This window comes from Natrix helvetica (assembly GCF_964273705.1).
Source record: "Natrix helvetica genome assembly, chromosome: 2".
Lineage (NCBI taxonomy): Eukaryota > Metazoa > Chordata > Lepidosauria > Squamata > Natricidae > Natrix > Natrix helvetica.
Genome location: NC_138552.1, coordinates 8807946 through 8880034, shown reverse-complemented (window position 1 = coordinate 8880034; position 72089 = coordinate 8807946). Strand labels below are relative to the sequence as shown.

The 72089-nt window shown below is 43.8% G+C and overlaps 1 protein-coding gene across 1 annotated transcript; it reads right to left on the bottom strand.

Annotated features, from left to right (window-relative positions):
• Positions 1–20961: 20961 nt before the first annotated feature.
• On the bottom strand, positions 20962–46698 carry ARK2C (arkadia (RNF111) C-terminal like ring finger ubiquitin ligase 2C; the record flags this gene model as incomplete). Its single annotated transcript, XM_081940465.1, has 8 exons — positions 20962–21236; positions 24386–24492; positions 27615–27710; positions 29763–29861; positions 33148–33277; positions 44536–44661; positions 46191–46482; positions 46614–46698. The coding sequence occupies 8 exons, from the start codon at positions 46696–46698 to the stop codon at positions 21119–21121; spliced, it is 1053 nt and encodes a 350-aa protein (XP_081796591.1). The 3' UTR covers positions 20962–21118.
• Between the last annotated feature and the right edge of the window lie 25391 nt (positions 46699–72089).

Genomic DNA, 72089 nt, shown 5'->3' with positions numbered 1-72089 from the left:
TTAAATTAAAGAGCAAAACAACTTGGGGTTTTGATGTAAATCTAACTTAATCCAGCATTTTGCAGGCCTTGGATCATACAGGGTTTTTTTGGCAATTTCCTGTTTTTCCAAACGGATCCCTTTGTTTAGCAAAATCTCCCTTCCATTACAAAATGTCTTTTCTTCCCTCGCCCAGAACGAAATATTACAATTCCCATCAGCTCTTAAATAGACTTACCTGTAATTTATCATGATTTGCTGAATGTTTCTTTTACGTTTTTCAATAACGGTGTTGTAAACATGCTCCGGTTTTTCATATTTTGCGAATAATTTTTTGGCAAAACGTGCCTTTAAATAAATACAGGTAGTCCTCGACTTACGACCATAACTGAGCCCAGAGTTTCCATGGCTAAGCGAGACAGTTGTTAAGTGACTTTCCTCCCATTTGGCAACCTTTCTTGTCACAGTTGTTAAGTGAATCCGTGGGGTTGTGCAGTGAGGAATAGGATTGTTCAGTGAATCTGGCTTCCTTATCGACTTTGAGTGTCAGAAGGTCACAAAAGAAGATCACATGCAGAGATAGGTTTCAAATAGTTTTACCACCGGTTCACCACGCGCCAAAAATGTGAGCATGCGCAAGGTTACGGTCGTTCATGCTTTTCTCGCCTCCTGGCTAGACTACTGCCAGAGGCTCTACATGGGGCTGCCCTTGAAGATCTTTTGGAAGTTGTGGCTGGTCCAGAACGCTGCTCTGTTAGTTTAGTTCAGTGATGGTGAACCTTTTAGGCACCGTGCACAAAATGCATGCACGTGCATGCCCAAACTGAAAGGTGCGCGGGTGAACATGTGCATGCGCAGTCATGCGCAGTCATGCGCAGCAGAGACCCAAGGCTGGTGGGAGGTGGAGCAGCCCAACACCGGCAGTGCAGCAAGAGGTAAGATCTTTTTCTTTCGTGAGCTTTTGTTTCATCATTTGCAGGGAAAGAAACACCAAGGCAATCTAACCTGGGGTGACGGAGGGCAGAGAGGACTCTGTGTGCCACTTTTTGGCCTGTGTGCCATAGGCTCGCCATCACGGCCCTAGAAAAAAAAATCTCAGGATAACAATAGCAATAGCACAGACTTATATACCACTTCATAGTGCTTTACAGCCCTCTCTAAGCGGTTTACAGAGTCAGCCTGATGCCCCCAACAATCTGGGCCCTCCTTTTACCCACCTCGGAAGGATGGAAGGCTGAGTCAACCTTGAGCCTGGTGGGATTTGAACTGCCAAATTGCAGTCAGCCAGCAGTCAGCAGAAGGAGCCTGCAGTACTGCACTCTAACCACTGCGCCACCGTGGCTCTTTAGGATCCTTGCAGACCCCCAACAGACACAAGCCAGGGACAGCCAGATGTTAGAAAGGTACCTCTGCAGATTTGCAATTCCTGCAGCATTCAAATCTGACTTCCCCACTCAGCCCTCCCTCATACTCACTCCCGTTAGTACAACAACTAACGCCAAGATGTAATAAAGTTCTCTTGCAACTTTTCCAAGGAAGGATTTACATATATTCATTTTAAGCGAGCACATTCTTGGCAAAAGGACGGACTGAAAGGCTCAGGCATGGAGCCATTTGCTGCTGAGAGTCCCTCGTTTGCTGAATTCTTGAGTCAAAGGCAGATTCTCTAGCAACGGGAAGGAAGCTGGTGCCTCTGGCATTCCCTGGCAAAAATTTACACTCGCCCTAAATGTTTGCCACAATGAGAAGCCCCTCGCCAAGCCTAGTTTCAATCAGTCAATCAGAAGAGGTATGGAAAGAATTGTTTCCCAATAAAGTTAACGGCAACTTTAGAATAGAATAGAACTGGAATCAGATGGAGTATTCAGCCAGTTTGGACTGGTTTGGTCGAACCGGTAGTGGGGGGAGGGGTTGGCCTGCCCACCCACACCGGCTCCATGATGGCCTATGTAGCCTTGTTTTTGATGCCGCGCACGACCAAAGCGCATGCGCAGAATGCCACGCGCATACGAAGTGCACACATTTGCAAACTGGTGGTAAACTTCTGTGTATTCCACCTCTGGCTGGAATGGACCTTGGAGGTTAAAACAGGAGACCACATAACATTTGAGATAATCTCTTCTTAAAAACGTCCAGTGGTGAAGTCCCCACAACCTCTGAAGGCAAACTGTTCCACTTGCTTCTCTCCTTGATTAGTTTCCATCCATTGTTTCTTGTCCTGCCTTCTGGTGCTTTGGCGAATTGATTGACCCCCTCTTCTTTGTCGCAACCCCTTGAATACTGGACTACTGCTATCATGTCATCTCATCGTATTATAATTTGTTCCTTCTGTCTGCACCCTGCTTTCTTTTTGGATACAGGTAGTCCTCGACCACAAATGAGCCCAACCTTTCTGTTGATAAGAGAGAGAGAGTCGTCCTGTGAATTTTGCCCCAGTTTATGACCTTTCTTGCCACATGTGTTAAATGAATCACTTAGCAACAGGATTGTTACGTGAATGTAGCTTCCCCATTGAATTGGCTCGTCAGAAGTTCTCAAAAGAAAGTATAATGGAATATTGAGTAATTTTTTATAAGTACAAATTGGGAAAATAGTATCATGCACACATATATAAAATAATTTATTACACTTATAATGTGTATATCAAGGTTAGAAGTTGGAAGACAAGGATTATATGTATTTATTATTATTTATAGCATTGTGTAAAAAGTATATTGACCCAGTCAATGCATTGTCCGCAAAGTATGTATGGATGTTAAAGGAAAATTAGAAATAAAACACACACACACACACACACACACACACACATATGCACCCCCCTCTGTGTGTGTGTGAAATACCACTTAACTTTAACTTTATTGGATTTCTAGACCGCCCCTCTCTCAAAAGAGACTCGGGGCGGTATACAGTCATATTAAAATAATTGAACAGTAAATATACATGTTATAAGTATACAATAAATAAATTAAACATAGGACTGGAGGAGGTAGTAGAAGTTCCCTGTACAATTTAGTTAAGTTAGATTAAAAAAAATTTAAAAATTTAAAAAAGTTAAAAACATTAACCTTAAAAGCTATCCCAAATAAAATATCCACATATTTATTTCATATGTTTCATTGTACGCCGCCCCGAGTCCTTCGGGAGAGGGTGCGGCTAAGAAATAAATATTTATTGTTATTTATTTATTTATTTATCCGCCAGGAGGTAAGAGTAGAACTATAAGTGGGCCAGGCCGGCTAGTCAGAACAGGTAAGTCTTAAGTTAACTCACACAGCATCACAAAATGTACAGAACAGTAAAGCCTACAAACTTGAAATTTGGCATGTATATTCTTCTTGCCTTCTAGGTGCTTGCTAAGAAAGGATTTTTTGAAATGACCATCAGATCCTTAGTATTTCTTATATTATTATTAATACACTCTGATTCTAAGGAGTTAGACATTCTACTCCCCCTCCCCACCTGAAAAGAGCTCTGTTCCAAATGCCACTTGGGTGTGGACATGGCCAGCGCATGTCTCATCTGGCCTGCGGACTGGGAGTTTAGACATTCTACTCCCCCTCCCCACCTGAAAAATGCTCTGATGCTAAGGAATTAGACTGAGGGAGAGAAGGGGATAAGAAGGGGAGGCCTCTGTGGGGCAGGCCTGAGGGAGAGAAGGGGAAAGGAGAGGAAAAGCTTCTGTGGGGCAGGCCTGAGGGAGAGAAGGAGATAGGAGAGGATCAATGGGACCAGCCTGAGGGAGAGAAGGAGGATAGGAGAGGAAAGGCTTCTGTGGGGCAGTCCTGAGGGAGAGAAGGGGATAGGAGAGGATCAATGGGACCAGCCTGAGGGAGAGAATGGGGATAGGATAAGAGAGGCTTCTGTGGGGCAAGCCTGAGGGAGAGAAGGGGATAGGAGAGGATCAATGGGACCAGCCTGAGGGAGAGAAGGGGGATAGGAGAGGAAAGGCTTCTGTGGGGCAGGCCTGAGGGAGAGAAGGAGATAGGAGAGGATCAATGGGACCAGCCTGAGGGAGAGAAGGGGGATAGGAGAGGAAAGGCTTCTGTGGGGCAGGCCTGAGGGAGAGAAGGAGATAGGAGAGGATCAATGGGACCAGCCTGAGGGAGAGAAGGGGGATAGGAGAGGAAAGGCTTCTGTGGGGCAGGCCTGAGGGAGAGGAGGAGATAGGAGAGGATCAATGGGACCAGCCTGAGGGAGAGAAGGGGAATAAGATAGGAGAGGCTTCTGCGTGGCAAGCCTGAGGGAGAGAATGAGAGAGGAGAGGCTGATTGTAACTACTCATCAACTTTCAAGCTGTAAGTTTCGATTTATCAAGCCCGATCACATAGTTTCGTAGTGGAGCATGGGTATCCAGCTTGTGTGTGTGTATCTGTGTGTCTGTGTGTGTCTGTACACAGACACACACACACACACACACAATATATATATATATATATATATATATATATATATATATATATATATATATATATATATATATATATATATATATATATATATATATATATATATATATATATACATACATACATACATACATACATACATACATACATACATACATACATATATATATTTGTTTTCGTACATTTTCACGGGTGTAGGTATGCTGGTTTTGTTGTATTCGGGTCTTTTCCCGTGTAAGGTTGAGATTGTCTTTGCAACGTTTCGGCAGGATCACACCTGCCATCTTCAAGCTGTGGGCTTAAAGCTTTTTTGAGACATTATATATATATAATGTCTCAAAAGGGGATGGTATGACCCTCCTCCCCTCCGGGACAATGAAACCGTCATAAATATGAGTCAGTTGCCAATCATCCAAATTGTGATCTTGTAGCCATAAGGATACTGCAATGGTCACAAGCGTGAAAAACGCTCAAAACTCACTTTTTTCAGGGCCCGTTGTAACTTTGGTCACTCAATGAACTGTTGTACGTCGAGGACTACCTGTCTATTCAAAGTAACATGTTCACCTCACCACGCTTTCTGTGAGTTGACCAGCTGGCTCTTGGGATGGTTCTTTCCGGTCCTTTTTGCTCTGAATCCATTTCAGCACAACGGATGAGAAATGCTTCCTCAGTTAGAGCAGGAATTTGGCATTCTGGGTACTTTCATCTTGGAAAGAGGAAGGGGCACCAGCGATGAATAACCGAGATTCTGAAATTAATTATTTTGCGTTGCCATCAAATGGCACCAGCTGTGCTGCTTGTATTGGCTCTGATGGAAGCTGTTTTGTCAACCTCTAGTTGCAGTGTGGGATATGAATACTTTAAATAAGCAAAGAATTCCGAGAATATCTTGCCAAACTACACATTTTGGACTCTTTAAAGGGGGAAACTTTGACGGTTATATTGTGGAATATCAAGCCTTGCAAACCTTGTAAACAAAGTTGTCGTTGAGTGAAAAGGTGTAAAAAATTAAATTTTCAATCCTTCCCTCCCACCCTCCCACCCTCCCTCCATCCCTCCCCTCCATCCAGGGGTAGGATCCTACCGGTTTAACAACCGGTTCTTTGCGCACGCGCAGTTTAGAAAAGACTTACCGTATTTTTCAGAGTATGAGATGCACCAAGATTTTGAAGAGGCAGATTAAAAAAAAAGTGTTTGCACTCTGCAGACCTCCCCAAAATGGCCCGTTTTTCACGACAATGGGCCATTTGTTTGTCAAAAAAAGGGCATGCATAGCCTTTGGGATGCTTATAGAGTTTTCCTGGGGGCTGGGCAAGGCAAAAACGATTTTAAAAAGGCCCATTTGTAGCTCATTTTTGCCCTCCCCAGCTGCCAGGAGCAGTCTGGAAGCCTCCTAAAGGCTATGCACGACCATTTTTGCAAGGGGGGGGGGGTTCAGGAGACCAGAAATGCTGTATTCAGTGTATAAGGCACACCCAGATTTTCACCCTCTTTTTTGAGGGGAAAAGGTGCGTCTTATACTCTGAAAAATACGGCACCTTCTGGATTACTGCATGGGAAGGAAAACAGCTGAGGCGCCGCAATCCACTCTGCTGCGCGATTTAGCTGAGAAGATAACGGTAGGTAACGCACGGGGGAGGGGCACTTGCTAGTGGGAGCAAACCGGTTCGCTCCCAGCTGATCTTTGGAGGTACCGGTTTGCCCGAACTGGTCCGAATTGGTAGAATCCCACCCCTGCATCCATCTACCCATGGTATGTATTGGTTCTTCAGGTTTCCATTGGATAGAAGATACTGTTATGTTTCTGAAAAATAAAACTATTATTATGATTTGCTGTCAGGATTTGAAGCAGAGTCCCAGATTGGGAGGGAGGAGGTTAGTGAATAGAGGAAAAAAGGAATACTGTATTTTTCGGAGTATAAGACGCATCTTTCCCCCCCAAAAAGAGTGTGAAAATCTGGGTGCGTCTTATACACTAAACACAGCATTTTTGGCTTACTGAAACCCCGCCCCCTTTGCAAAAATGGAGGTGCAGAGCCTTTAGGAGCCTTGCAGAGTGCTACTGGGGGCTGGGGAGGGCAAAAATGAGCAAAAATACCAGACTGTTTTTTCTCATTTTGCCCCCCCTCCAGCCCCCAGGAGCACTCTACAAGCCTCCTAAAGCCTCTGCATGCCCCCCCCTTTTTTTTTTTTGCACAAAAGGAGGCATGCAGAGGGTTTGGGAGGCCTGCAGAGTGCAAAACCTTTTTTAAAAAATTTACCTCTTCAAAATCATGGTGCGTCTTATACTCCGGTGCGCCTTATAGTCCGAAAAATATGGTACGTCTTAAAATTCCCCAGGGCCCATCTCCTCCGTAGTACTTTCCTTGCAGCTTTCCAGGGAGGGCCACAAAGTCTAAAATAGCCAGAAAATGCTTGAGTAATGTAATGTGGGAATGACCTGAGGAGATGCTGTCTAGGAAAAGGGTCCCCAACCTCCGGGCTGCAAGGCAGCAGCCTGTTGGGAACTGGGACGTACAAGTGGTCGGTGAAGGCACAAAGTTGTGTTTGGGCAAGCAAAATCAGCGGAGCTGGCAGCAGAGTCGGACAGTGAGGAGGTTGGGGAGGAACAAGGCCAGTCCTAGAGGCTGGTGAAGGCCCAGACGAGGGCTCTGCATTAGAGGCAGAGATGGGGCCAAGGTCACCTGGCAGTGCTCAGCTGCCTTTGGAGTTAGACAGCAGTGAGGCAGAAGAGCAGCTGGAGCCTGTTCCCAGTGGGCACCTGCGCAGAACTGCCAAAATAAAGAACAGATCAGAAATCAGGGTTGACAGGAGTAAAGCCACAGGTGGATGGTGAATGGCCCCTCCCATAGGAAATAAAAGAGGAGCGAAAGGGGAGTGGGCTTTTGCAGGAAACAGTTCCTTTGTTTGTTCGTTCATTCATTCATTCATTCATTCATTCATTCATTCATTCATTCATTCATTCATTCATTTCAGGAGTGTGAAGATCTGTCCATGAATCCCAGAAACTCTGTGCCAAATCTTTCCTTGCACAGCACCTCCTTTGGAAAACAGAAATTTTGAGGATGGCTGTTTCAAATAGATTAGATATAAGAACTCTGGTGACACAGTGGTTAAAGTCCAGTATTGCAGGCGAACTCTGCCGACTGCCAGCAGTTCGATCTTCACCAGCTGAAAGTTAACTCAGTCTTCCACCCTTCCAAGGTCATTCAAACGAAGAGCCTGGTTCGTGGGGGCAATATGCGGATGTTGTATAGCGCTCAGAGAGCGCTGTAAAGAACTATGAAGCGATATATAAGTCTAAATGCTCTTGCAATCAGCCATTCCCAGTATCATGAAGGACCCCAAGGAAGTAGTTAGCAATGCAATTTCATTTTATTAGTTATAAATAAAGTACAAAAAAATCCACCAAAAGTGAATCTAAGCATTTACACAATTTCTAACGTCTCTTTTAATTTTTCTCCGAATGCACTATTGCTTTAATAGGAATAATAAATATTTCTAGCTTTCGCCTATAAAATAGTCTATGTAGCAAAATGTTGCACAGCACAACAAAACAGCAGTAGGAGTACAAAAAAAAAAAAAGAGTGAATGATCCAGTCACTTTTCTTTGTCATTAAGGGAAATGAGGAGGATTTTGGATTGTAACTGAGAACATTAATGCGCCTTCTGTAATGCAAGGGTATCCCCTCGGCTGGAGGTGCTAACTTGTTAAAAGACATATTTGAGAATTGGTTAGTCAGCTATAATTGTCTTTGACATTGCACGTTTCTCATTCGTTCCCTTTCTTTTCAACTTCATTCAACTCAACTTTAAGTTGTTGACGTCGTGTGTCACAGGATAGCATAAGAATCTTCAAAGAGGAGATAGATATTTTCATTTAGGAAGAATACAACGGCCAGCCATCTCACTGTGTGCAATTCGAGCTGTGAAAATGTCTGGGGTGATTTAAAAAAAAAAAAAAACACCAACCCTTGACAAATTAACCATTTCCCTGATTTATCCCCCACCTCCGGTAGTTATAGCTGCAAATTTTGCCCGCTGAAAGCCCCAACATCTTTGGCGATCCTGCAGTTGAGAAAGCTGGATCTAAATGACTTTCCCCAACGAAAGTAGTTTGCATTGAGCAATCATTTATCACACACTCTCCAGATGTTCCTAAACTCAGTAAACCCCAGATGTTGCTAGATTCAAGTTCCCAGCATCCCTCATGGGTATTGATGAGAAATTTGATGTATAAGGCCATCCATCCCACCGAAGTGACTCTGGGTGGCTCAAAAACCAATTGTTGTGTTGCTCTAGCACAAGACTCGGCAATCTTAAGCAACTCAAAGAGCCACAAAGGTCCTAACCGGAAGCTCCTCGTTCAATTCTGGAGCCGACCGGAAGTCTAGTTTCTCCACCATAGAGTCTCCTCCTAGCTCGGCATCCTTTTTCCTCTGATGACTGGAAGTCCAGTTCCCCCACCATAGAGTCTCCTTCTAGCATGGAGTCCTTTTTCCTTTTACCGACTGGCAACAGGGAGCTGCAGCAGAGGGATGAAAGAGCCACATGCAGCTCGAGAGCCGCACATTGCTGACCCCTGCTCTAGCACAAGATGCTAGAAGCTGTAGAATTTACAATAATAATAAGCAAGAGATGATGATATCCCACTGGGAGGAACGGATAAGATTACTAATTTCAGCTCAGGAGTGTCCCACCGTAGCCATTCCAAGACTTGTGGACTTCAACTCCCAGAATTCCCCAGCCAGCCATGGCTGGCTGGGGAATTCTGGGAGTTGAAGTCCTCAGCTCTTAAAAGTGGCCAAGGTTGGACATCCCTGCATTAAGATGTTGGCTATGTGATGTTGTGATGAGGACGTTGCAGATGCGTTAAGAGTGGCGGAAGTTGGATATTCTCTCTCAACTTACTTTCCTTCCAGGCTGAAGCAGGGCCCTGAAGATTTGCAGGGGTGTCAAACTCACGGTGTCACGTCATCACATGACGCATAATGACTTCCCTCCCTTCGCTAAACCAGGGGTGGGCGTGGCCAGCATGTGAAACATTTGGCCCGTGGGCCGCGAATTCAACACCCCTGCTAAAGAGCATCCACAAAGCTGAATACCATAAAAGGGTACTTTGTACAAGGACTAATTTTTTTAGGCGCATCCAGGAAATCGTTCACACCAGTAAACTTGGATTTCCAGTTTGATCTGGTGCAGTGAAATAAGATCCCCCCCCCCTCTCTTCTATGGCACACCATACCATGGCTATGTGTGAATTTTGCATTTACTGTATTTTTTTTTTGGAGTATAAGACACACCTTTTTCCCTCAGAAAAGAGGGTGAAAATCTGGGTGCATCTTATACACTGAATACAGCATTTTTGGCCTTCTGAAAGTCTGACCCCTTCACCAAAATGGCTGTGCATAGCCTTTAGGAGGCTTCCAGAGTGCTCCTGGGGGCTGGGGAGGGCAGAAATGAGAGAAAAATGGGCCTTTTTCTTTGCTCGTTTTTGCCCTCACAGCCCTCAGGTACACTCTATAAGACTTTTTTTTTTTGACAAAAAATGGGCCCATTTTCGCAAAAAACAGGCAGTTTTTTGCTTGTTTTTGGCCTCCCCAGCCCCCAGGAGCATTCTATAAGCCTCCTAAAGGTTATACATGCCCTTTTTTGACAAAAAATGGGCCCATTTTCACGATAAATGGGCCATTTTTGGGAGGTCCGCAGAGTGCAAAAACTTTTTTTAAAAATTGCCTCTTCAAAATCTTGGTGCGTCTTATACTCCAGTGCGTCTTATACTCTGAAAAATACAGTAATTTCAAAGCTTTCAGACCGAAATGCTTTCCTTCGGTTTCAAGATAGATTAACAGAGTTGGAAGGGACCTTGTAGGTCATTTAGTCCAACCCCCGCCCAAGCAGGAGACCCTACACTATTTCTGAGAAATGGTTTGGAGGACTGCAACTTTTCCCTCAATACAAAAAAAAATAGATTGTGAGTGAGTGGATCATCACCATTTTATGAGTGCAAATAATATTCATATATATCTTTATTCATATATATATATATATATATATATATATATATATATATATATATATATATATATATATATATATATATATATATATATATATATATATATATATATATATATATGCTTTTAATGTGTGTGTGTTTGTGTGTGGTAAAACACAGCCACTATATTGCAAAATTTCCACTATGTCACAGCATACAGAATCAAAGGTTTGCATTTTTTTTTTGTATGGAATGTCTCCAAGGTAACAGCACCACAAGTAATACAGTTTGTTATCACATACCCTGAATAATTTTTTGTTGTTGTTTACTTTTTGAAATGGTAAATGTGTCCCTCACCGGTTTGATCATTCTTCAAAATTACCAACGCATGCAAAAGCATTCCATTCCCAGAAACTATGCCATATATATAAATAAACTATGCCATATTTTATTTATATATATAAATAAAATGAGGTAATAGAGGAGCAATTAAAAAAATTAGTATTCATTTCTAAATAAATAAATTATAATTAAAAATGCCAAAGGAAAAAAAATCCAACCCAACTATAAAAATAATTAAATAAGAATCCACAAATATCTACAAGTTAGTCATAAATTATGATTGTTAAATATAAGGCATTTAAACTCACAAAACCCTGTAAACTAACTTTTGTTGTTGCTGTTGTTGTTCCTAGATACGTATTTTTTTTAAAAAAAAAGAACATTCGGTGTCCCCATTCACACGTGACACTGTCCGACACTGTGGGACTCACGAGTTTTCGCTTACCATCCTTCACACATCCACAACCCCCGAATCTGTGAGAAACTGGTGCTCTGCATCACCGTATTTTCTTTAAAAAGCTGTGCTTATTATTTATCCCTTACGTGCACAAGTGAGTGCATGTGGATGCACATAGAGAGAAAAGCAAAAAACACACACACAGACAAACATTTCACGCAAATGTTTCATCGCCCTGGGTTAGAAGCTTTACAGCGTCTTCCTGCTCTCGCATGGGTACCTTTCGTGGTGTGGCCCAAATCAGTCTGGGTTCTCCCCCCTTCATCATCTTTTCTTTCTTTCTTTTATTGGGTGATTTGACTTTTTCCAACAAAACTGAGGCCTCACCAAAGTCTTCCTGTCTTGTGACAAGGCCCGTTCTGTACAGATTTATTGCGTGGAGCTCAGTGCGTCTGGGAAATGGCAGGGAGACAGCAGGCAAAATGTCAAACGTCACAACGACCCACCTCTCTCTCTCTCTCTCTCTCTCTCTCTCTCTCTCTCTCTCTCTCTCTCTCTCTCTCTCTCTCTCTCTCTCTCTCTCTCTCTCTCTCTCTCTCCTCCCTCCCTCCCTCCCTCCCTCCCTCCCTCTCTCTCTCTCTCTTTTGGCAAATTGTCCCCCTTGCAGGAAGGAAGGATGGAAGCCTTCCCCTCTGCAGCTGTGCTCCTCTTGAGAAGTTGGCATTTGCTCTCCACCCCTTCGCAGGCCTGGGGGAATTTCTCCCCGATGCGATGCTGAGTAATTGCGGGGAAATTAAGATTAACCTCCACGGCACGGCAATACAGGAAGGATTAAATCCTTCTGTTGGTTCCAGTAATTCTACACGCACACACACACACACGACACACACACGCCTCCTGCAGTTTGCATTTTTTTTTTTAAAAAGAAAACAATCCTGGCTGATAAATTGGAAAGCTGCTTTTAGCCTCTCAATTGATTTGATCCTGAATTTCTAGCGCATCTGAGCTGGGAGAAGCGATTAAAAAGCTCTTAGAGTGGGTTTTCTGTTTTTAAATTTACTGGCATGCCACCCATCCCGAATCTTCCAATGGTTTGAGGAGGCTTCTCCTTCTCATCTTCTCTCCATGCATGGGGATGGCAGTAATCACGAGTGGGATTCTACCAATTCAGATCAGTTTGGCCGAACTGGTAGCTCCGACAATCAGCTGGGAGCGAACCAGTTTGGTCCCAGGCTCAAGAGTGCCCTCCTGCCCCTGTGCTTTACTGACCTATATCTTCTCAGCTGCCGCGCCTCAGCTGTTTTCCTCCCCAACAGTAATGTGGAAAGAAAGCTTTCTCCAAACTGCGAAGCGTGCGATCACCGAACGGGTTGTTAAACCGGTAGGATCCCACTACTGGCGGTAATGTAGACTTTGGGAGGGAAGTTCTTTGAGACCTCCGAAAGTCTACATTAAAAAAAAAACTGCTAATATCAAAATACTTTTTGTTCAGAGTTTATAAGCTGGGATGAAGATGGACACTTCACAAGAAGATCCATAACTTGAGGAGCAGAAAGTAGTCAGAATTAGCAATGGCTACCTTCCGATGATCTACGTCAAGGGTGTCCATCCTTGGCCACTTTTAAGGCCGTGGACTTTAACTCCCAGAATCCCCCCAACCAGCATGAGAATCCTGGGATCCTGGGAGTTGAAGTCCACAAGTCATAGTAATAACAATAGCACTTAGATTGATATACTGATTTGCAGTTTTTACAGCCCTCTCTAAGCGGTTTACAGAGTCATCCTATTGCCCCCAACAATTTGGGTCCTCATTTTACCCACCTCGGAAGGATGGAAGGCTGAGTCAACCTTGAGCCTGGTGAGATTCGAACTACCAAATTGCAGGCAGCTGGCAGTGAGCAGAAGTAGTCTCCAGTACTGCACTCTAACCACTGCGTCAAACACTGCAGCTCTCTTAAAAGTGGCCAAGGTTGGACACCCCGGATCTACATCTTAAAAGCGGAAGAGAAGAAGAGAAAGAGATCCCTCTGAACTTCTGAGTCGTAACAAAATTAGAATTCTTCCAGATGGCACAGCGTTAGCAAACTATCTTAGCACCCAAAACGTGATCACCAAGACGACACAACCTTAGCTGGAGAACTTTCTTTACCTGCACAAAGATTTGGGCAGGAGTGGGATAAATGGTTCTGCTTCTGACTCTATAAACCCGCTTTAATCCAAGGTTAACCAGCACTTCTGAAGGTGGATGATAGCATCTTGCTTCCTGTCTCAGGAGGAGAAAAAAGCCGAGTCTTCACATTACAAAACCACTGTGACACAGTGTGTTGCTCACCATCCTTGTGAAAGCATGGTGAAATGATTACAGGTACTCAGCATCTCTTTTGTAGTATGGTGACCAAAATTGGTTCCTGGTGTGTCCTTACTAAGGCTTCATAAAGCGGTACTAATACTTCACATGATCCTGATTCTATGCCCCTGTTTCTAACAAGCCAGGATTGTATTAGCTTTTTTGGCAGTGGCTGCACACGGCTGGCTCATATGCTAGTGATCCTCCACTAGGACTCCAAGTGTTGGTGAATTGGGGAGCAAGAGGGGCAGTGAGGGCCAAGCACACCATCATATATCTGAGAGCAAATGATGCGAAGTATGAAATTCGGAGCACTGTTTGAACAGCAATGTCACGATGCAAATCTTACAATACAATACAACAGCAGAGTGGGAAGGGAACTTGGAGGTCTTCTAGTCCAACCCCCTGCCTAGGCAGGAAACCCTATACCGTTTCAGACAAATAGCTACCCAACATCTTCTTAAAGACTTCCAGTGTTGGGGCATTCACAACTTCTGGAGGCAACGTCTGTTCCACTGATTAATTGTTCTAACTGTCAGGAAATTTCTCCTCAGTTCTAAGTTGCTTCTCTCCTTGATTAGTTTCCACCCATTGCTTCTTGTTCTACCCTGCACCTGATATTATAGTAGCTTTTCCTGAGCATCGGCGTCTGGTTCTACCACTTGGAATCCTGGAAGGGAATGAATACCTAAAAGCTGTTTTAGCCTAGTTAAAGAGCTCACTTTGATGATAAAACTGGACAGGGGCAGAAACCTCTATACAATAGTACCTCGGTACTCAACTGCTTTGAATATTTTGTCCCCGGTACTCATTGTTTGGTACTCGACACACAAGCTAGAACTTGTTGGTGTCGGCTGCCTTGTGATTATTCCTTATGGGGAAAAATTTGGTACTCGTTGTTTTTGGTACTTATCGCACTCACAGAACTAATTAACCATGAGTACCGAGGCACCACTGTATGTTTCATTTTCACATAAAGCTGTTTATATGAATCGAACCGCAGTTTGCTACAGCTGAGTTAGCCTGATCTAGATGATAACGCTTGATAGAGGCAGGATGTGTCTAAAGGAGCTTAATTTACAAATATGTGCGAGTCCTTCGTTTGACTCCCAAGGACTCCCACTGTCCAGAATCTCCTTAAAAAGAATTCTAGATACTAATACAAAACTGTTTTAGCCAGGGGTAAACTCATGGTTTGTAGAGTCTGGTGCTACACACTGACCTGGTTCACAAAACATAGCAACATGGTGATTGGTTTTACAATTGGTTTTACAATGGTTGATCAAGTCAACCACAATTGGTTAGGTCTGTCCAAGATACTAAATCATAAACCATGGCTCACAAAATAAAATCGCCACGTTTACCCAGCACATGATATTGGAATCAATTTAGCCTCATCATGGCTTTAACATGGCTTGTATGCATCAGACAATAGGCAGGTCTTTCGGGGGGGGGGTAGTGCTACACAGTAAATGAAGTTCAATGCGATCGGTCTGTTTGGCAAGAAACAAGCAGGATTAAATATCAGCTGATCCCCTTGACTGCTGATTTGTTGTGTGCCAGCTTTGTTTACTAGTGTTGTGGCCCGCCAGTGGCCAGCAGATCTGGCAGCAGGTTCTGATAGTGTGGAGGTTGGGGAGGAATATGGGCCAGTCCTGGAGTCTGGGGAAGACTCTGATGAGGGCTCTGTGTTGGAGGCAGAGCGGGGATCAGAGCCATCTGACAGTTATCAGCTGCCTTCAGAGTCAGACATCAGCGGGGCAGAAGAACAGCTTGAGCCTGTTCCCAGTGTGTGCATGCACCAAGCTGCCAGGGGAAGGGTACAGCTAAGGAACAAGGATGGGCCACAGGTTGATGGTGAATGGCCCCTCCCATAAGGAATAAAGAGGAGCGAAAGGGGAGTTTTCAGGAGACAATTAGTTCAATTCATTAGGATGAAGATCTGTTCCTGACTTCTTGCCAAGGATTGTCTGCTACAGAGTGGCATTTGGAAGATATTGGCCTGGCAGCTCTCCAAGCCTGATGAAGGTCTGTAGTTGTGAAATCTCATGAAAGATTGTTGGCCGGGACTTTGCTGGAGAGGAATTCCCTTTAAACTAAATAAAAGGGGTTTTATTGGGACGAGGAGTCGGCTTCGTGCTTTTGGGAAGCCTAGGTCAGAACAACTAGGCTATGCACCCACAATCTTAGCTACCAAACCACTGTGTGTGAACCAAGATGTTCTACTTCACACCATCCCCTCTTGCAATTTATCCAGATAATGTCCATTGTGCCGTAATTAGGACTCAAAACCATACTAAATTATTAATAATAACTACCAGTGTGCAATCATTCTCGGCTTTCTAGAGAGTCACTACAAAACACTGTTCAACTTTATCCTCTTAAGGCAGGGGTGTCCAAACTTGGGAACTTTAAGACTTGGGGACTTCAACTCCCAGAATTCCCCAGCCAGCCATGGCTGGCTGGGGAATTCTGGGAGTTGAAGTCCACAAGTTTTAAAGTTCTCAAGTTTGGACACCCCTGTCTTAAGGCTTTTCTCTTGAGCATCATTCAACCATTCCTTAATGATCCGACACTTCCTTTCTTTCCAAAATGCTCAGATTGTCCAAACATTTCTGGCCAAGGCTTCCGCATGAGCTTCCGTATTTTTCGGAGTATAAGACGCACCTTTTTCCCTCAAAAAAGAGGCTGGAAATCTGGGTGCGTCTTATACACTGAATACAGCATTTTTTTTGCCTCCAGAAACCCCGCCCCCTTCACCAAAATGGCCGTGCATAGCCTTTAGGAGGCTCTCAGAGTGTACCTGGGGGCTGGGGAGGGCAGAAATAAGCGAAAAATGGGCTGTTTTGTGCTCATTTTTGCCCCTCCCCTCAGCTCCCAGGAGCACTCTACAAGCCTCCTAAAGGCTATGCATGCAATTTTTTAAAAAAATGGGCCCGTTTTCACAAAAAACGAGCCATTTTGGGGAAATCTGCAGAGTGCAAAAAATACTTTTTAAAAAATTTGCCTCTTCAAAATCTTGGTGCGTCTTATACTCCGGTGCGTCTTATACTCCGAAAAATACGGTGCCTTCTGTTTTCCCTCACATGGCTACGTTACAGCTTAGAAATCAACACAGTGGGAGTCCTCTTGATCTTTGGCCACTCATCCTCTGAATGCTTTTTCCAAACATTTATTTAAAAAAAACAAAATCACCAGATTCCTGGTATAGATACAGGTAGTCCTCAACTTACAACAGTTCACTTAGTGACCGTTCAAAGTTAGAACGGCACTGAGAAAAGTGACTTCACATTTACAACCGTTACTGCATCTCGTCATGTGATCAAAATTCAAACGCTTGGCAACTGGCATGTATTGATGACGGTTGCGGTGTCCTGGGGTCCCCTTTTGCGACCTTCTGGCCTGCAAAGTCAATGGGGTAGCCAGAGACACTTAGCCACCATGTGACTAATGGAACTATGGCAGTGATTCATTTAACAACTGCGGGAAGGAAGTTTGTTAAATGGGGGCTAAATTCATTTAAAATAATGTCTCACTTAGAATCAAGAAACTTTGGTCTCAGTGGTGGTCGTTAAGTCGAGGACTGCCTGTATCCGGTAGAGAAGAGAAAGAGATCGCAAGAAAGGAGAACGTCCCTGGAAGATCAGGAAATTCAAGAAACTTTTTCCAGACTCACTTTGGGCAAGTCGAGGAATTTACGATAGGGAGAAAAGCAGGACAGACATGGCGTTAAACTTCAGCGTCTCGAAGTGGTGGGAAACTGGGGTTGTGCTTATTCATTGCCCGCGGTCTATCACAGGGGTGTCAAACTCGATATCATTGACGGCTGCATCAGGGTTGTGTTTGACCTCAGGGAGGCGGGTGGGTGGGTGTGGCCAAGGGGTTTGGCTAGCTCAATGTCACTCATGCCGGGGGCGCCTATTTTGGACTGAGCACTCCGCTAGCGAAAATGGGCTCCCGAGTTCCGTTTTCGGCTGTGATGGCCTCCTGCAATTCTCTGCCAGAAAAACAGAGCTCGGGAGGACCATGCGCAGCCCCCATCAACTCAGTTTATGGCTGCAACGGCTGCTTGCACCCCTCTGCCAGCAAAAGCAGCACATTTGAGTTTGACACCCCTGATCTATCAGAAAGACTCAATTCAAGTGTGTTCACGGCTAGAAGTTCTAAAAAGCCACCTCAGGGACAAATCATTCTGGAAGAGTCCACCTATGTGATCACTAAGAGTCATCTACAATTTGATGGCGTATAGTCAGACTTATCGTCCAGCCAGTTTTCGTTCAGTCGAAGAAACTCTTACTAAAGCCTCAAAAACGTGTTAAAAGTCTACACAGCTCATCCAGTAGTTTAAATATCCTTCTTCTTCTTGTCATGAATATACAAAACAAAAAGCCCTTTTTGGCTGTTATCTGGTTATTAAGAGATGGCCAACGGATACATTATCGCATTAATGACGTCTGCGTTGATATCACATGCTAAGCCACGATTTGATTCACCACACTCCACTGACTAAGCTACAATCGGCCAGGTTCACATCTCACGCTAAGCCATAAACCTCGGTTGACCAACCATAGTGGCTTGGTTCGTAGTAACACTACACAACTCCCCCTCCCCCATTATGGCTTACAGTGGCGTCATCCAACAGTCATTAAACTGGGATTGGTGATCCCCAAATTTCCAGTGCTTAGTTGAGGAAAGTTGGCTTAGAGCCGTGATGGTGAACTGGTGGCACGCAGAGCCCTCTCTGCGGGCATGCCAGCCGTCGCCCCAGCTCAGCTCTACCACGTGTGCGCTTGTGCCTCCCGCTGGCCAGCTAGTCTTTGGGTCTCTACCAAGCATGTGAGGGGGCGGCCTTCACTGATCTCCTCAGATCGGGGAAAGCACGGAAGACCCATTTGGGGCCTGAAATGCCTCCTGCATCAACCTGGAAGCCAAGCCTGGCGGGGGCACCCACATCGCATTTTGGGGATTGGGGCACACACGCATACTTCGGGCACTCGACACTAAAAAGGTTAACCATCACTGGCTTAGAAGAAGGGTTGCCCAATCTTGGCGATTTTAAGATTTGAGGACTTCAACTCCCAGAATTCCCCAGCTGGGGAATTCTGGGAGTTGAAGTCCATCGGTTTTAAAGTTGCCAAGGTTGGATATCCCAGACTTAGAGTGATGGGTGACCCAGTCCGTAGCTCATGGACTTCTTCGGTCGGTGCTCTGTGGACCTGGCCGGAAGTTACAAAACAACACATTATGAGGAAGAAGAATATTTAAGAAAGAGATTGATTGAAATAATCACTTGGCACTCTCCTCTCTGAGAACTGAGAAATCAAAATGGAAGGAAGCGTTGTCCTAACGTGCTCTAAATAAAGCATCCAGCGCAAGCATATCTACAAGGAAGTAAATCTCCCATTCTTAATCTCCCCGTCTCTCCTCTAATTTCCTTCCAATTCTCTATTTCTCCCTTTGCGTCAAACTCCCCCTCTCGTCACAAAACTTGATCCCACATGAGTAAACGCTGCTGAGGGAAGATTGGGACAATTTCTGAATGAAAACAATACAACATTTTCTCTTCTCACCCACGGAAAGAGAGAATACAAACCCCCTCCCTTTCCTTAGAAGGTAATATCTTTTGCAAGATTTAATCCAGGTTGGTCACCAGGAACCAGAGGTCTAATCGTCTGAGTTTTCAGAGTTACGCTGGAGCTCATCGTCAGGGAATTTCTCTCTGCTGGAATATGTGGTTGGGGCTATCCTATGAGTTGTAGTTATGGGGTGCCTTCAATTGGTTGATTCGTGTGTTGATGGCTGTTGGCTGTTGTTTCCTTGTGCTGCCAAGCCCTTGGCTCCTAGGTTCCCCTAGGTCAGGGGTGTCCAAACTTGGCAGCTTTAAGACTTCTGGGAGTTGAAGTCCACAAGTCTTAAAGTTGCCAAGTTTGGACACCCCTGCCCTAGGTAAAGATAAAGTTTCCCCTCACACATGTGCTAGTTGTTCCCGACTCTAGTGGGGTGCTCATCTCCGTTTCAAAGCTGAAGAGCCAGCGCTGTCTCCGTGGTCATGTGGCCAGCATGACTAAACACCGAAGGCGCACGGAACGCTGTGACCTTCCCACCAAAGGTGGCTCCTATTTTTTCTACTTGCATTTTTACATGCTTTCGAACTGCTAGGTTGGCAGAAGCTGGGACAAGTAACGGGCGCTCACTCTGTTACACGGTGCTAGGGATTCGAATCGCCGAACTGCTGACCTTTCTGATCAACAAGCTCTGCGTCTTAGCCACCACGTCCCTACATGGCTCCTAAGGTGGCGTTAAATCAACACTCCTGTTGACTGACAAAGGGCCCATTCCCAGGCTTCTCTGGGAATAGTTTCCCAGCTTAGATTGCTTCTGTGACTATGTAGGACAGACGGAGAGAAAGCTAACCCACCAAATTGTGAGAACAGTGCTTAGACGAGGAAACCCGAACTCATTGGTAGCCTCACATTGCAGTGAAACTCAGTGAAACTCAAAACTTTCAATGCATTCAATTTCACAGCTACTCTGATTGTTGGTTGAGCAGGGACAAAAATAGCTAGAGAAATAATTGAAGCCTGGGAAACGGGCTTTTTGCCAGTCAACAGGAATGCTGATTTACCACCGGCTTATCAAATACTTAGGAGCTTGGCAACACAGGAACATAACAGCCAATCGCCAGCCATCAACACCCCAAATCAACCAATAGGAAGCCACCACATAAATATGCCTCACATAACGCCCCAAAGCACATATTCCAATAGAGAAAAAAGGTCCATGAGGATGGGTTTCTGCACGAGTCCAAACGCTCGGAAGAGTAGAACTCTCGTCCCGGTGACCGATCCGGATTGGATCCTGCAACATTATCCCGGGACACGTATAATATTTGCCTTCATTCGTGAAATATATATTTTTCTTCTCACCACGTTTCAGCCAAAACCAAGAACTCAAGGACCACGTCAAAAAAGAAGAAGAAGAAGAAAGTGAAACGAAACTGGGAAAAAACCAAAAGCCAAAACCCAAAAATACACCCACCCCGACCCCCGGTGCAGTGTTTGGTGCAGATTATATAACAGCGACATTTCCATCACAAGCTAATGGGGCATCAAAATACGATATCTCTGAAGCGCACATGCTCTGTCAGCCTCCGTAAGAAATAGCTAAGGAACCCCTAATGCATGTCTACTTATTCAAGAGGTATATATATATACAACCCTTTTGAGAAGTAGGATTGGAAGGCCAACGTTGAGCCGCTAAGTACCTTCATTTTTCACCACTAGCTCTTCCCGCCGGGCGTTTGAGCTGCCTTCCCTTTGCACGTCAAGCCCACGCATGCAGCTCGGATCCCTTCCCACGTTTAGATATTTTAACCCTCAAATCATCTTCGCCGTCGTCACCCTTCTTCTTCTTCTTCCTCCTCCTCCTCCTCGTGTCCTCCTTTTTTAATTGATTGATTGATTGATTGATTGAATTAAATAATCTGTGAATGTGCTTTGCAGACTTTCTTCCCCCCCCCCCAAAAAAGACTCAAATGGCTCAGAAGGCAAAACATTTTGCGTCAAAGGGCCCGATGGCCCCGTAAGGACCAGGAAAAGAGAGTGGGGGGCAGCTTCACATGCCCCCACCCCGCATGGCGGTTCATTTCAGCTGTCCGATCCGAGCTGTGTTTCAATGTCCACTCGGCAGATGGGGCATTTCTTACTGGTTGCCAGCCACTGGTCGACACACACTTGGTGGAAGAGATGCATACACGGCAATCGCCTGGAAGACAGAAGAAGAAAAATCCCTCCTTATTCGGGCAGGGAAGCCAGATTTGGTCTTCATCAGATGCAACAGTCGAACATTAAAATAAGATCTAGAAAGGAGATCGTTTGCAGCCCAGGGTTGAAAAGAGGGGTCTTGGGTGCTGTCTGAACTTGGTTGTTTTCTTGCAGATGCTTTGTCACCCAAATTAAGTAACGTCTTCTTTCCCTCCCTCCCTCCCTTCCTTCCTTCCTTCTCTTTCTCTCTTCCATTTCTTTCCTTCCTTCTTTCTCTTTCTCTTTCATTCCTTGTTTCTTTTCTTCCTTCCTGAGTTCAGTGTCTTTCCTTCCTTCATTCTTTCTCTTTCTTTCTCTTATTCATTTCTTTCCTCCCTGAGTTCAGCATCTTTCCTTCCTTCTTTCTCTTTCTTTCTTTTTCATTTCTTTCCTCCCTGAGTTCAACATCTTTCAGTCCTTCCTTCCTTCTCTTTCTCTCTTTCATTTTTTCCCTTTCTTTCCTTTCCTTTCCTTTCCTTTCTTCTTTCCTTCCTTCTTTCTTTCTTTCTTTCTTTCTCTTTCTCTCTTTTTAATTCTCATTCTTTCTTTCTTTCATTCATTTCTTTCCTTCCTTCCTGAGTTCAGCATCTTTCAGTCCTTCCTTCCTTCCTCCTTCCCTCCCTCCCCCCTGTTCTGACCAGCTCCCCAAACACAACCAACCCTCTGGAGTGAACTCAAAGATTCCTTTAATTACAAGGGCCAGCATCCCCAGCAAAAAGTTTCTCTCACACAGCAGGCTAAGAAGACCATCTGACCAGAAGATGAATACTTGTCTGCCCCATCTATTCATCTCTGCCCCCTCTCTTTTATCCCCAGAACTAGGATGGGACTTTGCTAGCAGCAGTGGCTCTTCCCTCCCAAGAATCGGCCCATAGATTTCCGCTGCTCTCCTCTCCTCTACCTTCTGCATATCCATGCATCAGACACTGGACCCAGTTGTTCCTCCTCTTCCTTATCAACCACCTCCAGACTTGGGGGCTGTTGACTCTCCTTCTGAGGGCTATCAGATGACCCAGGCTCTGCCTCTGTCTCTCTCTCTCTGACAGCTCCATTCCCTCTTCCCCCTCAGAGCTCTCGGGTTGCATTGATGCTGTCCCTAAATCCCATGCCTCCTCCTCCTCTGATTCAGCTGCTGGAGGGGGTGGCAGCCGATGGGCCACAACACCTCTCTCCCTCCTCTCTCCCTTTTCCCCCTTCCTTCCTTCCTTCCTTCCTTCCTTCCTTCCTTCCTTCCTTCCTTCCTTCCTTCCTTCCTTCCTTCCTTCCTTCCTTCCTTCCTTCCTTCTGATTTGACCCAGTTGGGTAATGAAGCAAACCAATCTTAGAAGGCACCAAAGTCCCCCCCTCCAAAATAAGATCTACTGTGTAACAGACTGAGATATTATTGTTTGCCATGGATCAAGGCATTGATCAGGTGTCCATGTAGTTGATTCGTTTCGAACCAAAGACAATAAATACTCTAGTAAATAAAAGGATTTTAAGCTTTATTTCTAGCTACAAACCATAGCATAAAAAACATACCTACTTAGCAAGGGGATACCCAAATCTCTTGCAGGCTGCCAGGACAATAATGACCACATCTCCATAGTAACCAGAGCTAGGTTCTATGCCCAAGATCCCCACTAATAACAACAGCCCAAAGTTTTTATCAAAACTTGGCACTATTTCATGGGACTGCAAGACTGGCTGGCACAGTCCTCCTCCTCCTCCTCCTTGTCCTCCTCCTCCTCCTCCTCCTCGTCCTCCTCCTCCTCCTCCTCCTCCTCCTCCTCCTCCTCCTCCTCCTCCTCCTCCTCCACCACCACCACCACCACCACCACCACCAATTTATGAAGCCTGCATGTTTATGTTCAGGACAGAAATTTAAATTCTGTATTTTAATTTTTATGTTCAGAATAGGAGAAAACTTTTAGACTTCTTTGTCCAGAATGGGACAACTCATCGCTGGACAATTCTCTACGGGACAATTCAACAATTCAAATTAATTATTTAATTTTTTTTTTAAAAAAAATGGTGTCCTTTAATGATTCTGTTCAACTATGTCTTCAATATTCATATAATTAGTGTTCTGCGGTGAGTTGGCCTGGGCAGGTTGGCCTGCAGTGAGTTGGCCATGGCAACTTGCCATAGACCCTCTGTGTCAAGCTGTATACAACTTTGTCAACAGCTCCAGTTCAGTGGTGGGATTCAAATTATTTTACTACTGGTTCTGTGGGCGTGGATTGGTGGGCATGGCAGGGGAAGGATACTGTAAAATCCCCATCCCCCGCCCAATCAGCTGGGACTCGGGAGGCAGTGAATAGATGGGGGCGTGGCCAGCCAGAGGTGATATTTTGCAGGGAAAGGTTACTGCAAAATCCCCATTTCCACCCAATCAGCTGGGACTCGGGAGGCAGTGAATAGATGGGGGCGTGGCCAGCCAGAGGTGATATTTTGCAGGGAAAGGTTACTGCAAAATCCCCATTTCCACCCAATCAGCTGGGACTCGGGAGGCAGTGAATAGATGGGGGCGTGGCCAGCCAGAGGTGATATTTTGCAGGGAAAGGTTACTGCAAAATCCCCATTTCCACCCAATCAGCTGGGACTCGGGAGGCAGTGAATAGATGGGGGCGTGGCCAGCCAGAGGTGATATTTTGCAGGGAAAGGTTACTGCAAAATCCCCATTTCCACCCAATCAGCTGGGACTTGGGAGGCAGAGAATAGATGGGGGCGTGGCCATCCAGAGGTGGTATTTACCGGTTCTACTGGTTCTGTGGGCGTGGCATGACTTGGTGGGTGTGGCAGAGGAAGGATACTGTAAAATCCCCCTTCCCTTCCCAATCAGCTGGGACTCGAGAGGCAGTGAATAGATGGGGGCGGGGCCAGCCAGAGGTGGTATTTACCAGTTCTCCGAACCACTCAAAATTTTCGCTACCGGTTCTCCAGAACTGGTCAGCACCTGCTGAATACCACCTCTGCTCCAGTCGCAAATATCAGCCTGAGGGAGTGAATGAAGGGCGACTAAGAAAAACTATGACCCTGTAAAGCAAGAATTAAGGACTCGCTCTCAGTTGGAGGACAACAAAATAAAAGACTCGTCAGGTCCAGCGTTCCTGTAAGAATAAATGATACCTCACATCCTCGCCGTCTTCAAGCATTGAGAGACAGATTGTGCACTTCTCGTCAGTATCTGACTCTTCCCCTTCTTCCTTTTCTGTTTTGTCTTCCTGTGGCCATCGCTGTCGGCAAAGACACACACGCACAAAAAGACAGTGTCACAACAAATGCTACTCAGATGAAAGGTAGCAAGGTGGAGAGGTCAGGGGTGGGCTTCAAAGATTTTAGCAACGGGTTCTCTGCCGTGTTGCTGGGTGGGCGTGGCCACGATGGGTGGGGCCATGGGGTGTGACAGGCAATACTCGGCCTCCTGCAATCCCCTGGGCGTGGCCTAGCCGGCCTCATGCACCATGGTGGGGGGGTTGTTTTTGTCCTTCCGAGACTTCCTCGAGCCTCCAGGAGGGTGAAAATGGCCTCCCACAGGCTCCAGAGCCCCCCCCCCAAGAGGCCACAAACGGGACCATTTCTGGACTTCTGGAACTCCCGGGAGGCCCGCTTTTCGCTCTCCCCGAGCCTCCACACGGCCCCTGTATTACCTGGCATCCCAAACAGAACTGAGGAGAAATTTCCTGACAGTTAGAACAATTAATCGGTGGAACGGCTTGCCTCCAGAAGTTGTGAATGCCCCAACACTGGAAGTCTTTAAGAAGATGTTGAATAACCATCTGTCTGAAGTGGTATAGGGTTTCCTGCCTAGGCAGGGAGTTGGACTAGAAGACCTCCAAGGTCCCTTCTAACTCTGCTATTGTGTTACTGTATTACTAATCAAGAAGAGAAGAAACTTAGAATCAAGGAGAAATTTCCTGACAGTTAGAAAAAATTAATCAGTGGAACAACTTGCCTCCAGAAGTTGTGAATGCCCCAACACTGGACGCTTTTAAAAAGATGTTGGATAACCATTTGTCTGAAGTGGTGTAGGGTTTCCTGCCTAAGCAGGGGGTTGGACTAGAAGACCTCCAAGGTCCCTTCCAACTCTGCTGTTCTATTCTAAAGTGGCTTGGAAAACAAATTTAACTTTGTTTCCTAAAACTTTACATCATAATTTTGGTACTTCTGCACGGACAGAAATGATGCTTAAATCAATATCAATTAAAATAAGGGAAAGAGTGGAGATATGTAGGAGCACAGCGTATTAATAACAGACTGAATGTATTGGCAAGGAGGTAGCCCATTTGCAACGTATTTACTTACAAGGTGTTTTTGTGCGAAAATGCAAAAGTTTTAGAAAAAAGACATTTTAATTGAAGTAGAGTAAATAATTAAGCGAGATATTACACTACTGGACCTTAGATTACACTTGTTATCTGATTTTGAAGGAGCAAATGAAAAACCGTGGCATTCAAAAATAGATTACGTTTTTGCTACTCTTTCCTAAACAACTTCCAACCAGCGTTTGGAAGTCAGCAATTAATCTTTCAATATCGTCTGGATTCAGCAATGTTTGCAAATAATCCTAATGGAAAAGGTGAAGGGGGCTGAGGTGGGGGAATTGGGTTTCGCTGAAGCTCATTTTCTAACCATTTAGCAGAGCTTTATGAATAATGGATATATAAGAAGTAATCTATGTTCCACATTTGTTCCTTGTAAAAGAAAAATGAACATTGCACAGGTACAGATACTATATATCACAGAAGTGAGTACACCCCTCACATTTTGTAAATATTTAAGTACCGTATTTTTTGGAGTATAAGACGCTCTGAAAGTATAAGACGCCCCTAGCTTTTGGGGAGGAAAACAAGGGGGAAAAATCTGCTTCTGCCTCCCAGCAATTTGCCTCCTTGCAACAAACAGCAAACAGTACAGACAATATACACTGTTTGTAGTGTTACATTTCAGACTATACTTGTACAGATGCTGTTAAAATTGATTTGCTTTCTGGAAGTATAGTTATTCTCTGCTATTTAAAAGAAGATACAATAGCACTGGGCCTCTTCAGATCAAGCATTTATTTTTAAAAAAGCTTCTTCATTTTCTTAAGCTGTCTAGAACAATAATAAAGCAGTCTTTTAAAAAAATGTAATAATTTGAACATTCCATAGGCATTTATAATTATTGACTTACCTTCTTGCAGCAAACACCTGATTAGCACAAGAAAAAAAAATCTGCTGCTGCCTGCCAGCAATTTGCCCCGTTGAGCGAACAGCAAATTTCACTTTCAGTTTAAGCGGGCCTCCCGATCATCAGCTGTTTCAGGCTGCAGGGATTGCTATAGCCTATTGCAGCCTCCACAAGCCCCATTTTCCCCGTTTGCTGCAAGGAGGTAAATTGCTGGGAGGCAGAGGCCAAAGGGTGGGGGATGGTGGGCGGGCGGGGCTACATTCAGTGTATAAGACGCACCCAAATTTTCACCCTCTTTTAGGGAGGGGAAAGGTGTGCCTTATACTCCGTAAAATACGGTATATCTTTTCATGGGACAACACTGAAGAAATGACACTTGGCTACAATGTAAAGTAGTGAGTGTACAGTTTGTATAACAGTGTAAATGTGCTGTCCCCGCAAAATAACGCAACACACAGCCATTAATGTCTAAATTACTGACAACAAAAGTGAGTACACCCCTAAGTAATAATGTCCAAATGGGGCCCAAAGTGTCAATATTTTGCTTCTGTTTTGGGGGGGAAATGGGCCGGTTCCCCCCCCCCCCCGGAGCACTCTACAAGCGTCCCAAAGCCTATGCATGTCCTGTTTTTTTGCAAAAAATGGGCCTGTTTTCACAAAAAAAACTGGCCAGTTTTTGCTCATTTTTGCCCCCCTCCCAGCCCCCAGGATCATTTTGCAGGTCTCTTAAACTCTCTGCATGCCCTGTTTTTCACCAAAAAAAATGAGCTGTGCAGAGGAGGCCTGCAGAGTGCAAAAACTTTTTTTTAAAAAAAATTACCCCTTCAAAATCTTGGTGCCTCTTATACTCCATTGCATCTTATAGTCCGAAAAATACGGTAAGTCTAAGTACTATGGCTATTTAAGGTTCATAATAAAGTTAATAGTAAAGTCTTTGTAGCAGAGCCCCTCTAACTCCCTTGGAATTATGCCTGCATGCAAAGGTGTGAAGGAAGGGGAACATGAAGGGAAGCATTAAGAGGACAATGAAAGCAAACACGATTTAAATTTGAAGAACAACGGAAAGTTGATGGCTTTGGACCAAATCAAGTGACAAACAGAACACGGTGAGTTTTAAAGTTACATTGATAAGGTTGCTGGCCAATCTCTGTTTGGATGTCCCATCAGCCTCTCTTCCAATGCTTACCTTCTTGTATTTGTGTGGGAAAGTACACCGTTCGATGGTGTTTTGCACAGCTCCTCTACTCACACTTCCCAACCTGTCTTCTAGCTGCAACAACTCCTGGATCAAAAACGACAGAAATGAAATAGCGTCAAAGAGCTTCTGTCTACAATAAACTTGCTTAGCCAGCTATTTCTGTGACTTTTCCATCTGACACCCCACCCCCACCCCCAAAAATATTTTTCAGCCAAAGCCCATTAAGGGGAAAGAATATGCCCTTCATCTGAAATCTCATCATTTCTTTTTTTTTAAAATTAAAATATATGTTTTACTAGTAGCTGGATGCCCATGCTTCGCGACAAAAGTATGTGATCGGGCTATGCAGAAGAAATTCGGCTCACAATCCATTGGCTCAGTGGTAGTCGGAGAGTAAAACATATAAGGGAATATTGCTCCCGCCACCTTGAGTCCAGAAGCAGTTCCATAGGTGGAAGTCGTAGACGTTTCGGTGAGGTACCAATATTTAGTACTGTAAGGAGCCCCAGGCTGCTCCTGAGTAAAGGAGTGGAACCTCCACCAGTTTGAACTGAGGTAATGGAATGTGATGCAACTGGCAGTTAGAACAGAGTTCTTTTCAAGTGGGGAGGGAGAGTAGAATGCCTAACTCCTTAGCATCACAGCATGTTAATATAAGGCAACTGGCAGTTGGAACAGAGTTCTTTTCAGGTGGGGAGGGGGAGTAGAACCCCTTAGCATCAGAGCTTGTTAATTACTGTATAAGAAATACTAATGATCTGATGGTCATTTCGAAAAATCCTTTCTTTGGGGGCACCTAGAAGCCAAGAGGAACATAAGGAACATACGTGCCAATTTTCAAGTTTGTAGGCTTTACAGTTCTGGAGATTTCGTAATGAATGAGTCACTTTTATACATATAGTGATTGGTACATTTTTTCATTAAAAACATTAAAAAATCTGAACAGCGTGTTGTCTGGCATACTTAATTTTAAGTAAAGGTGCAACAATAACCATCATCATACTAATCTTAATAAACATATCAATATTAATCATAAAATAATAAAACAATTAGTTTGTTCACCTTGCAATATTTTCAATACAAATTTTTATTATATCTTTGAATTCTTTTTAAATTCTACCCTCTGTTTTTGTTAGATGGCCATTGGTAAAATATATCCCATGTTAAAAAATATTCTGTTTCTTCCTTTTCTTTTATCTTAAGTGTCAATCTATCCATTTTGGTGCATTCTAATATTTTTTTTTAATTACACTTTCATCTGTCGGGACCTCATCATTTTTTCCACTGTTGTGCAAATACTCTTCTTGCTGCTGTTACTACATGTAAAATTAAATATGTATTGCCTTTATTATACTGTTCTGGTAGTATCCCCAGCAGAAATATTTCTGGTTTCAAATCTATGGGTTGTTTTATCATTTTTTCGAGCAAAGTATGTATTTTAGGACAGTATATATATTTCTTGCCTTTGGACATGTCCACTACATATGGTAATATGAACCTGGTATCTGACTCCACTTCCAACATTTAGCTAATAAGTTTTCAAACAAATCTCATAATCTCATGCAGACTTCTTGACTCTTCCCAAAGAAATGTTAATTTGGTCTCCTTCTCCAGCCTGGGTCTTCAGGAAGCCAACAAGCAAACCAACAGCTTGAAAATCTGGGAGCTGTAGTCAAACCCTTTGGGGAGAAGCCATGTTGAGATGGTGCAACAGTCTAGATGAGGGGTGTTCAACCTTGACAACTTTAATACTTGTGGACTTTAACTCCCAAAACTCTGGCTGGGGAATTCTGGGAGTTGAAGTCCACAAGTATTAAAGTGGTCAAGTTTGAACGTCCCTGCCAGAGGTGGATTTTACATTTTGTTACCACCGGTTCGCCCTCCTGCATGGGCCCTTCCACACATCTGGCCACCCTTCCCGCATATGCTTTGCTTGCGTGAGCGCCTTCCGCGCATGATCCCGGCCTCAAAAACGTGCCTAAATAGGACGGCATACAGCTGGGGCGGGTGGAATTTCCGCTACCGGTTTGAGCGAACCAGTCCGAACCGGCTGAATACCACTTCTGGTCCCTGCATTGAAACATGTAATTAATGGGCAATCACCCAATAGATGCGAAAATGCTTTCTGGAACTCACCTCATGACTTTCTCGCACGGCAGATGTGTGCCGATTTGGATTCAGTCCCTGAAGGGCAAGCAGCTGAAACTGGGGGTAATTTCTGATTTCGTGGACAACCTGCGAAGCGAAGGAGAGAAGCAACGCAGGGAACATCAAATAGCCTCTGGAAAGGGTCGCTCACTAAACAGGAGCTGCCCAAACTCCAAGCATCACCCAATTGGATGACTCTGAAACCATTTCTAATCACGATGATGAAAATGAGTCCCCTTTCTTCTCATTCCTGATTCTGAGGCAGGAAAAGCTCAAAATCTGCGGTGAAACTTTATAATAAAAACTTTACTCTTTAAAAAAAGTTTCTTTGTTTAAAGTTTTTTTAGAGTCTGGAAAATGTGATACGTCTGGTCTAGATCAGAAAGTTGAAAAATATCCCTCCCTTCATGAAAAGCAAGGAAGGAAAGAAGGAAGGAAGGAAGATAGGGGAAAGAGAGAGGAAGGGATGGACGGGATGGAGCAAGGAGGAAAGAAGACTGGGAGGGTGGGAGGAAAGAAGGAGGATAAAAGAGAGGGAGGAAGGGATGGGAGCGAGGGAGCGAGGGACAGAGAAAGGAAGGAAGAAGAAGGATGGGAGGGAGGGAAGGAAGAAGGATGGAAGGGAGAGAGGGAGGAAGGAAGGGAGGGAGGAGGATAAAAGAGAGGGAAGGGAGGAAGGGAGTGAGGAACCGAGGAAGGAAGAAGAAGAATGTGTGAGAGAGAGGAAGGAGGATAGAAGGAGGGAGGGAAGGGAGCAAGGGATGGAAAAAGGAAGGAAGAAGAAGGAAGGAAGGATGGAAGAAGGGAGGGAGGATAAGGGAGAGAGAGAGGAACTGATGGAAGGGAGGGAGGGATAGAGTAAGGAAGGAAGGAAGGAGGGAAGAAAGGAGGGAGGATAAAGGAGAGAGAGAGGAACTGATGGAAGGGAGGGAGGGAGCAAGGAAGGAAGGAAGGAAGGAATCCTAGTCAATCATTCAGACCAAACAATAAAACTGAATTGGCAAAACCAACTCTGGATTCACACGCTACGTCCAAGGACAAATAATTCTTCTAACTGATCTTTCTCCCTGATACACTGAGGAGACATCCAATGTTCCCTTTCAGGAAGACTGTGATGCCCATTTCCCAGGGCTCCTACAAGGGTACCTGGGGATGTAATCCAAAAAGTCAACAAGACACCTATAAAACAGGATCAGAGCTTCGATTGTACCCTATTGCCCCATTATGCCGGTCCCCTTTACTTCCTGCCAGTGACGTGCGGTGAGGTTTATGGCTGGTGAGGCTGGTGACGTCATCAGGAAGGCTGCCTCAGCCTCCAGCACACGTGATCCCATTCCCCGCCTTCCTGAGCGTGCTCCGCCGGCTCACGCTCCGCGATCCCCAACAGCAGCTGCTTTTCAGTGCTTTTCTGTGCGTCTGGCATTTAGGACATCCGGCTATCTACCTAAACGCCAGACGCACAGAAAAGCACTGAAAAGCACTTCGCCTCCAAGCCACTTCGTCTTGATGACGTCGCCAACGTCGCTGCTGGGCGCGGCCGGACAGAGGTAACCAGAGTGGCGCCGAGAGGTCTGGGCGGACGAAAGAGCGAGCGAGCGAGCGATGGAGGTTCAGGCAGCCTGATCCTCGGTCGCTCATCCGCCGGACTGCCTCGGCGCCACTCTGGCTACTTCCATCCGTCCTCGCATGGCAGGTGCGGCAACGTCATCAAGCCCCTGCCACTTCTGGACGTCTATTGCAGTCGCAAGGAGCGTGCAAAGTACAGCAGAGGCAGGAAGGTTATTGACGCTTCCGAGAACCCTCCTGCGTCTGCCGGTTGCCCAGCTGGCAACGCCCCGCACGCGCTCCTCCTCCTCCCTCCTCTTCCTCTTATATATATGAAACTCCCTTGTGGGTATTATTATTATATATTATTATTTCGTGATGAGAGGTGAGGCTCTGCCTCCTCTGCCTCCCCTGCCTCCCCTGACCGCACGTCCCTGCTTCCTGCACTATAACCCCTGGACCTCCCAGGTCCTGCTCTCTAGTTGAAGTCCTGGTCATGGATCAGATATCAGAAGGTCTACATTTCCTCATGTAGTTCATCCCATCATACTGAGTGGAAAAAAGGGGGTGGAAAAAAAAACAAGGAAAAGAAAAACGTTGCATTGAGATTTTGAGAGAAACGCTGTCTTCTCTGCTGTAATCCTGTCAAGAACCACTAGATGGGGCGATTTACTTCTCTTTACTGCCCTCTTGTGGTCGTTTGGATTCTTGTGCACCAGTTTCTGCTAGCCGTCTCTTAAGGGAATGTTTCCAGTGAGATGCTCCTTATAGTTCAGAGGAGCACCGAGAACTATCAAATTCTGCATTTCTGGAATTCTGAGAAATACAGCAATGACCAAAAGCATTCATTTTAAGCCATTTTGAGTCAAATTTGGAACTGAAAATGAATAAGGAATTAGACCAGTACCTGAATTAGACCAGTATTATATTTTGGGCAGTGGTGAAATTCATTGTTTTTTTACTACTGGTTCTGTGGGTGTGGCTTAATGGGTGTGGTGTGGCTTGGAGGTGGCATGGTGTGGCTTGGGGGGCATGACGGGGGTAGGATACTGCAAAATCTCCATTCCCACCCCACTCTGGGGCCAACCAGAGGTGGTATTTACTCCATTCTCCTGTTCAGGGCAACAAAAGAAGATCAGCTGGGAGACAGCAGGGGCGGGGCCAGCCTATTTGCCGGTTCTCCGAACTACTCAAAATTTCTGCTACCGGTTCTCCAAAACTTGTCAGAACCTGCTGAATTTCACCCCTGATTTTTGGATTGTTATCATTTTTCAGAGAGTTTGGCACGAGAATGAAATCTATCCACTGGAATACAATTTGGATCTTTTCCCTTGCAAGCTATGGAATTTTGAAAATGTTAGTGCAGTGTACATTGTTCCTGACGTCAAACTGCTTATGCTAACATACCCAGGGGTGGGCTGCTGCAGGTTAGCACGAGTTTGGGTGATCCTCTAGCTAAGCATCTGCTCAGTTTTGCGAACCCGCAAACCCCACCCCTGGCTGGCCCCTCCCACCCCTCCCAGGAGTCCCCATGCTGCCCATTTGGTGCCAGGTGAGTACAAGGCCCACACGGAGGCTCAGGGAGGGTGAAAAATGGGCCTCTCAGAAGTTCTGGATGGCCTCCGGAGCACGAGGAGGCTGTTTTCGCCCTCCCGGAGGCTTGAGGAAAACCTCCGGAGCCCGGGGAGGGTGAAAACACCTCCCCTCTGCCATGGTGCAGGAGGCCAACTAGGCCACACCCATCATGGCCATGTCCACCTAGCAACTGGGCAGGGAACCACTTGGTAAAATGTTTGAAGCCCACCCCTGAACGTACCTCTTGACTTACCATCTGTGTTGAGGATGTATTCTGGGGGAAGTGATGCATCCTTTGTGGAGCTAAATAATGCTGATAATGTTGAGGAACTGGCCTGACCTGGAACTGGTTGTGACTGAGACCAGCATCGACGCTCAGATCCCTAGAAGGACAAAAATGAAAATCAGTGGAAGTTTGAGTTGGCTTTATTGTCATTGCACCTCATAAAAAACGAAATTAAACGCCATCTTCGGTGCACATGAGAAAACTATGCAAATAAAACAAAAACACACCTCTTTCCCACTCTACACAATTGGACTGAAAACCCCTGATACTGCATCAATATTGCACTGTACAGTAGAATCCAATATAGCTACTGCTCTGGGATCAAAGCCTATTTGTCCTTGTTTTTAATTGTCCTGTACCGGCTGCCGGATGGTAATAGTTTAAAAAAAAAGGGTGCCCAGGATGAGATGGATCTTTAAGAATGTTTTGAACTTTCTTAAGTCAGCAGGAGCTGTAAAGCTCTTCCAAAGAGGGCAATCCATGATCCTCTGGGCAATGACATTAACCCTCTGGAGCGCTGTCCTATCTACCGCTGTGCTGTTGGCAAACCAGACACAGGTGGAGTAAGTTAAAATACTCTCTATGGTGCAGCGGTAGAAGGTCACCAGCAGTTTTTCATTCAGTTGCTGTTTCCTGAGAAGTCTCGGGTAGCATCATCTCTGCTGGGCCCTTTTGACCAGGGCTGCAATGTGAGCTCCCCAGGTGAGGTCCTCTTTTATGATAACACCCAGAAACGTAAAACTGGCCATTTGCTCCACTCGATCTCCATTGATAAGCAAGGGCTGGATGTTTGATCTGTTCCTTCTGTAGTCCACTATAAGCTCCTTGGTCTAATTGGTGTTAAGGACCAAGTTATTGTCTTCACACTACGAAAGCAACCGGTCCACCCCAATTACCTTCTTTGTCAGATCTTTATTGTTTTTCCCCAAAGTTTTTTTTTTTTAATACAACTTCACACACATTATAGAAACAAAGTGTTGACTGGATCTTCAAATTATTTTCTTCCCTTATTTTCTATTTTTTTCTTAGTACATAAACAATATCTTCAATTGCCCCTTTCAAAAATTGTGCCAAATTTTCATTTCATATTTCTCTAATGGTCTGTTCTATTATAAACCATATATATCCTCTAGTTGCGTTTTGACATAAGAGAGCATTTCTTTCAATTTTTTCTACAATGAATAATATACTATCTTTTCTTTATTTCTTAATTAGCTGCACAACAATACAAGCATACCAATATTCCCTTTAATCTACTAATTCTACTCTTTTTCCTCGTCTTCCTCTTTTATTCATTTTCTCTTGGGCACTCGCGAATTCCACTTTTAATCATTTTTCATCTTCTCCCCTTTCTCCTAACTTCTTCGTTTTCTTTTTCCTGTTTTTATGGTTGTGGTATCTTTTCTGCAGAATATTCATTTTTATTATTCTGGTACCTTTCCCCAGGGTTTTCCCTGTTCTCCTCCCTCCCTTACTATATTGTGGTTTCTTTTTTGGGGGGGGATCTCCCCCCTTTATCAGATCTTTTATACGGCTCTTCCATGTAGGCAAAAAAAGAAGGTTATTAGAAAAAAACACCCTATTGAGAACAGATCATCTAAAGTGTTTGTTTTGTTGTTCAACTGTTGTTGTTTTTGTTGAGTGACTGATAAATGAACTCTGGGAGCGTGGAACAAATTCACCTTCAGCTGAATTATTCATTAGGATGCAGCGAAAAAATATTTCCTACGCAGGTATACCAAAAGTCAGGCCTCGGAGACAATTTATTATATAAACTGCATTAAATGTACGAATCGGTTGTCCTTTTCTTCTAATTACTTTCTTCCTTGTTTGATGCATGACCTTTCAACATTTCTAAGTACGATAATATTTCGATCGGTTTAACAAGCCTTTGGGTGCACCGTGTATCTGTGTGTGTGTGTGTGTGTGTGTGTGTGTATGTGTGTTTGTTTGTACAACGCAGGCTGACACAGAGATGCGTACCAAAAAAACCCAGGCCCCTTAGGCTAATTGCAAAGGGATAAATAAACAGATGACAAAGGATATGTTTTCTTCAGTGGGAAAAGCACATTTGTAATGTAAAGTCTCCACTTGTACAAATATTCCCTTTTTCTTATTCTTTTTCCAACTGCCCCAATTTTGCTTCTGTTGGGAAGGATCTAGAGAGCCAAAATCCATGAGAGCAGGTGGATGGATGGATGGCATTTTCAGCCTGTTTGGATTTGAGGGGGCGTTGAGGGATTTTTAATCAGTTCTGCAAATCTCCCCCCCCTCCCACCGTCGCCAAATTTTGAGAGTGACCCCCCCTTTCCATATACCTGTCTCGGAGTGATTCCTTCTATAGGGACCTTTGGTGAATAGAAAGAATTAAGAGTGGAAGAGGAGAAAGGGAAGGTGTGAGGGAGTATTCAAAGAGCATAGAAGGAACAAACAAACAAAAGTGACTCCTCCTTCCTCCTTCCCTTTCTTTTCTTTCCTTTCTTCATTCTTTCTTTCCTTCCCTTTTCCTTCCTTCCTTTCCTCCTCCCTCCCTCCCTCCCATCCCTTCTTCCATCCCTTCTTTCCTTCCCGTTTCCTTCCTTCCTTCTTTTTCCTCCTTCCCTCCCTTCCTTCTTTCCTTTTCTTTTTCTTTCTTTCTTCCTTCCTTCCTACCCACCCTCCCTTTTCCTTCCTTTCTTCTTTCTTTCTCCTCCTTCCCTTCCTTCCTCTCCTTCTTCCCTCCTTCCCCTTCCTTCTTTACTTCCCTTTTTCTTCCTTCCTTCCCTCCCTCCCTTTTCCTTCCTTCCTTCCTTCTTTCTCCTCCTTCCCTCCTAACCTGCCCTCCCTTCCTTCTTTCCTTCCCTTTTCTTCCTTCCTTCCTTCTTTCTCCTCCTTCCCTCCCACCCTTCCTTCTTTCCTTCCTTTCCTTTTCCTTCATTCCTTCCTCCCTTTTCATTCCTTCCTTCTTTCTTTCTTTCTCCTCCTTACCACCCTCCCTCCCTTCCCTTCTTCCCTTTTTCCCTACCTCCCTTCATTCTTTCTTCCCTTTCTTTCCCTTCCTTCCTATTTTCCTTCCCTCCCTCTCTTCCTTCTTTCTCCTCTTTCCCTCCCTCCCTCCCTTCTTTCCTTCCTTACCTTTTCTTCCTTTCTTCCTTCCTACCCTCCCTCCCTTTTCCTTCCTTCCTTCTCCTCCTTCCCTCCCTTCCCTTCTTCCCTCTCTCCCTTCTCCTCCCTTCTTTCTTTCTCCTCCTTCCTTCCCTCCCTCCCATCCCTTCTTCTCTCCCTTCTTCCTCCCTCCTTTCTTTCTTTCCTTCCCTTTCCCCACCCCCTTTCCTTCCCGCTCTCTCTCCCTTTTCCTGCCTGCCTGCCTGCCTTCTGGTTTCAAGCCAGTGGTTTTTTTTCCCCCTCACTCTTCTATTACTGTCTCTCTTTCAGTGCTGTTATATCTTTAAACGACTCCTGGGGAAGCACTAGGCCCCAACTCTGCAAGGGGCAACCCCAGCCAGCCGAGATGGAGGGCAATCCCCACCCAAACCAGCCTCACCCCCACTTAGAATTGCCAAACGCATTTTCCAAGGCTTTTGCAGCCACCCACTCAAGATCATTCCTCGGGCTTTTCACAGACCGTATTCCCCGGTTTCTAAGGTGGTAGGTTCAGTTCAACCCCATTGCTAACATGGGAGTGAAAAATGTCTTGCTGTTTTTCTGGGTGGAAGGAACGAGAGCCCTGAAGCCGAGTGAGTCATCCCAAGGGCAGATTCGGTGGGCGACTATTAGGTACAACTGACCCCAGGACGTCTCAGAGGAGGGGCAGGGGAGGAGAAGGGAAACGGTGAAAAGGGCAGAGCCAGCGTTGCTCGCCATGATCCCCAGAAGGCGGAGGTGGCCATCATCCAAGAACCTCGCAATGGAGGCCCCCAGGGCTTTGCAGATTTGACAATAAGCTACAGAAAGGCATTTCATTTCCAGGCGGAAATGGGGAATTCGGCATGAAACAAATTCAAACTCTTGAGGTCAACAAAAAGGCAGAAAATGAACCTCTTTCCTTCAACCTTGCCTTGCTGTCTTCCTTATCAAAAGGGACGGGGTCCACCTTTGGGGGGCAGGGAACCAACTGTGAAATGCTATGTGACTTTTAAGGTGCTATGCATGTTGATGCTACTTAGCCTATAAAAAAATCATGTACACACACACACATATAGCTACCTACATGCACGCACGCATGCATGCATATATATATACTATATGTGCGATTTTTAACTTAGACAGATAGCTGATAGATAGATAGATAGATAGATAGATAGATAGATGGATGGATGGATGGATGGATGGATGGATGGATGGATGGATGGATGTGTGTGTGTGTGAGAGAGAGAGAGACAGACAGAGAGAGAATAAAGAACATCATATTAAAAGATGGAGAAAGGGTATCGTCAAGCAAGGAAGAACATCAGAGGAGGACAAGGGCTACTATCAGAAACAGGCACCAATAATCACTTATTTTTAGCCAATTAGCCAATGACAAAGCCAAGAAGGTTGCTTCCTTCCAGCAGTTTAAAGAGCAGGAAGGAGAAGGAGGAAGAGAAGAAGAGGGGGAGGAGGGGATGGGAGGGGGGAGGAGGAGAAGAGGAAGAGGGGGAGAAGACAGGAAGAGAAGGAGGAGGATGAGTTCTATTCCACTCCCCTCCATTCCATGTTTTCTATTCTATTCCATTCCATTCCATGTTTTCTATTCTATTCCATTCCATTCCAGTCCATGTTTTCTATTCTATTCTATTCCATTCCATTCCATTCCATGTTTTCTATTCTGTTCAATTCCATGTATTCTATTCTATTCTATTCTATTCTACTCTACTCTACTCTACTCTACTCTACTCTGTTCCATTCCATGTATTCTATTCTATTCCATTCCATTCCATGTTTTCTATTCTATTCCATTCCATTCCATGTTTTCTATTCTATTCCATTCCATGTATTCTACTCTACTCTACTCTACTCTACTCCATTCCATTCCATGTATTCTATTCTATTCTATTCTATTCTATTCTATTCTATTCTACTCTACTCTACTCTACTCTACTCTACTCTACTCCATTCCATTCTATGTATTCTATTCTATTCTATTCTACTCTACTCTACTCTACTCTACTCAACTCTACTCTACTCTACTCTACTCTACTCTGTTCCATTCCATGTATTCTATTCTATTCTATTCTATTCTATTCTATTCTATTCTATTCTATTCTATTCTACTCTGTTCCATTCCGTTCCATTTCATTCCATTCCATTCCATGTATTCTATTCTCTTCTGTTCTATTCCATTAGTTTTGATTCCTCTTCCACACATCTCCTTTCATTTCCCCATAGACGTTTCTAGCCCTCACTCATAGCCCTTTACTGCACCCTTTGGAGAAACTTTTTAACCTGGGTTATCCAGAATGGTACTCCAAATTTGTATGGTCAATGCAGAATAAAGTAAAATAATTACTTCCAGTAGTCTGGAAGTTATATTTCTGCCTGTTTTATAGCCACCTCACACAGCTCATTTTCAGTTTGCAATCAAGTATAATTCCAAGTTCTTTTTTTACAGTCACTTCTTCCAAGCAAGGAGGTCCTCTGTTCTACACCTGTGCATTTAATTTCCCTCTCCTAAATGAAGGATTCTGGGTTCATCTTTGGTAAATAATACTATTTTCCTCCTATATCATCATAATCATTTTATTTCTATATTCCAGGATTTGTTTGTCAGAAGGACGCAAAAGGGGATCACATAACCCCGGGACACTGCAATCGTCATACATATGAGTCAGTTGCCAAGCATCCAAATTTTCAAACAGTGGTGATGCTGCAACTGTGCTGTGAAAAACGGTCATAAATCACTTTTTTCCAGTTGCCCTTGTAACATCAAACAGTCACTAAATGAGCTGTTGTAAGACAAAGACTGCCTGTACTTAAGTTCCCCTTAATTGCATCTTTCAATCATCCTTTGGAGTGGTGGAATCCTCCTTGTAACCTCTTAGTATTTTGCGTACTTCACTGCAGAGCTGATATCCCAGTTCTCTTCTGTTTCTTTTCAACGTATTTGAGAGAGCTTTCTTTGGCCGCTTTCAGTCTCTATTTAGCAAAAATCTCAGCTCCGTCTAAGCTTTGGCTTCTAAAGCATATCAACATCTATGCTCTATCCAAGATTCAGCTGACAATATATGTGTGTGTGTGTGTGTGTGTTGTATTTCTGCTGATAAATAAATAAAGGGAGACTAGTATGGATCCATTTCAAGCTATTTAGCTCGAATATATATATTTGTTTTACTGTCAGGGACTTGGAATTGGGATAATAAAGGAGGAAAGGTTGCGGAAATTGAGAAAGAAAGAAAGAAAGAAAGAAAGAAAGAAAGAAAGAAAGAAAGAAAGAAAGAAAGAAAGAAAGAAAGAAAGAAAAGGCAGAGAACAGCAGATAAGAGGCCAGAACAGGAAGTTGCAGTTATGAATCAGCATCTCACTTTGAATGAAATGGCCTGTCCTTCAACGGCTTCCAAATTCAACGTCTTCTACAAAGTCAGCGTAACTTTCCCACCACGAAAAAGAGGAGAAGGATGGATTGAGGGACAACTAGAGGTCAACACGACTTGTCCAGCTGTAGGAAGTTAACCCACCCCTCTCCTAGAAAAAATGAAATATCCTGGGAAATATTGAAAAGGCAGAATATTATATTTCCCTGGATCAGAAATGGAGAAACCCTCACTCTTAATAGTCCCCCACCTTTGTCAATGGGCCATTAAAAGGCCTGAGCTACTCTACTCTACATAACAAAGGTAGGGTCTCTTTTTTCTTCTTCACCCAACATCTGGAAGCATGTGATCCCCCTTTTCTGTTCAGGAGTTCAAGCCATGTGATCCTGTCCACCATTCAATCATTCAAAGAGTAAGGTTCTACATTTAGGCAACAAAAACGGAATGCACAGGTACAGTATAGGTGATACCTTACTCAGTAGTAGTAACTGTGAAAGGGATCTTGGAGTCCTAGTGGACAACCATTTAAATATGAGCCAGCAGTGTGCAGCAGCTGCCAAAAAAGCCAACACAGTTCTAGGCTGCATCAACAGAGGGATAGAATCAAGATCACGTGAAGTGTTAATACCACTTTATAATGCCTTGGTAAGGCCACACTTGGAATACTGCATTCAGTTCTGGTCGCCACGATGTAAAAAAGATGTGGAGACTCTAGAAAGAGTGCAGAGAAGAGCAACAAAGATGATTAGGGGACTGGAGACTAAAACATATGAAGAACGGTTGCAGGAACTGGGTATGTTTAGCTTAAGAGAAAGAAGGACTAGGGGAGACATGATAGCATTATTCCAATATCTCAGAGGTTGCCACAAAGAAGAGGGAGTCAAACTATTCTCCAAAGCACCTGAGGGTAGAACAAGAAGCAATGGGTGGAAACTAATCAAGGAGAGAAGCAACTTAGAACTGAGGAGAAATTTCCTGACAGTGAGAACAATTAATCAGTGGAACAGCTTGCCTCCAGAAGTTGTGAATGCCCCAACACTGGAAGTCTTTAAGAAGATGTTGGATAGCTATTTGTCTGAAACGGTATAGGGTTTCCTGCCTAGGCAGGGGGTTGGACTAGAAGACCTCCAAGGTCCCTTCCAACTCTACTATTGTATTGTATTGTATTGTATTGTATTAAAACCATCTTTCCAACCAGCCTCCGTGTTTCCAGTGTCTTTTTCCCCACTTGGAACTGAACCCAGAAGGACATGTCTTCCAACACTGCATTGGATAGCTTTCAAGCCCACGTCTAATTGTTTTTAGTTTTCAGAGAAGTTCAGTTAGATAAGACCAAGGAGAGAAGCAACCTAGATAGAACTAAGGAAAACAATTTCTGACAGTGAGAACAATTGATCAGTAGAAGATGTGGGTGCTCCCTCACTGGAGTTTTTTTAAGAAGGGAGGCTGCAAATGGTCGTAAGTATGGAAACCAGTCCTAAGTTACTTTTTTCAGTGCCCTTGTAACTTTGAACAGTCACCAAATCAATGTTTCTCAACCTTGACAACTTGAAGATGTCTGGACTTCAACTCCCAATTGTGGGAGTTGAAGTCCAGACATCTTCAAGTTGTCAAAGTTGAGAAACACTGCACTAAATGAACTGCTGTAAGTCGAGGACTAACTGGAGGGTGTTTCGATGCTACCTTTCCAGAAGACAGTGTAGGAAGTTATCACCTAGCCCTCTCCCAGAAAAATGAAATATCCTAGGAAATATTGATAAGGCAGAATATTATATTTTCCTGGATATGAAAAAGGGAGAAACACATTTTAAAAAGTAAGTAAATTCCTGCAGCTTCCGGCCCATCCCCACTTTGTCAATGGGCCATTAAGAAGGCCAAGCTAGTCCACTTTACATAATAAAGAGTTCTCCCCTTCAGCTCCAGGGGGATGGGAATGAAGGCATGATAATATAAGCCTTTACTCAACTGACCACATGGCATCTGAGAACTCAACCAAACCAGGATTCAAAACTCAGCCTAGAGGGTTGCCCTTGCATGGGACCATGTGAGTCTGACAACCAATCAGAATGCATTTCTTACACAGGAACAGGAAACAGAGAGGTGGGGCAGAACAGGTTATAAAAAGCCTAGCAAGCCCCTTTCTCTTCCCTTCTCTTCTTCTCCACCAACATTGAAGCATGTGATCACCTTTTCTGTTCAGGACTGAAGCCGTGTGGTCCTGTCCACCATTAAAACCATCTTTCCAAGCAGCCTCCATGTCTCCAGTGTCTTTTTCCCCACTTGGAGCAGAACCCAGAAGGACATTTCTTTCATCAACAGGAACAAAGCCGAAGAAATCCGCCAGAGTGGCAGTGCTGGGTCAAAGCACACAAGTTCCACATTTGCATCGGATGTCATTGTGGAAGAACTTAAAAGTTCTTCCATCAGCGCAACCAACAACACGGAACGTACTATCCTATGTGGTGGATGTGCACATCTCCAAAAAATATATTGGACAAAAATAAAGGACTGGCTTGAAGAGATTACTGCACATCAAATAGAACCAAAGCCAGAACCATTTCTATTAGGAATAATTAAGGGGAAGTATGAAAAAAAATTAAATACTTAATTCTACATGTAATGACGGCAGCAAGAATCTCATAGGCACAGAATTGGAAAAATAAACACATAGCAATGGAAGATAATGTGATAAAAAAAATATTGGAATGCGCCGAAATGGACAGGCTCACTAAAGAGCTAAAAGACGAAGAGGAATCCAAATATTACTCAGTATGGGACTTATGGTATAATTGGCAAGAGGGAAAAAGTAGGAAAGCAATAAAGAGAAAAAGATCAAGAAATTACAAAACAAACGCAAAGCCACAGAATGAACAAGAGGGGGAAATGCGAGATAGACTGTAGATAAAAATTGTATGAAATAAGAAATATAAGAGAATTAAATGTATATAAAGGATATTAGGTACGGAATTAATAGAAAAGATATGTAAAACAAAATATGTATGTATAGATAGATAGATAGATAGATAGATAGATAGATAGATAGATAGATAGATAGATGATAGATAGATAGATAGATAGATAGATAGATAGATAGATAGATAGATAGATAGATGATAGAGATAGATAGATAGATAGATAGATAGATAGATGATTGATTGATAGATAGATAGATAGATAGATAGATAGATAGATAGATAGATAGATAGATAGATAGATAGATAGATAGATAGATAGATAGATAGATGATATAGATAGATAGATAGATAGATAGATAGATAGATAGATAGATAGATAGATGATTAGATAGATAGATAGATAGATAGATAGATAGATAGATAGATAGATAGATAGATAGATAGATAGATAGATAGATACGATATATATGTATAGACAAAGGAAATACAGCAGATATGTAAAAGATGTAAAATATGCTGCAAAGATGATATAATTGTAGAAACAAAATAAAAAATAAAAAAGTTCTTCCATTATGACATCTGATAAGGTCATAGCTGAAGTGTTAATAATTAAGGTTCATGCAATGACATCATGACACATGTGCCATTATGTTAAAAGCATTGTCACGTCCATCTAATTCAATGAAAATGTGGAGGAAAATATCCAGGACTTGGAGGAAGGTTGAAAGGTAGCTTTAGAACATCTTCCTGTCCTAAAAGAAGGACTGATCACGATTTCCAGAAGCAACCAACTCATGGTAGACAGAGCCATGGGGCTAACTCACAGCTCACCGCCTGAAGTTCGATCCTGACCAGCTCATGGGTTTTTTAAGCGAAGTTTTTTTTATTAAACACACATCAAAACATTGGACACTGTGTAACCGTCTGGGCAATGTCTTTGCCATACATACTACAATATAAAGTTAAATATTATAACTACCATGCTTATTTACAATTGGTCTATTCAGTATTTACAAATATAAGGATATTGTATCCTTATATATATCCATGTTGCTTTGTTCTTGTCCTATACATTTTCACTGTTATGATTTCATACGTAATTCTAATCTCCAGTCTATAAATCTTAGTTATTACCTATTTGGGGTCTTTCCTTTTTTGTTCCAACCATCGATAGAATTTATCCCAGATCTTATAATATTCTGATTCGTCTTTGTTCTTCAATTCCCACGTCAATTTATCCATTTCAGCACAAATCAGAATTTTCCTAATTACTTCCTCTTCTTGTGGAATTTCCCTGTTTTTCCACTTTTGGGCAAAGACCATTCTTGCTGCCGTAATAATATGTACTGTATGACTCAGTAGATTACCCCCTTGTTATGTTTATTGTTTATGATTCCCAAAATAAATAGTTCTGGTTTGAATTCTATTTCCTCTTCGATTATCTCTATCAGCCACTTCTGAATTTTCCGCCTCAAAGTTGATTCAGCCTTCCATCCTTCCGAGGTGGGTAAAATGAGGACCCAGATTGTTGGGGGCAAAAGGCTGACTCTGTAAACTGCTTAGAGAGGGCTATAAAGCACCGTGAAGCAGTATATAAGTCTAAGTTCTATTACTATTGCCCTTCCTTCCTTCCTTCCTTCCTTCCTTCCTTCCTTCCTTCCTTCCTTCCTTCCTTCCTTCCTTCCTTCCTTCCCATGATGACCCAGTGATTAGAATGCAATAGTGGAGGCCAACTCTGCCCACTGTCTGGAGTCCGATTTTCAGCAGCTCAAGGGACACAGACTCCCATCTTTCTGAGGTCTATAAAGTGAGGACCCAGATTGTTGGGGGCAATAGCCTGACATTGTAAACTGCTTAGAAAGGGCTGGAAAGCATGTTAAAGCGGTATATACGTCTAACAGCTATTGCTGTTTATCCCTTTTCTGAATCCTTGGCAGTAAGGAATGACTTACCAGTCTGTTCCTTCCGCTAAATATCTAGGTTGGGGTGCCACGGTGCGGGGAGTCTGCAGTTGATGGCCATATTCAAAGCTTGGATGTAACCGATGAGGTTGGACAGACATGGGCTCCTGAGTCCGCCTGCAAGACAGAGGGAGAAGAATGAGTAGACACTGCTCTCTCTCTCTCTGCGTCTTCTCACACAGATCTAAATTCCACATCACTTGGAGGACATCCTGTTCGGATCAGAGTAGAGAAATCTCATGGGTGGGGAGCGAAATCAAGATTGTTGCTCTGTCCATGCGGGCATAGTAGAAGGCATGACGACATTCTGGCCTCCCCCAGTTCATGGGATGAGTCAAAAGGGTAGGGGATGTCATATGCAACATGATGTCATTGCACAAGGGACATCTTATGGTAATACTGCAAAATAGGATGGGATGGGATGGGATGTGGTGGGGGTGGAATAGAATGGAATGGAAAAATAGAATGGAAGGGAATGGAATAATGGAATGGTGTGGTGTGGTGTGTGGAGTGGAGTGGAGTGGAGTGGAGTGGAGTGGAGTGGAGTAGAGTAGAGTAGAGTAGAGTAGAGTAGAGTAGAGTAGAGTAGAGTAGAGAAGAGAAGAGTAGAAGTATAGAATAGAATAGAATAGAATAGAATAGAATAGAATAGAATAGGATTAGAGTAGAGAAGAGTAGAGTAGAATAATAGAATAGAATAGAATAGGAATAGAATAGAATAGAATAGAATAGAATAGAAATTCTTTATTAGTCAATTGTGATTGGAAACACAAGGAGTTTGTCTCCAGTGCATAAGCTCCATATATAAGTGAACATACAAACAACAAAGTGATAGGTCATAGATCATAAATCATAGTTACAATCATTAGTCATAAGTACATCATTCTTGTTAGTTTCAACTAAATTTCTGTGCTCATATATATTTGTCCAATGTCGTTCTTTATTTTTTTCAGATGAGAGGCAAAGATGCCTTAAGAGCATTGTCAAAATCTCCAAGATGGTGGCCATAATGGGCGTTTCACGATCATGGCAGAGATCCACAACCTACCAGGAGAAACTCTTGCAAATTGACCTTTGGTTTTGAGCCACAGAAGGACCATTCCTAAACCCCACCTCACTCTGTCCATCGTCTGTGCCTTTGGATACCCATCTTTCACAGCCAATAGGGTTGGAAGAGGTAGTCCTCAACTTACAATCACAATTGAGCCCAAAGCTTCTGTTGCTAAGGGAGACAGTTGTTAAGCGAATTTTGCCCCCTTTAATGACTTTTCGTGCCACGATTGTGAAGTGAATCACTACAGTTGTTAAATTAGTGACACGGTTGTTAAGTGAATATCTACAGGTGTTAAGTTAGTTACACGGTTGTTAATTGAATCTGGGATTCCCATTGACTGCTTGTCAGAAGGTCATAGAAGGGGAACACGTGACCCCGGGACACTGCGACCGTCATAAATACATGCCAGTTGCCAAAGGTTTGAATTTTGATCACGTGACCATGGAGATGCTACAAAGGTCAAAAGTGTGAAAAACGGTCATAGGTCCCTTGTATCACTCTTGTTGTAACTTTGAACAGTCACTAAATGAACTGTTGTAAGTCAAGGACTACCTGTACTGGCAGCTGAGCCAGGATCCCAAGGCGGCCTCACCTGGGATGGGATATGAACCTGCGGTGTTGAGCCTCGAGGAGCCGCTGCTGGAGAAGATATTGCTGGTGAAGGGCTTGAGGTAGGAACGGAGGTCCCGTCACATCCTGGAATGGCAGGGTAGGTAAAGTTGGCAGCGACGAGTGAAGCGAGCTATTGTGCTGGTGAGCGGCTGCGAGGTGAGGCTGGACGGCATGAGGCAGGGGAAAGTCTGCGGAGATCTGGGGCTGGGGGGCAAGGTGGAAGTGCCGGCAGGAGGTAGCATGAGGATGCTGAGACCTTTGAAAAGGAGCACCTGGAAAACAAGCAAAGGAGTTCCACTTAGAAAGCAAGGGACGAAGGTCAGGTATAAAAAATGTGCCTACTAGAAGTACCGGAAGTCTGAAAATGGGCCCGTTTCCAGCATGGGGAGGGCCTCCGGAGCACAAGGGAGGCCGTTTCCGCTCAAAGAAAGGGCAAAAACATCCCATCCCGCAGTGGTGCAGGAGGTTGAGTAGGCCACGCCCACCATGCCCACGGCCATGCCCACTCAGCAACCAGGCAGAGAATCGGTTGCTAACATTTTTCAATCCCATCCCTGATTTGACATGAACATGTGAGTGAGTGAGCAGGAATGTGTGTATATTGGGTGTGCGAGTGAGTGACTGAGTGAGTGAGTGAGTGAGTGAAAGAGAGAGAGAGAGAGAGAGAGAGAGAGAGAGAGAGAGATTGAAGGAGAGAGAGAAAGGCAGGCAAAGAGGTTTTACAGGGGACGCAAATAACAAAAATTTAGCATCGAGGCTTGGTGCCTTGACTGTTAAGTTATTCTTTCAACCAATTTTAATTCAAAGGCAAGTTTTAATTCGTCTCTCTTGGCAAGCTACTCAGTGGAGCTTGTGAGTGCAACCGAGTGCTGTGTCTGAGATCAGGGGAATGCTGCTTCTTAACATGAAGAGGGTCTTGGGTTTCACAACATCAGTTGTGGGAACAACTGAGCCCAGTGGGATCCCACCTCAGTCCCTGTTTCATCGCGATGGCCCTTTGTGGATTATGGGCTCCTTGGTGCTTTCCGAGCTTGGTGGTTTATTTGTGGACTTTTCCCCCTATGTTTTATTTATTTTATTTATATTACTTTCCATTTCCACCGAAGAGTGTGAGATCTGGGTTTTAAACAATCAAAATCCACATATTTGTTATAATATTCATCACAATACTATTAATAATATTATATATCCATACAATTACAATAGTACATAGCATATTCATTATCAAATTCTCTCCACATTAACATTTTCTCTGTTTTATATCTCCTCCTTTCGAACGTCTGTTTCTATTGTCTAACCATTGATAGAATACATCCCCTCAAGAAATAGTCAGTTTCTTCTTTCTCCTTAATAATGAGCGTTAATCTGTCCATTTGTGTGCATTCTAATATTTTGTTAATTACACTCTCATCTAATGGTATTTCCTCATTTTTCCATTGTTGCGCCAATACAATTCTAGCTGCAGTTAATATATGTAAAACCAGATATATAGTCTTTTTGTCATATTTTTCCAGTAGAATGCCCAACATAAAGGCCCCCGAGAAGCCAGATGGTTCCATCCGCCTCTGCGTGGATTAAAAGCGTGCACTGAATAAAGCCCTCCAACAGAGTGCTGGAGGTCGCGCATTGCATTATGGGTGCAGCACGCCTGCAAACGACCCCCCACTTATGGCACGCGAGCCAAAAAAGGTTCACCATCGCTGCCATAGAGCAATTGATGGAACGCATGCGCAAGACATTAGGGAGGTTCCAGGAAAAGGGACTCAAAGTGAACCCAGACAAATGCAAAATCGGCGTAAGGCATGTAGAATTCCTAGACTACCTAATACACGGGCACCCCCACTACCAACAGCAAGGTGAAAGCCATAGAGAACGCTCCCACCCTGAAAAACAAGACAGAGCTGCAAGCCTTCTTAGGACTGTTGAACTTTTAAAGTATTTTTTTACAACAGAAGGCCACCGTTACTGAGCCACTCCACAAGCTCCTGGGAAAGACGACGCCGTGGACCTGGGGACAGAAGGAAGACCAGGAGTAAAAGAACTCCTATCCTCCGACAGCATCCTCATCCAGTTCAACCACACATTGCCATTCCTGATAACCTGCGATGCCTCCCCTTTCAGAGTTGAAGCCGTCCTCAGCCACCACCTGCCAGATGGATTGGAAGCCCCGATAGCCTACTACTCCAAGACCTTGGTAACAGCTGAGCGCAACTACAGCCAAATCGATAAGGAAGCCTTGGCCGCGGTGGCAAGGATCAAGCGGTTCCACGAGTATGTGTACGGAAGGCGATTTGAACTTGCTGGGACTCCTTGCCAGAGACCAACAACCTCTCCATACATGTCTCCGAGGATGACCAGGCCATTTTTCTCATGGCTTATGAGTACAAGCTGGTCCACCGACCTGGGAAAGACATCAGCCAGCTGACGCCCTCAGCCGATGTCCGTTGCCAGAACTTGTGGAAGACCCTCCCCCAACCGCCCGAGTACTGCTGATCGACATCGACCCAGCCAGCCCGGTCACTGCCAGAGACATCGCCGAGCACAACCAAAAAAACAAAAAGCTGCGCAAAATTCTGAACTGGGTATTGAGGGGGTGGCCACAGGAGAAGCTGGGGGAAGAGTTCCAGAGCTACCAAAGTAAGCAATCTGAACTGTCTACCATTAAGGGCTGCTTACTGTGGGGAGAGTCATTGTACCCCAAAATCTATGGAGGCAAGCTATGGATGCCCTACACGTGGGACACCTGGGAATAGTGAGGATGAAGGCACTAGCCCAGAGCTACATCTGGTGGCCCAATATGGACAAGGATATTACCGAATGGGTGGCCACTTGCAGACTCTACCAGGAGACGTGACCAGCCCTGCCACGGGCACCCACTCAGGAATGGGAGACAGCCAAGGGCACATGGTCTCACATACATATCGACTTCATGGGACCAGTGGAGGGGCAGATGTTCCTGATCGTCGTGGACGCCCCCTATTCCAAATGGCTGGAGGTCGTCATCATGCCAACTACCATGGCGGAAGCCACCATCCGAGCCCTCCGACTAGTCTTCACTACCCATGGCCTACCAGACATCCCGCAACTGACAGCCAAGACCATGGAGGCATTCCTCACAGAACAAGGGATCCCACATGTACTCATCGCACCATTCAACCCAGTGAGCAATGGACAAGCCAAGCGGATGGTGAGATTAACCAAGGAAACCCTCACCCAGATGGGGCCTGGCAACTGGCAAGAGAAGGTCGACCAGTTCCTTCTTGCCCAACACATCACACCCCATGCAACCACCAACAAGAGCCCAGCCGAACTGTTGATGGGAAGAAGACTGAGGTCCAGGCTCGACCAGTACCACCCGTATTATCTCCCAGAAACCCTCCTGGACTCAGCTCGGCCAACCCAAGCTTTCAACATGAATGACCGAGTGTTCGCCCACAACTATGCCAGATATCCGACCTGGCTGGCAGGCTGGGTTGTGGCCATCACCGGGCCAAAGACATACCAAGTGGAGCTAGAGGACAGGAGAATCTGGAGAAGACACATAGACCAGCTCAGACACCACCTGGGAGACGCTGAGCTAAGGAACCAAGGCAATTGGGCCGCACCCGCAAGTTTGGAACAACCCCCCAAGCAACCGAGATCACTGCCCTGAGGAGCACACTCAACTGCCGGTCAGGAAACAGACGAGCGGGAGCCAGCCCAACCCAGCGGGCACCAAAGTGACTGTATTCCAACCCAAGACGCAACCACTTATTTGGGGTGGAAGACATCCAGTGGAGAGATGGAGTCACAGGAGCCAAGGGAGTCAGGCCGTAACTCGACTCGTGGGCCAAGGAGTTCCAGAAGGTTCCCTCCCAGGCAGCCAGAGGGACAACAGGCTCGGCTGCATCGGCCGAGATCCCAGGAACAAGTGAGCTGCGCAGGTCCAGTCGGCAGCCGGTACGCCCTGCCTACCTGAAGAACTACGTCACATACGTAGGCCAGGGGTTGGACACTGTTCATTCTAGGAGGGGAGGGGTGTTACGTACAGACATAGGTAGTTAGATTTGCATGCTCACTGCGGATTGGTCGCCCAAGCTGCGGGAAGTTTAAACCGCTGTCATTGGCCGGCTGGTTTGCTGGAGCTCCTTAAAGGGCGAGCTCCGGCAGCCCAGCCAGCAGAGCGTGTTATCTTGCTTTGCAAATAAAAGTGCTGAAACTCACTCACACCTCTCGTCTACTATTTTTGTGCCAATCTAACAGAATGGAATGGAATGGAATAGAATGGAATGGAGCAGAACAGAACAAGTATGAATGGAATGGAGTGGAGTGGAATGGAGTGGAGTGGAAGGAAATTAAACGGAACAGAACAGAATAGAACAGGACAGAACGAATGGAGTGGAGTGGATTGAAGTGCAAGGGAAGGAACAGAATAGAACAGAATAAATGGAATGGAATAGAGTGGAGGGAAGGGGATAGGAGGGGAGTGGAAGGGAACAGAAGAAAAATAAGCAATGGAATGGAGAAGAGAATTCTTTATTGGCCAAGCGTGATTGGACATGCAAGGAATTTGTCTCCACTGCTTATTGTTTAGGGAACCATCTTGCCCCCTCCCCCCGGTCCATCTGTCACAGGACAGTTAATTTTAGGGAAATGCATCATTTCATTTCCACTGAGATCCACGGGAAATACCTTTTTCTTACTCCAGTTAGCTAAAAGAAAAGGTAGACTGCCAATGTATGCTTAACTAAGCCTTGCTATCACAAACCAGAAAGAAGCGAGATGGTAGGAGGGATCTCCAATGCAGTGGATACACAAACAACCCAATTATCTGTCTCATCTTAATCTTTGGCAATTTTAGAAGGTTTGTTTATTTATTTATTTATTTATTTGTTTGTTTATTTATTTATTTATTATTTATTATTTATTTATTTATTTATTTATTTATTTATTTATTTATTTATTTATTTATTATTTATTTATTTATTTATTTATTTATTTGAACTTATTAGTTGCCCCCTCTCCCCACAGGGACTCGGGGCGACGTACAAAAGCAACAATCAAAACAGTATCATATAGAGGAGGTAAAAATAAATAAATACATTACAGTGCTTAGAAAAGGTTAAAACCCCAATAACATTAAAAATTTAAAACTAAAAAACTAAAACTAAAACTAAAATTAACAGTTAAACTGTTTGTATGAACTGCGGAGAATTCCTCCGGTGAGTGCCAGGAAATAGGTTATTAATCAATGATATTAGCCCTGTAGGTCTACTGGGCTCATGGCCAATGCATGCTCTTTATTGAAATAGATGTGCCTCTATAAAATAATAGCAGTAACAACAATAATAAGAGACAAAACATATACCAAATGTGGCAGAAAATAATATTAGTTTTTAGGGCAAAGGTACTTTACTTAGCGTTGTTAAAATTTCACTTGGTGAAATGAGATATTGACGTGTTTTTTCTTCCCTCGTATATTTGCGTGCTAGAGTGTTGAGAGGAAATTGTGGGGGCTCTCACAATGTGACAGACACAGGAGATGCTTGCCGGTTCTCACCCCAAAATTTGGGGCACAGTTGGGGTCGTAACCCCAGAACTGCCTGTAATTTCATCCATATGTATTTCCTCTCCTCAGGAATAGAGGTAGTCCTCCACTTACGACCACAATAAAGCCCCAAATTTATGCTGCCAAGTGAAAAATGTGCTAAGTGAGTTTTGCCCCATTTTCCTGCCACAGTTGCTAAGTGAATCCTTGCAGTTGTTACATTAGTAAGCCGGTGGTTAAGTGAATCTGGTTTCCCCCATTGACTTTGCTTGTCGGAAGGTTGCAACGGGTGAGCCCATTGAGAAGGAATGGAAAGTTTCCCTTCCACTTTCAATTGAGGTGCGGACCATCGCCCCTCCTTGTTAGCATATCTCAGATAAGAAATAAAAACCGATAACATGTTCTAATTAAAACAAACTTTAATATGAAAATTAAAATAAAACAAATCTATCTAATTGTTACATTTTGGCAAGAGCAATTGTCGTCCACCTTCTTGGCAGACGAACAGAAGACCAAAAGTCTCTGGAATGTGTGATGTATTAAGAAACGTGTTAAGAAGCATGCACAGTAAATCATTGTCAGATAAGGCCTATGACCTGCGCAGTACATCTTCAGCACGGCTAGCAAACAATTAACACAGTGACACCCATGACCCAGGGGACACTGAGGCCGTCATAAATGTGAGTCAGTTGTGAAGCATCTGAATGCAAATCATGTGACCCTGAGGATGCTGGTCCTAAGTGTGAAAAATGGCCATAACTCACTTTTTTCAGTGGCGTTGTAACTTTGAACGGTTACTATGTGAACTGTTGCAAGTCAAGGAATGTGACTTTTTTTGGGAGGGGAAGCATACCAGAGCTAGACAACAAAGGATTTCGCTGCACCAACATCTCCTCTAAGAAAAAGACCTGGCTAATTGCTACCTGTCCACAATTGGGCGGGACCAAACATCTACAGACCCCTCACACCCTGGACATCAACCGTTTCAACTTCTACCCTCAAAACAATGCTATAGGCCCTTGATAGCGAACGTAAGGCACGCTTGCCATCCCCCCAGCTCAGCCAGCTGGTTGTCGGGTTTCCAACACGCGCATGCACGCCGGCCAGCTGGCCGTCAGGTTTCTGGCACTCTGGCGCGCACGCACCTTCTGGTTTGGGCACTCTGTGCCTAAAAGATTTGCCATCATTGCTATAGGGCCCTGCACATCAGAACAACTAGACCAGTGTTTTTCAACCTTGGCAACTTGAAGATGTCCGGACTTCAACTCCCAGAATTCCCCAGCCAGCATTCGCTGGCTGGGGAATTCTGGGAGTTGAAGTCCGGACATCTTCAAGTTGCCAAGGTTGAAAAACACTGAACTAGACATAAGGACAGTTTTTCCCCGAATGTCATCATTCTGCGAAACAACTAATTCCCACAACACTGTCAAATAATTTACTAAGACTGTATTACTGTTATTCTTCTCATCTTTGCTATTTCCTATTTCCTTGCCTTCTTGTGAGTATAACTTTGTTGCTTGTATCTTTATGATTTATATTGTTTTATTTGGTATCCTAGTATGATTTATGTTGATTGCTTATTGAGTATCCTATGGCTATCCCTAAGTGTTGCATCTTATGATTTAGGATGAATGTATTTTTAGGATAACTATGATCGTGAGTTATCACTTATTGCTTGAATGTACATCGACAGCTTATGCACCAGACAACTGTGTCCTATCATGCTTGGCCAATAAAGACATCAGTGAAGTTCCACTCCATATTTTCTGTTCTGTTCTGTTCTGTCCTATCCTATCTTATTCTATTCCATTCCATATATTGATTATATTCTATTCTATTCCATTTCATATTTTCTGTTCTGTTCTGTTTTGTTCTATCCTGTCCTTTCCTATCCTATCCTGTCCTATCCTATCCTTCCACAATTAATCAGTGGAACAGAAGTTGCCTCCAGAAGTTGTGAATGCCCCAACACTGGAAGTCTTTAAGAAGATGTTGGATAACTATTTGTCTGAAGTGGTATAGGGTTTCCTGCCTAGGCAGGGGGTTGGACTAGAAGACCTCCAAGGTCCCTTCCAACTCTGCTATTGTATTCTTGTATTCTATCCTATCCCATTCCATTCCATATATTCTGTTCTGTTCTGTTTCATATTTTCTGTTCTGTTCTGTTCCGTTCTATTCCATTCCATTCTATTCTCTGCATAAAAAATTACAGAACCAGGTGGATCCAGGCTACCTCAGAATATCCTCCCCCCCCTCTCTCTCTCTCTCTCTCCTTCTTTCCTGCATGTGGAACAAGATTTCTTCTTTGAAACTCAGTTCTCCTTGAAGCCTGAAGCTCTGGGAAATGGAGCAGGGAGCAAACCTTCAGGTGCATGTCAGAAAAAGTGCTAGCAGAAGAGAGCTCTAATTGGGTATTGAATGTCAAATGCGCTCCTGCTGGTTGCCTTTGGATACATGGCTGATGAGAAGCGATTTTTCCGACTCAGAAGAAAACTGCTCTCAAGAGAGGGATCTAAGATTTAAAAGATGGAGAACGTCAGCAGCTGCCTCAACCTGATGGTAGGTAGGTAGGTAGGTAGGTAGGTAGGTAGGTAGGTAGGTAGATGATAGATAGATAGATAGATAGATAGATAGATAGATAGATAGATAGATAGATAGATGATAGATAGATAGATAGATAGATAGATAGATAGATAGATAGAGATCGATAGATCAAAATAATAGAAAGAAGAGAGAGAGAGAGATAGGAGAGAGACAGATAGATAGATAGATAGATAGATAGATAGATAGATAGATAGATAGATAGATAGATAGATAGATAGATGATAAATATAATAGAAAGAATAGAGATAGATAGATAAATAGATAGATCAAAATAATAGTAAGAAGAGAGAGAGAGAGAGGAGATAGATTAATAGATAGATAGATAGATAGATAGATAGATAGATAGATAGATAGATAGATAGATAGATAGATAGATAGATAGATAGATAGATAGATAGATGATAGATAGATAGATAGATAGATAGATAGATAGATAGATAGATAGATAGATAGAATGGAAGAATGGAGATAGATAAATAGGTAGGTAGGTAGGTAGGTAGGTAGCAGTGACGTGCGGTGAGGTTTATGGCTGGTGAGGCTGGTGACGTCATCAGGAAGGCGGGGAATGGGACCACATGTGCTGGAGGCTGAGGCTGCCTCAGCCTCCAGCACACGTGATCCCATTCCCTGCCTTCCTGAGCGCACTCCGCAGTCCCCAACAGCAGCTGCTTTTCAGTCCTTTTCTGAGCGTCTGGCGTTTAGGACATCCAGCTATCTACCTAAACTCCAGACGCACAGAAAAGCACTGAAAAGCACTTCGCCTCCAAGCCACTTCGTCTTGATGATGTCACCGCAGCTGCTGGACGCGGCCAGATGGAGGTAGCCAGAGCGACGCCGAGGCGGTCCGGGCGGACGAAAGAGCAAGCGAGCGATGGAGGATCAGGCAGCCTGATCCTTGGTCGCTCACCCACCAGACTGCCTCGGCACCACTCTGGCTACCTCTGTCTGTCCGCGCCCGGGAGCTACGGCGACATCATCAAGACGAAGTCCAGCGGAGGCAGAAATGTTGTCGGCGCTCCAGGACTTCGTCTTGATGATGAAGCCATGAAAGCGACTGGGGAATGACGAGAACTTCCTGCCTCTGCTGGACTTTGTGCACTCCTTGCGACTGCAATATACGTCCAGAAGCGGCTTTTTTGGCTAATGGGGTTTGGGCTTCCAGCCCAACAGCCCCTGCCACTTCTGGATGTCTATTGCAGTTGCGAGGAGCGCGCAAAGTACAGTGGAGGCAGGAAGGTTATTGGCACTTCCGAGAACCCTCCTGCCTCCACCGGTTACCCAGCTGGCACCGTCCCGCGTGCGCACCTCCTCCTCCTCCTCCTCCTCTTTCTCTTCACTCCCCAAAGGCTCTTCTCCTTACCAGAGCTTAGCGGGAGCCGTGTAAAAGGGATGGGAGGAAATATATATTATTATTATATATTATTTCACGACATCCCTGGTAGGTAGGTAGGTAGGTAGGTAGGTAGGTAGGTAGCTAGAAGATAGATAGACAGATAGATAAATAAGATAAGATAGGATAGGATAGGATAAGATAAGATAAGATAAGATAAGATAAGATAAGATAAGATAAGATAAGATAAGATAAGATAAGATAAGATAAAATAAGGTAGGTAACCCTATACCATTTCAGACAAATGGCTATCCAACATCTTCTTAAACACTTCCAGTGTTGGGTCATTCACAACTTCTGGAGGCAACTTCTGTTCCACTGATTAATTGTTCTAACTGTCAGGAAATTTCTCCTCAGTTGTAGGTTGCTTCTCTCCTTGATTAGTTTCCACCCATTGCTTCTTGTTCTACCCTCAGGTGCCTTGGAAAATAGTTTGACTCCCTCTTCTTTGTAGCAGCCCCTGAGATATTGGAACACTGCTATCATATCTCCCCTAGGCCTTCTTTTCATTAAACTAGACATACCCAGTTCCTGCAACCATTCTTCATATGTTTTAGCCTCCAGTCCCCTAATCCTCTTTGTGGCTCTTCTCTGCACGCTTTCTAGAGTTTCCACATCTTTTCTACATTATGGTGACCAAAACTGGATGCAGTATTCCAAGTGTGGCCTTACCAAGGCTTTATAAAGTAGTATTAACACTTCAGGTGATCTTGATTCTATCCCTCTGTTGATGCAGCCTAGAACTGTGTTGGCTTTTTTGGCAGCTGCTGCACACGGCTGGCTCATATTTAAATGGTTGTCCACTAGGACTCCAAGATCCCTTTCACAGTTACTACTATTGAGCAAGGTATCACCTATACTGTACCTGTGCATTCCGTTTTTCTTGCCTAAATGTAGAACCTTACTCTTTTCACCATTGAATTTCATTTTATTAGATAGTACCCAATGTTCAAGTTTGTCAAGATCCTTCTGTATCTTAAGCCTATCTGATGTTGATGATGATGATGATGAGAGAGACAGACAGATAGGAACACATGTTCATTCTTTCATTCATTCATTCATTCATTCATTCATTCATTCCAGGGATTGGAAAGATTAACATCTGCAATGGGGGAAAGTGGGTAGAAGAAAGAAGATATGAGAGACAGTGTCCATTCTCAACAGATGCAGAACAGATGCACAGACATCACCTGGGAAATCTCTGGAAGTCCAGCTTCCTTCGAAATCTCACAGTGGTTTTGCTATTTGCCCTGTATATTTCAGGGATTCCACATCGGCCAAAGTCTGTATGTAGTTCTGCGTTGTGGGCCTGGGTCTTTGTCTAGAGACCAGCTGCTCTTGCTCCTATTTCTGTGTTGTACTTCCATCCCAAGAGTCCCAGACCCTGGAAAGACTCTGTGACATTCTGACTCAGCAGGTGACGGCAAAACATCTAAATTTGTCTCCTTTCGGCTCAGACGAGAGACGGAGAAGTTGGTCCTGGGGGAACCAGGAGTTCTACTTCAGTCCGGCGCTTATCACCGCACTGATAACAGGCAATTGTTTCTGACTCCAAGCTGAATAGTCCCGTGTTTTCTCCTGCTACACCCCATTAGGAAGGGCTGATAAAAAGTGACAGATATGCTGAAAGAACCAGCCAGAAGATTGCCTCTTTTATATATATATAAAAAGCACCAATCTTGGAAAAGATGTAATCTTATAATTGACTACGGCAACTTTGGCAACTTTGAAGACTTGTGGACTTCAATTCCCAGAATTCCCCAGCCCTCACTTGGCTGTTTTTCTGACGGGCCCTGAAAACCACAAAATAACAGAGTTGGAAGGGACCTTGAAGGTCTTCTAGTCCAACCCCCTGCTCAAGCAGGAGACTCTGTACCATTTCAGACAAATAGTTGTCCAGTCTCTTCTTAAAAACCTCCAACATTGGAGCACCCACAACTTCTGGAGACAAGTTGTTCCACTGGTTAATTGTTCTCACTTATCCGTAAATTTCTCCTTAGTTCTAGGTTGCTTCTCTCTTTGATTAGTTTCCATCCATTGCTTCTTATTCTGTCCTCAGGTGCTTTGGAGGACAGGTTGAGCCCCTCTTTGTGGCAGCTACTTAGAACCAAGGACCCCCTCGTGTCTGAATTCTACCATATACAAAATATTGCCTGTCTCTTGTGTTACAGAAAGGAATTTAATTTCACCGTTTCCTTCCCTCAACTTGCCTTCCAATCCATATCTGGATCCTTCACCTATTTTGACTTGGGATATTTGAGCTGCTAAATGATTTCCTTCTTCCTGCCCCTAACCCTAACTATCAGGAATTTTTTCCTTCGTTCTAGGTTGCTTCTCTCCTTGGTTAGTTTCCATCCTTTCCTTCTTTTTTTTTTTAAAAAATACTTTATTATTAAAAATAAAAGTTGGACACGGTGCAGCCATCCTGGCGTTGTCTCCGCCATACAAAAACTAAAGTATAATGCGCAAATATCTTCTGCATTTCACATACATTGCTAATTATATACACATGCTTAACCTCTTATAAATGTTACATTTACATAATATAATACATGTATTAAATCCTTGTTCTTTCTGTTCCAACTTCTATTCCTCAGATCCAACCATTGGTAAAATCAATTCCAAATCTCGTAGTATTCTGTCTCTCCTTTATTTTTTAGTTCCAGCATTAGTCTATCACATTCTACACAGTCTAATATTTTCTTTATTATTTCACTTTCTAAAGGTATGTTCTTCGTCCTTTGATCCTTGTCCTGCTTTCAGGTACTTTGGAGAACAGATTGATCCTCTTTTTGACATCACCCTGCCAACAAAATTGTGCATAGTCAAGGCTGTGGTTTTCCCAGTTGCAATAGATGGCTGTGAAAGTTGGACCATAAGGAAGGCTGAGCGCCAAAGAATGGAGGCCTTTGAACTCTGGTGCTGGGGAAGACTCCTGCGAGTCCCTTGGACTGCAAGGCGATCCAACCGGTCAGTCCTAGAGGAGATCAACCCTGGCTGCTCTTTAGAAGGCCAGATCCTGAAGAGGAAACTCAAAGACTTTGGCCACCTAATGAGAAGGAAGGACTCACTGGAGAAGAGCCTCATGCTGGGAAAGATGGAGGGAAAAAGAAGAAGGGGACGACAGAGAAGGAGGTGGCTGGATGGAGTCACTGAAGCAGTCGGCGTGAGCTTAAATGGACTCCAGAGGACAGGAAGTCTGGAGGAACATTGTCCATGGGGTCGCGATGGGTCGGACATGACTTCGCAACTAACAAGACATACCTAATTCCTGCAACTGTCCTTCATATATTTTAGCTTCCAGTCCCCTAATCATCTTTGTTGCTCTTCCCCAAGGAATATTGGATGCGATACTCCAAGTGTGGTCTTACCAAGGCATTATAAAGTGGTTTTGTCGTGCAGGACAAAATGGCTGTGTCAGCAGGACCAAGATCTGGGGGGTGGGAGGAGGTTAATGAGTTTTATTATATAGTGGATTTTTAAATTTTTTTTTTAAAAAAAATTATAATCTGCCCAGAGTCACCTATGTACGAATTGGGTGGCTATATACATTTGTATATTAAATCCAAGGCGAAAGATAAAGCACGCAATGATTTTGAAGAAGAGGCTAAACTCTTCAAGACAACCGAATTGAATTTCTCACAAGTTGCAGATGCGGCATGAGACGATCCTTGTGGTCACTTCCAACTCCACAATTCTGTGATTTATGGACTGCATAATTTATAACCTATCATTATTCACAAGTCTCTGAGTGGGTGATTGGGAAATGTCCTTGACATTTGAGATTAGCAAGCCTGCCGAGGGGATACCCTGCTGGCTATAAAAATGACTAGAGTTATGTCCTCCAGCCCATTATGCGTGTCCTCTAGCACCTGATTCCCGAAGAGGATGCTTGACTTTCCCTTAATGGTATGGTCGGCCTCAGAATTCTGCCTGTGAAGCAGAAGTGCCATTCAGCCAGTTCTGACAGGTTCTGGAGAACCGGTAGCGAAAATTTTCAGTAGTTCGGAGAACCGGCAAATAAGCTGGCCCCGCCCTGCTGCCTCCCAGCTGATCTTCTTTTGTTGCCCTGAACAGGAGAACAGAGCTGGAAAGCAGGTTAGTAGGGTGGGGAGGGAATGGGGATTTTGCAGTATCCTTTCCCTGCCACACCCACAAAGCCACGCCTACAGAATCGGTAGTAAAAAAATTTGAATTTCACACTGCTTTACCTAACATGAAGGACCCAGAGTCATGCTTGGCACAAGGAAGATGATTCCAGCTGCTTATTTCTGCAGAAATAGAGAATCTCATGCTTGGGACCAGAGATGCTATTCAGCCAGTTCTGACAGGTTCTGGAGAACCGGTGGCAAAAATTTTGAGTAGTTTGGAGAACTGGCAAATAGGCTGGCCCCGCCCCTGCTGCCTCCCAGATGATCTTCTTTTGTTGCCCTGAACAGGAGAACGGAGCTGGAAAGTGGGTTAGTGGGGTGAGGTAAGGCGTAAGGAGTGAGGAGAGAATGGGGATTTTGCAGTATCCTTCCCCTGCCATACCCATAAAGCCACACCCACAAAGCCGTACCCACATCACATCACACCCACAAAGCCATGCCTCCAGAACCAGTAGTAAAAAAAAAATGAATCCCACCGTTTGTGTGAAGTCTGCACCCAGTAGCACAGGGCTGCGGGCAGGGACAGAAAATCAAAATTTTCAGACTGCAGAATTGGTTAAAAAATAAAAAGTAAAGAGAAGAAGGAGAAGGAGAAGGAAGAAGGAAGGAAGAAGGAAGAAAAAAGAGAAGGAGAAGGAGGAAAGAAGAGGAGGAAGATTTGGTCACAAGATGTTGAGACTTCAGAAAAACTGCAGAGAAGAAAATATGATGATTAAAGGACTGGAGACTCAAACATAGGAAGAACAGCTGCAGGAATTGAGTATGGCTAGTCTAGAGGGGTGTGGGGAAAGGACTAGGGGGTGACATGATAGCAACATTCCAATATTTGAGAGGCTGCCACAAAGAAGAAGGGGTCAACTTATTCTCCAAAGCACCAGAAGGCAAGACAAGAAATAATGGATGGAAACTAATCAAAGAGAGAAGTAACCTGGAGTTAAGGATAAATTTCCTAACAGTGAGAATTATTAGCCAGTGGAATAGCTTGCCTTCAGAAGTTGTGGGTGCTTTATCATGGAAGTTTTTAATGAGACAAGATAAGTACTTGTCTACATGGGCGGTGCTTGATGTCACGATGTCACGACATGCAATCTTGGGGCTCCAGGATTGCTGTCGATACCTCTGTTGCTGGACGGTCCTTTTTGGATCTAAACCATTCTGAAGGAACGGTGATAGAGAAGAGCACGTCCTGCTAATCTCAGGGACATCCCAAAGTCCCTGATCGATCCAGGAGAAAGCTCTATTTGCCGGCTACAAGAGAAGCATCCAAAATGGCTGCAGAACGTTGGGACAGTCCCCTGAAACGGAAGCAGAACAGGAGAGACAGTGTGTCGAAATGGTGAGAAAAATCCTTATTATTAGAGAAGAGAACCCCAAAAGACAGAGTTAAAATAAAATTGAAGACAGAAGGAAGCAAGCGGCGAATTAACCCTGGTTTAAAACTATCGTGTTATCTTTTTCACTTTAATTTTGTTTGTTTTCTATGGATGGACTTTTTACAAATGCCTCTTACTTTTAAACTGGACTGGTCTTTTTTCCCCTTCTTCCTCTATACTTTTTTCATTTTTTATATTTGTGGATTAAAAGTTTCTTTCCCCACAAGGCTCGGCTGGATCGTAATCTTTAAACATTTTTTTCTTCACTTCCGGAGTTCAGAGCTTAGAAAGAGAGGCAAAAACAGAGGGGAAGGATGTAACACTGCCATCTAGAGGCTAGAGGCTTGGCAAAATCTGATAATACAAAGCTATTGGCTTTGTTTACTGAAAGGGTCAGTGGAAAACGTCTTGTTTATGCAGGTGTTTCTTTGAAGGAAAGAGAAACTTTGACCTGAAAAACTTTACTGAATTTGTTTGAAACCTAGCAAAAGCCTTGGATGTTTTAGTGGCAGTGTTTATAACCTGGAAAAATGGCCCAATATGAAGAAGAAAAGGGACTAACATTGCAAAGAATTATGCTAGAAATTCAAAAAGTCTTAATAATCACAGAGAGAATTGAAAAGAGACTTGAAATTATAAATCAAAATACAGAAAGTACGGAGGGAAGAGTTGAGAATACTTATAAAACAACGATGAAATTTGAGGACAGAGTTCCAAAAACCACAGAGACATATGAAAGTGATAAGAAAATTGTTGACACTGACAGCAAATCAAGAGTGGAGGGAAATGATAAGGGGGGGAGGAGGAGGAGGAGCCGGAGAAGGGGAAGAAGAAGAAGAAGAAGAAGAAGAAGAAGGAGGAGGAGGAGGAGGAGGAGGAGGAGGAGGAGGAGGAGGAGGAGGAGGAGGAGGAGGAGAAAGAGGAAGAAGAAGAAGAAGAAGAAGAAGAAGAAGAAGAAGAAGAAGAAGAAGAAGAAGAAGAAGAAGAAGAAGAAGAAGAAGAAGAATATAAGGCAGAATTGTTTGGAAAGCGGGGGGAATTCTATTTCTCTCATACAACATTTAGTTGGTCTGGTTGGTCAGCATTGTGCCTGCTAATAAAGTCTATAAGTTTTTTAAAATGATGTTTATTTTTTTAAAAAACATTTTCATTCATATTTTTTCCCTAAGAGATGCATCTATATATGCAACTCCCACTTATATACCATACAGATAGTCCTTGACTTACGACCACAATTGAGCCCAAAATTTCTGTTGTTAAGTGAGACAGTTGTTAAGCAAGCTTTGCCTCACTTTAAGACCCTTCTTGCCACCGTTGTTAAGTGAATCCTTGTTGTTCAGTTAACAACATGATTGTTAAATGAATCCAATTTCCCCATTGACTGAAGGTCAGAAGGTCACAAAAGATCATCGCCTTTTACAACCGAGCCTCTACAACCGTCATAAATACGAGCCAATTGCCAAACCTCCAAATTTTGATCATGTGACCATGATCCCCATGGCTGAAAATGTTGTGAGTGTGAAAATTCGTCATAAGTCAATTTTTTCAGTGCCATTGTAGCAATAGCAATAGCACCTAGACTTATATATTGCTTCACGGTGCTTTTAAAGCCCTCTCTAAGTAGTTTTACAGAGTCAGCCTATTGCCCCCAACCATCTGGGTCCTCATTTTACCCACCTCGGAAGGATAGAAGGTGGAGTCAACCTTCAGCCGGACAGTGGGCAGAGTTAGCCTGCAATACTGCATATTTTAACCACTGCATCATCATGGCCAGTGGTGGGATACAAATAATTTAACAACCGGTTAAATTTTCTGCCCTAATGGCTGGCTGGGTGGGCGTGGCCATGGTGGGCGTGGCCAAGGGGTGTGACAGGCAGCACCCGGCCTCCTTGTAGCCTCCTGGGAGCAAAAATGGGCTGCGGGGAGTGGGGGCGCTGCACCCACTCACCCCTTGCCCTGTTTTGAGCCTAGTAGGCCTCCCTGCACTTACAGTATCCGCCAGCCAAAATGGGTCATGTGGGGACTCCTGGAAGGGGGGGAGGCAGGAAGGGGTGGGGCCAGCCAGCAATTTAACAACCGGTTTGCCGAAACCGGCCCGAACTGGCTGAATCCCACCACTGACCACAGCTCTTTGAACTTGTAACTTTGAGCGGTCACTAAACGGATGGTTACAAGTCGAGGGCTTACAAACAAGTATTGGTCACTGCACTGTACTTCCTATGGAAGCGTTTCGATTAGCTGCTGATGTGGGTATTTTTCTGGAGAAGGTTAGAACAGCTGCTGGCAACTCCCGAGATCCCGGCAGGCAGCACCTGGCAAACTCATTAGCTTCAGCAGATCAAGCAGGCCTCTTCTGACAATGACCGGGAAGCTCATAATTAACTCATGATAGATGACAGAGTCCTTGTCTCTGAAAGTTTAGCCAGTGATGCCTCTAGGAACATCTCACCATGTGTGCCTGGTGCTCAGCAGGGGAGAGTCAAGAGAAACTCAAGAAGCAATATATAATCTCTATTCGCTCTGCTGGCCATCACCAGCCGAACGGCTCAACCCTGGATGGAAATTGCGGGACACACGCTCTCACAAGCTATCCCTAAAGCCCATCAGCTGCCAATCGATAGAGTAAACGCTGCTCCTACTACTAAGAGTATCGCTCTTGCTACAGCTAAAGAAACAAGGAACCATAAAGGTCTTCTCGTTGGTTTTCACCGTCTGGATTCTCTCCCATTTTCCCCCAATGCCATTTACAGCACGGTTAAAGAAAAAAGAAAAAAAGAACCCTCACTAAAGTTCTGAAAATAAAAACACAATAAAATGTGTTAAAATGCACCAAGGAGCTAAAATAATCATCAATCACCAGAATAGTGGGAAAGTTTCTAAAACAATGTATGTGTTTAACACGTTCTTTGATTCAAGTGACTGAAAGAACAGAATCCACACAGGAGGAGGAGGAGGTTGGATTAGAAGACATCCAATGTCCCTTTTCAACATTATCCCCCATTTTTGACAACATTGTTTTCTTTGGAGAATTCATGGACTAAACGCCACGATGTAGAAAAGATGTGGAGACTCTAGAAAGAGTGCAGAGAAGAGCAACAAAGAGGATTAGGGGACTGGAGACTAAAACATATGAAGAACGGTTGCAGGAACTGGGCATGTCTAGTTTAATGAAAAGAAGGACTAGGGGAGACATGATAACAGTCTTCCAATATCCCAAAGAAGAGGGTGTCAAACTATTCTCCGAAGCACCCGAGGGTAGAACAAGAAGCAATGGGTGGAAACTAATCAAGGAGAGAAGCAACTTAGAACTGAGGAGAAATTTCCTGACAGTGAGAACAATTAATCAGTGGAACAGAAGTTGCCTCCAGAAGTTGTGAATGCCCCAACACTGGAAGTCTTTAAGAAGATGTCGGATAGCCATTTGTCTGAAATGGTATAGAGTTTCCTGCCTAGGCAGGGGGTTGGACTAGAAGACCTCCAAGGTCCCTTCCAACCCTGTTATTCTATTCTAAACCTGGCATCTTTTCTATGGCAAACGGATGTTTTACCCAAAGTTCCTCCAGGAGCATTAGAAGAAAACAATTTGTCCATCCCACTGAGTTCCTTCAAGAGCATGGATTGACATGGGGGGGATGTAGTGCATGTTCTCAAACCCAAAGAGGCCACCCCCCCCCAATTCTATTGTCTTTTCAAAAGGTGCTTAAACCTTGGGACTTCTCTCAGATTCTCAGGCACTGATTGTTTATTCATTGTTGACCGCGAGACGGGAGGGTCTCTGGTATATCAATTGTTATAATTCCTTGTTTAACACATTTATGTTGTTCTGCCATTTTGGGCTGGGCTGGGGTTGAAAATTTTTAGCAACCAGTTCTCTGCCTAGTTGCTGGGTGGGCGTGGCCATGGTGGGCGTAGCCATAGTGGGCATAGCCTACTCGGCCTTCGGCACCATGATGGGGGGGGATGTTTTCACCATCCCCGGAATCTGGAGGCTTTCCTCGGGCCTCCAGGAGGGTGAAAACAGCCTCCCACAGGTTCCAGAGACCAAACGGGCCCATTTCCAGACTTCCGGAACATTTTTCACTCTCCCAGAGCCTCCGCAGAGATCCTGCACTTACCTGGCATCCAAAATGGGCCACATGGAGAATCCTGGGAAGGGTGGGTGGGGTGGGTGGGGCCAGCCAGTCCTTGGAACTACCGGTTCAGTGAACCAGATGTAAAATTAACATCCGATTCGCCAAACTGGTCCGAACCGGCTGAATCCCCGCCCTGGTTTTGGGGTTTTAATTCATTGGTAGCTACCCAGAGTTCTAGCAGTAAAAGGGCAGCTACAGGAACTGTTTCATAAGATAAATCAATAAACAGTTGATCTATCAATGTTTTTTTTTTAAAAAAATCATGTCACAACCCATCAGTACATCTTTCCAATTTTTGGTTGTTGTTTTTTTTTCCAATTTGAGGAATGCAGTTTATCAGTAAAGCAGAAAATCACCGTGAACTAGAGCAGCAAAATAAGTCGCAGGTGAAACAGTTTGAAACTTCCTCCCATGAAGAAATCATGTTCCGTTTGAGGCCAAAAGGAAGATAATTTTTAATTTCTGAGCAAATATCTCTGATAGAAGATGTCCGTTCTGGGTTGCCATCGCAGAAGAGGCAGGGGTCGGCTGCTGGGGGTCCGCAGGGGTTCGGAAGAACTTCTAGCTAAAATTCTGTGCAGTTAGGAGAACCCCCAAATCCCACTCCTGGCTGGCCCCTCCCCTCCCAGGAGTCCCCACGCGGCCCATTTTGGATGCAAGTAAATGCGCACGGAGGCTCGGGCCTACCGGAAGTTCAAGAAGGCCGGGAAATGGCCTGTTTACAACCTCCAGAGGGACTCCTGAGCCTGTGGAGGCTGTTTTCGCCCTCCCGGAGGCCCAGAAAAAGCCTTCGGAGCCCGGGAACGGCAAAAAAGCCCCCCCCCCTCCAGTGCAGGAGGCCAACTAGGCCATGCCCACCATGGCCACGCCCACCCAGCAACCAGGCAGAGAACCCCTTGTTAAAATTTTTGAAGCCCACCCCTGAAAACAGGTACGTCCACCTGTTCCTAAGCCTGATTTTCTGACCATTATAGAATGGTGGAATCCCTGTTGGGAAGGAGGCCTGAAGCTGTCCTGCTTAGAGATTCTGGGGCTTTTCTGGGGCATCCCTTGGAGACAGGGGGATTTCAAATCTGCCAAAGATGGTGGGCAACCTTACAGTGAAAACCTTGCCCCTCTGATAAGCACCTGCAACAGGCATATGAGAGTGTATGTCTATATAAGCTGCCGCAATTAGTTGCCAGATGTAAGTTTATTTTAAATGTTTGAATGTGGCCTTGGTGTTCTTATTTCTTTGGTTAATTATTGGCTGTTTTGGGGCCTTTGTTATCTGCTTGGAGTCTTGGGTGACATATCAATGGATGAATGGATGAATGGGTGAATGGATGAATGGATGAATGGATAAATGGATAAATGGATGGGAGGGAGGGAAGGAAAGGAAGGAAGGGAGAGAGGAAGGGAGGGTAATAGAAGGAAGGGAGGGAGGGTAATGGAAGGAAGGAAGGGGGAGGGAGGGGGAGGAAAGAAAGAAGGAAAGAAAGATGATAGTTGGAAGGATGGAGGGAGGGAGGGAAGGAAGGAAGGAAGGAAGGTAGTAGGGAAGAAAGAAAGATGATAGTTAAGGATGGATGGAAGGAAGGATGATGACAGGAAGGAAGGAAGGAAGGAAGGAAGGAAGGAAGGAAGAAAAGAAGGAAGGAAGGAAGGAAGGAAGGGTGGGGGGAAGGAAGGAAGGTCAAATGGGAGGGAGGGAAGGAAGGAAAGAAAGAAAGATGAAAGTTGGAAGGATGGATGGATAGATGACGAATGAAGGATGGAAGGAAGGATGATGAAAGGAAGGGAGGATGGGGGAGGGAAGGAGGGAGGGAAGGAAGGAAGGAGGGGGGGGAAGAGACCAATGTGAAAGAAACATTGCTATGATTTGATGATATGAAGAAAATTGGAGATACAACTCCCAAGGAACATCTGGAAAAGTTGAGTGAATGAGTCAAGAAGAAAGAGAAGAGGGTGGTTAGATGGAACTGGAGAACTCCTAAAAGTGAAAGAAGAATCTTTTAAAAAGCAGAAACCTCTGTTTATGGCGATATAGAGCTGGCGGACATATGGATGGTTTACAAGGATACAAAGGTATGGAGAGAGAGAGAATATCTGAATGACATTGGTAAACTGTAGTATGTTTTATTTCCATACTATATATATTTAATTTCTGTAGCTTAATAATGGATTCCTTCCTTCCTTCCCCTTCCCTCCATTTCTTTTTTTTTCTTTCTTTCTTTCTTTCTTTCTTTCTTTCTTTCTTTCTTTCTTTCTTTCTTTCTTTCCTTTCTTTCTTCTTTCTTTCTTTCTTTCTTTCTTTCTTTCTTTCTTTCTTTCTTTCTTTCTTTCTTTCTTTTTCTCTTCCCTAATGAGTCATTCTCTACCTGCCTGCCCATTTATAACAATCCAGCAGCCCAATGGGTTTTGACACAACCCTTTACTTCTCCCTCCCTCCCCCCCAAAAACTTGCAAAGTCATGTCCCTCCTGATTGTCTCCTGGGACTAAACAATCACGGTGCATGACAGACCAATTTTGGCAAAGCTTCCCTTACTTTTCACCTGGGGAATTTCGGCTGATAAGCCCCACATCTCTCCAAATAACAACACCAACTTCGCTAAAAGCTCACGCGTTCTCGTCCAATTTCCTCTGCCTGCCCTACTTAGAAGTTGAGCGTGATTGCAAGGATCTCTAATTTAGTGTCACTGTTGGTTTTCATGGAGGAAGGAAAGATCCGAACGGGATATTTAGCAACGACTTAGAACAGCTACTGGCTCTTTATCTCCCGTTTGGAGAGGAAACCATGGTGGGAGCATCGCAGTGTCACCTTGATGTTGAATTTAACAATTGGATGCAGCAATAAGAGCAGGAAGTGGGCTTCCACAGCTGTCAGCTTTCACTGTATAGCAGCTTTTATGTTCCATTCGATACTCTCCAAAGAAGGACCAAGCTTCCATGCCCATCATCTGGACGTCACTCAAGAGCCTGGGTGTCAAACTCAAGGCCCGTGAGCAGTGGTGGGATGCAACCGGTTTAACAACAAGTTCGGTGAGCACATGCATGCGTGCTTTGCACGGGTACCTAGCACGTGCTTTGCACGCGCACACGCCAGATGTGGTATTCAGCCAGTTCTGACAGGTTCTGGAGAACCGGTAGTGGAAATTTTGAGTAGTTTGGAGAACCGGCAAATAGGCTGGCCCCGCCCCTGCTGCCTCCCAGCTGATTTTCTTTTGTTGCCCTGAACAGGAGAACGGAGCTGGAAAGCAGGTTAGTGGGGTGGGGAGGGAATGGGGATTTTGCAGTAACTTTCCCCTGCTACGCCCACAAAGACACGCTCACAGAACTGATAGTAAAAAAAATTGAATCCCACCACTGGCGCGTGCCTAATGCGTGCATACGCAGCTTTCAAAAACTGCCCATTTTAAACTTAAAAATGTACCTTCTATGTCAGTGCTGGTGAGTAAAACAGCTGGCGTACAGCAATCCACTGTGCTGAGCGAATCAGCTGAGCTAAAAAACAGGGAAATCTAGGACAGGAAAGAACAGGGGCAGGAGGGCAGGGCCAACTGCCCACCAGCACTACCGGTTCGCCTGAACGGGTCTGAACCGGCTGAATCCCACTCCTACCCAAGGGCCAGATTGGGCCCATGATGTGGTCGGATACGGTCCGCAGGGCTGTCCTGGTCTACCCAATGTGAAGAGGAAAGATTGGGCCAGCGTGGCTTCGGCCTGGCCTAGCCAATGCAAAGAGGAAGCATGCCACTGTCAGTCCTGGAGGCCATCTTTCTCTTTGGATCTTCAGGGCTGCCATATTTAGTGCCTAGGCCTGCTGTGGGAAACTGGGGGGGGGGGGTGTTGCATGGAGTTGGTAGAGTTATTTAGCCATAACAACATTCTTTTCTCTGAGAGTCAAGGACGTTCAGCCTGCACCTGGAGAGGCGTGACTGGGAAGCATCTCCAGTTGGGATGGTGGATTGATTGGACCATGTGGTGGACATGTGGGTGCATGGGAAGGGACTTTGGCTTTCCTTTGGGTGGGGAACACCCAGGAGCTTTCAGATTCGGGTTTTCCCAGATGTGCCAATACGACATCTCTAATAAAATGGAACTTTGAGGAATTGCTAGCCTTGGAGTCTTCTTTGGTTGGGGGTGTTACTTGGAACCCTGACACCAGCAGTTTCTGAAAATAATGGAATGGAATGGAATGGAATGGAATGGAATAGAAAATATGGAATGGAATGGAATGGAATGGAATAGAATAGAAAATATGGAATGGAATGGAATGGAATAGAATAGAAAATATGGAATGGAATGGAATAGAATAGAAAATATGGAATGGAATAGAATAGAAAATATGGAATGGAATGGAATGGAATAGAATAGAATAGAAAATATGGAATGGAATAGAATAGAATAGAAAATATGGAATGGAATAGAATAGAAAATATGGAATGGAATGGAATGGAATGGAATAGAATAGAAAATATGGAATAGAATGGAATGGAATAGAATAGAATAGAAAATATGGAATGGAATGGAATGGAATGGAATAGAATAGAATAGAAAATATGGAATAGAATGGAATGGAATGGAATAGAATAGAAAATATGGAATAGAATGGAATGGAATAGAATAGAAAATATGGAATAGAATGGAATGGAATGGAATAGAATAGAATAGAAAATATGGAATAGAATGGAATGGAATAGAATAGAAAATATGGAATAGAATGGAATGGAATAGAATAGAAAATATGGAATAGAATGGAATGGAATAGAATAGAATAGAAAATATGGAATGGAATGGAATGGAATGGAATAGAATAGAATAGAAAATATGGAATAGAATGGAATGGAATAGAATAGAAAATATGGAATAGAATGGAATGGAATAGAATAGAAAATATGGAATAGAATGGAATGGAATGGAATAGAATAGAATAGAAAATATGGAATAGAATGGAATGGAATAGAATAGAAAATATGGAATAGAATGGAATGGAATAGAATAGAATAGAAAATATGGAATGGAATGGAATGGAATGGAATAGAATAGAATAGAAAATATGGAATAGAATGGAATGGAATAGAATAGAAAATATGGAATAGAATGGAATGGAATAGAATAGAAAATATGGAATAGAATGGAATGGAATGGAATAGAATAGAATAGAAAATATGGAATAGAATGGAATGGAATGGAATAGAATAGAAAATATGGAATAAAATGGAATGGAATGGAATGGAATAGAAAATATGGAATAGAATGGAATGGAATAGAATAGAAAATATGGAATAGAATGGAATGGAATGGAATAGAATAGAATAGAAAATATGGAATAGAATGGAATGGAATGGAATAGAATAGAAAATATGGAATAAAATGGAATGGAATGGAATGGAATAGAAAATATGGAATAGAATGGAATGGAATAGAATAGAAAATATGGAATAGAATGGAATGGAATGGAATAGAATAGAAAATATGGAATAAAATGGAATGGAATGGAATGGAATAGAAAATATGGAATAAAATGGAATGGAATGGAATAGAATAGAAAATATGGAATGGAATAGAATAGAAAATATGGAATGGAATGGAAAGGAATAGAATAGAATAGAAAATATGGAATGGAATGGAATAGAATAGAATAAAAATATGGAATGAAATGGAATAGAATAGAAAATATGGAATGGAATGGAATAGAATAGAATAAAAATATGGAATGAAATGGAATAGAATAGAATAGAAAATATGGAATGGAATGGAATAGAATAAAAAATATGGAATGAAATGGAATAGAATAGAAAATATGGAATGGAATGGAATGGAATAGAATAGAATAGAAAATATGGAATGGAATAGAATAGAAAATATGGAATGGAATGGAATGGAATAGAATAGAATAGAATAGAATAAATAGAATAGAATAGAATAGAATAGAATAGAATAGAATAGAATAGAAAATATGGAATGGAATGGAGTAGAGCAGAGTAGAGCAGAATAGAATAGAATAGAATAGAATAGAATAGAATAGAATAGAATAGAATAGAATAGAATAGAATAGAATAGAATAGAATAGAATAACAACTTGATTGTCAAGTGGGATGTACACTAATTGTCATACATTAAAATGAAATTTCGTTGCCTACAGCTCACAAAGGGTCACCTCTTCCAATATACACTGCGCAATATACGCTGTGGCAAAAGAGGTCGTAAAATGGGACATAATTCACTTAACAAATGTCTTACTTAACAACAGAAACTCGGGGCTCCATTGTTGGCTTAAGTTGAGGACTACCTGTTTTGAAAAAATCTCAGGGTCAGCCAAGAACTAACCCTGGAAAAATTTGGAAGTTTCTCAGACAGACTTTCGTTCAGGCCAGAACATGTGCTGTGTGGATCTAAAAATACTTTGCAGGGCCCTTATCTGTATATTGTTGCAGACCAACACTTCAAAAATCCAGCATCTGTTTGAATCATCGTGTTATCTAAGCTGTCTAGCCTAACCCATTTTTCTAATTTATCGGAAAGAAGAGTAAACTGTTAAAAAGACTTCTTATCACCTCGTTCACTAGCCAGAAAAAGAAATGTCTGTCAATCACTGCTTAGCAGGACGCCCCCAAAATGTGATTTTAAGCTTGAAATGTCCCCATTTGAGCACAGGACAGTTATTTCAAATATCAAAACTGTCTATCCCAGAAGAGTTTCACATTCAAAATGAGTT